The sequence below is a fragment of the Xenopus laevis genome, chromosome 5S (assembly GCF_017654675.1).
Source record: "Xenopus laevis strain J_2021 chromosome 5S, Xenopus_laevis_v10.1, whole genome shotgun sequence".
Classification (NCBI taxonomy): Eukaryota; Metazoa; Chordata; class Amphibia; order Anura; family Pipidae; genus Xenopus; species Xenopus laevis.
The window spans coordinates 129,450,288-129,522,376 of record NC_054380.1 but is presented as its reverse complement, the minus strand read 5'-3'; the positions used below and the strand labels follow the sequence as shown (position 1 = coordinate 129,522,376).

At 41.1% G+C, this 72,089-nt stretch overlaps 1 pseudogene; it reads left to right on the top strand.

Annotated features, from left to right (window-relative positions):
- Positions 1–43,343: 43,343 nt before the first annotated feature.
- LOC108717493 lies at positions 43,344–56,399 on the top strand (annotated as a pseudogene).
- The last annotated feature ends 15,690 nt before the right edge of the window (positions 56,400–72,089 follow it).

The window sequence follows — 72,089 nt, the reverse complement described above, 5'->3', positions numbered from 1 at the left end:
GCTTGAAAGAATGAAATACTTCATTAATGATGCTTGAAATATTTTCATAATTACCCAGCTCATATCTATCACCCTTGCCATCATTAATACATAAGATTGAAAGGTCTGGCATTCAGCTGCTGTTTCTCTGTGTACTTGTGTGGGTATGGATATTAAATTAATAGTAATGCTTAAAGGACATGTCAACCCAGAAAATAATGTTTTGCCTAATAAAAGAAAACATAATTATAAGCAACGTTCCAATATGAATTTATTAAAAGTTGTCTGTGCTTTAAAAGTTATTTGCAAATGTAATTGCTATTGAAAGACGCATTTGCTGAACTCCTGAGAGGAAATTCACTAAAGGGAGAATTTTGACGCCCGCGTTAAAGTCAACAGATGTCCGAATAATGTTGACACGTGGCAGTTTCGACGCGATTGACGATTCCGATGCGTGTCAGTTTTTTTTTTTGACGCAGGCAAATTTTTGAGTCAGTTTCGCTAATTAATTCGCCAGCGGCAAAACGCGTAAATTCAACACAAATTTGTGCCTTGTGAATTTATTCGCCCATCACTACTCAGAAGGCTTCGCCTCACTTCTCTCCACCTCGTCAGAGCAAAAAACTCTGTTTTGTCTTTTTTTCTGACTTTTCAGCATACAGGATAGGATGTCACTGACATACAATTGAGGCAGATGTAGCTTCATCTTATCATTTCGGCAGGTCTAAGCTGGCAAAGCAGACTCTGTCGAAAGGGGTATCATACTGGAAAATTATCACTTTAGTGAATTTTCAGAGTGACGATTGTTTGCCTGAGCGAAAATTTGCCTAGCGAAAGGGCGTGAAGCTTCATGAGCGATGAACTCTTTCGCTAACGAATTGTCCTCTACGCCTGTTAGTGAATTAGTGATGTCCCTGCGGATTTTATTTCTGGCAAATTATTGCTAGCGACGGCCACTTTGCCCTTTAGGAAATTTGCCCCCTAGTTGTTTTTTTTAGGGTGAAAAACCTTTTATCATATTGACCCCTTTTAAAAAAAAATAGATTTTTATAATAAAGTTCGATTGGTCATTTTTTTTTCAAATTTCGATTTATGGGAGTTTTTAGAAACTCCCATGAACGTGAAATTTGACCCTTGATAAATCTGCCCCTAAATGTTTCCATGATTTCCTAGTAGACTTAAGTTATGAAGATCCAAATTGTGGAAAGATCTGTTATCCAGAAAACCCCAGGTCCAGAGCATTCTGGATAACAGCTCCAATACCTGTATTATATTTTGTAATAGTTGTTCAGATATGTTCAGTTTATAAGTCAGGGCTGTCCATCCTACCATCTCCAGCTGTTATTGGACTGACCCTTATCATGTTACCATCAGTCAAAGGTGGTTGGGGCAATGCTGGGAACTGTAGTGCAACAACAGCAGAAGGTGTTATAGATTGGATATCCCTGATTTATGTCATTTATACCTGTATACCTGTATGTTCTTTTCATAATTTATTCCAGTGAAATAAGGTTCTTCAAGCTTCCATCTTTTTAGGCAGCAACCCTGAAGACCTGCTTGAGGAAATGATTTTAAAGGGCATGTAAAGGCAAAAAAATAAAATCCCATTTTACTTTCTTTAATGAAAACGAAACCTATCTCCAATATACTGTGTACTGTTTTTATAAGAAACCTGACTGTATGCAGTGGAATTCTCCCTTCATTTACTGCTGTGGATAGGAATTGTCAGATGGTCCCTAACTGCTGAGCAGGGAAACAATCATACTTATGAACAGCAGGGGGAGCCCCCGCCTTACTTCCCAGCCATGCAGAACTCAAGCAGCTTTGTTTATGACGATCCCTAAGCAGCCCAGACCACACTGAGCATGTGCACAGTCTTAGTCTTGCAAATATGTTTAACAAAGTTGCAAGATGGTGACCCCCTGTAGCAAACTTTGAAAGCATAAATTATTTGTTTGATTAGGCTTGTGGTGCAGTAAGTTCATGTTTCTATTTAGTATACAAAATACAGCATTTCTAGCCTTATTCTATTTTAGACTTTACATGCCCTTTAACTGATGACACCCCTGGCCCATGTTACTATGTTGGCACTATCTTGCTGGCTCATTCTGTTAAGTGCTATTGTTGTACATAAAATATCAGATTTGTGCAACACAAAGGCTGGAATCCGACACAAAATATTCTTTCCTCGCTCAGCATTCTTTCCTACTTTCCATTTAAGCAGGCTGCTTGCTTTTCTACTGTATATTCAGTAGTGATAGACGAATAAATTCGGCAGATGTGAATTTGCCGCGAAAAATCTGCAGCATCAAAAAAATTGGACCGCACGTCAGAACAGTCGAACACATAAACATTGTTGCACCTCAAAATGATTTGGACACCCATTAACTGTAATGCATTTGGCAAAAATAGGCTCGCGTATAACAATTGTAGCAGGCGTCTAAATTGACGCACATCAAAATAATTTTGACGCCCATTGAGTTTTGCAAATTTTTCACCCATAAGTAATATTCAGTATAGCATATCATGGCTCAGAGGAAATGAGAAAAGCTGGTTCTTGGGTAGATTGTAGGACACAAACATAGGTGCATATGTGCCAAAAAAAGAGGCTGAAACTAATATTCGTTTAGAAGAACAAAGACAGGCAAGTTCATATTATATTAATTTAGCTACAGTTAACCCAATTCAAAGAAGTTTAAGATAATATTAATATATCAATCTTTGCTGGACATGTAGGCCATTTAGAATGATAGCCTATCATCTGTTGTTGAAGTACAAGTAAAACAAAACATGATGGAATGCTGGGTAGGCAATAGTGATGTGTTGGCTGACCTGAAACTTGTGATGACGCAAAGGTTGGACTGGTTCCAATTGAAATGTGGTCAATCATTGATGCGTAGGATCAGACTGAGGAAGTGCACTCCTCCTTTACTCCCAAAGATTCACTGCCTTTTAACTAGAGGCACGCACAGAAATAGGAAAATATATCAATACATTTGGACCACATTTGGACCTTTCTCATACTTGAGAAAGGTCCAAATGTGGACCGAAACGTTGAAACACTCAATAATGTGTGTACAGGTATGGGACCTATTATCCAGAATGCTCTGGACCTGGGGCATTCCGGATAACAGGTCTTTCCATAATTTAGAACTTCATACCTTAAGTCTACTAGAAAATCATGTAAACATTAAATAAACCCAATAGGCTGATGCTGCTTCCAATAAGGATTAATTATATCTTAGTTTGGATCAAGTACAAAGTACTGTTTTATTATTACAGAGAAAAAGGAGATTGTTTTTAAAAATTTGTATTAATTGATTATAATGGAGTCTATGGGAGACGGCCTTTCTGTAATTCGGAACTTTCTGCATAATGGGTTTCTGGATAATGGATCCTATACCTGTATAAATAAAGGACATTATTTCACAGAAAATGGGAGTGCTGATCCAGGAATAAATTATTCCAAAAATCGAAAGTGTGCTAGAAATTGATCGTGCACCCCAAATCCCAAATAGGTAAAGCGTAAAGAGTGCAAACACTTAAGGAGTGTGTATATATATATATATATATATATATCCTTTTAAAATACCCAAAGTTCAATTCTTATTTCAATAGTTCAAATCAATCCCAATCAAAGGTAATCAGTCAACTTCTAAGGAGCTGTCACTTCGAAGAAACAGGATGGTCAAACCAGGAGTGGTCTAAAAATATATAGCAAGAAGGGCGTGCTCCCCTAGTGTAATCTCTTCAAAGCAGATTTATTAAATAGATATAAAATGCACTTACAATTTTTGCAGGCATCAATAGAGTATAACTGTATAATAGGAGGATTCAAATCCCGTCCATGTACACTCAAAAGATTCAAATCCTGATCCTAACGCGTTTCGTCGCTATCAATACCATGCCTCGAAAAGTATAAATGTAGGCAGAACCTCGCTCCGCTATCCAAGCAGTAGTACAGTGGTTGAACCCTTCTATTGTACAGTTATACACTGTTGATGCCTGCAAAAATTGCAAGTGCATTTTATTTCTATTTAATAGATTTGCTTTGATGAGATTATACTAGGGAAGTGCCCTTCTTGCTATTTATTTTTACACACAGAAATAACATGCAGAACGAGAAGATGCAAGTATGGGTTGACACAGTTCCTTCAATGGCAGCACTTTGTGGGATAGGGTTGAGTGTGTGTTAAGGTTTTTTGTGTTAGGGTACGGCGTATATTGAGTTTTTTCTGACCTGTACATCACTATTAGAATAACAAATTGCTTTATTGTGCTCTCACCAAATTACCCTACTGTCCTCATCCTGCTCTGCTCTAACTGACATCCCTAATTCTCCTTAGCTGCAACTGTTGCTCTATTGGGCCCCACAGGGTAAATGCCCCTAACCGAAAAACATAACCTAATCAATTGCAGATACTGGTTGTGATGTAAGAATTTCACTGTGAAGCAAAAAGAAGGAACCCTCACTCAGTTCTATAAAGTCATTTTAATTCTTATGTTTATGAATCGGCCACCTGTAGCCTTTCCATACAACTCCCATGGATTCAGAAGCTAGTTTACATACCTTCGGATGTTTAGCAAATGAGAAGACTGACAATGAGAAGATAAATGAATCACATGAAGTGTTTATATGTGTAATGCAGAGGATTTCATTATACAAGCAGTTGGACACACAGGGAGAAGAAGAATTCCAGAAGGACTAAACTGAGAATCCCTCACAGTTCCTGCTCACGGATTAGCACCAGCTCCAAAGCTTTGATGTAATATCAGCTCAGAAGGCTGTCAGAGGCTCCTGGTTAACCCAACTGCTAGTCATGAGCTGATCATGATACATTTACTAAATTCAGAAGAACGTTACAATAAAGTGAACATCTTAACCTAAGAGTCGAATGGATGTTTGATCAGTTGGACCTAGTGACGGGAAATGCTGCAACTTGTTCCGCTTTAAAAATAAACAGTTCTCTAATAGATGTTATGGTAATGCCTGATGTTTAGTAACATTGAGAAAAATTTACCCCTGTTTAGTTAAAAAAAATTATGTTCACATTCACTCTTCTAACAGACAATTTACTGTAATTGAGCTTCTTATTGGATGGAAAGAAACCGTATTATTCATGTTATGAAATAACGCCAGGTTGTATCATTACATGTTGAGATGATGAGGCTGCCCTTGTTATAAAAGGCCCTGACTGATGGTAAACAGGTCTACTTTTAGGGCAAAAGACTATTTGATGTCCTAGATATTTTTGACAGCACAGACAGTTAGGGGCAAATTCACTAAAGCGCAAAGTGGCTAACGCTAGCGCAAATTCGCCAGCGTGACGTCATTTTGTTATTTCGCTAGCGAAGTGGACCTATGCTAGCGCTACTTCGCACCCTTACGTCAGGCGAAGTTGCGCTATGGCGAAGGGACGTAACTACGCTAATTCACTAACTTGCGGATTTTCATGAACGTTACCTCTTGTGCCAGACTTGCCTTCGCCAACTGAGACCAGGCAAAGTGCAATAGAGTAGATAGGACTTGCTTCAAAAAAAGTTGGAATTTTTTCTGAGTCCCAAAAAACACTGGCGTCTTTTCCTTTTTTAAGGGTGATAGGCTGAAAAAGATTGTACATTTTTTTGGGGGTACCCTCCTTCCCCTTACATTTCCTAACATATGGCACCTAAACTATACAGTGGGCACATGTATAGGGCAATATAACAACTCTATTTTATTTTATGAAGCTTTCCCAGGCTTGTGTAGTGTAATGTATTTGCTGCTACACATACGTCCATTGTACTTTAACTTGGCACCGTATGCAAATTAGGCATTGCTACCGTAACTTCTATTTGCTTGACGAATTAACGCTAGCGCAACTTCGCTACCTCCCTGAGCGCAACTTTGCATTTTAGTGAATTTGCGTAGCGTTGGCGAAACTACGCCTGGCGAAGTGCGGTGGAGAGTGGCGAAGCTGTCGCTGGCGCAACTTCGGATCTTAGTGAATTTGCCCCCTAGAGTTAGATCTGGGGAGACCTAACACAGCATGACTAATATAAAAATGTTTTCATATGACGTATTTGTCACCATGTTACAAATATCCTTGGAAAATGTTAGCCTTGAACCCAAAATCCTGTATACCACTGCTGTCCTGTTATACTCTAGGCCAGTGATCCCCAACCAGTGGCTAGCAAGCAACATGTTGCTCACCAACCCCTTGTACTGTATGTTGCTCTTAGCGGTCTCAAAGCAGGTGCTTATTTTTGAATTCCTGGCTTGGATTTTGGTTACATAAAAACAGGTTTACTGCCAAACAGAGCCTCCTCTAGGCTACCAATCCACATAGTTACTACAAATAGTAAATCACAGCCCTTATTTGACATCACATGGACTTTATTCATGCTTGTGTTGCTCCCCAACTCTTTTTACAATTGAACATAGCTCTTGGGTAAAAAAGATTGGGGACCCCTGCTCTAGGCTATACATTTTATATATTCGGAGAATGTTACACCTCCTTCCAGTCCCCACAGCCCATCAGATCAAGCATGTCTGCCAAACAGTTTATTTTCTTTCTGCTAATACAGACACACAAAATGTCTATTTTAAGATATTTTAAACATATGCAAAATATTTTTGAAGTGAAGCACTTGGCATGTCCAACCCATAACTGTTTGAGTTGGAGTCAACCTTTAGCCACAGTTGATTCTGAAAGCTTATATACAAAAACATTCCATAAATATAACCTAAAACCTACACATTAGTAGCTTTCATATGGGCACTCATATTCATGAACCCTGCACCTGCACATGAACCCTGCGTGCCATAAAAAAGTTGGCTCCATTTAATGACAGAATCTTGGCAAGACTGATATTTCACCAGGCTTTCAGTAAACATTTAAGACCACAGTCCACCCTCCTTATCAACTTGTCCTTAGTCTTCTTAAACTTGTTTTTACTGACCCACGATCAGGGCTAGACCACTCAGATCACCTAATGGTTCTCCGAGTCCCACCCATAAGTTCCCTGGTCACTCTCCTCCTTGCACCACTACCACCATTCTAGTTTCAATTTGTCTGAGAGCTAAGAAAGGTATGTTGCACCCCATTACCAGTCCTGGTCCTTGTTTAGTTCATTCTTAGCCCCTGGCATGTAGCACTGGGTCTTCTTACTGTAAGTATGAGCCTTTGGGGTCCTTGCATTTTCTCCTCCTCACCCCTGTAGGCTTATAGTGCCTCTTCATCTATGGATAACCCTTCCACTAACCCTTCAGACATCTGAAATCCTCAGACCATATAAGTGGCTAAACTGGAACATGGTGGCTGCACCCTAAATCTTGTTTTAATTTCATTAAAGGGATACTGTCATGGGGAAAAAAAATTTTTTCAAAATGAATCAGTTAATAGTGCTGTTCCAGCAGAATTCTGCACTGAATCCATTTCTCAAAAGAGCAAACAGATTTTTTTATATTCAATTTTAAAATCTGACATGGGGCTAGACATTTTGTCAATTTCCCAGCTGCCCCAGTCCCCATGTGACTTGTGCCTTCACTTTAGGAGAGAAATGCTTTCTGGCAGGCTGCTGTTTTTCCTTCTCAGTGTAACTGAATGTGTCTCAGTGAGACATGGGATTTTACTATTGAGTGCTGTTCTTAGATCTACCAGGCAGCTGTTATCTTGTGTTAGGGAGCTGCTATCTGGTTACCTTCCCATTGTTCTTTTGTTTGGCTGCTGGGGGGAAAAGGGAGGGGCGTGATATCACTCCAACTTGCAGTACAGCAGTAAAGAGTGATTGAAGTTTATCAGAGCACAAGTCACATGACTTGGGGCAGCTGGGAAATTGACAATATGTCTAGCCCCATGTCATATTTCAAAACTGAATATAAAAATTTTTTTGCTCTTATCAGAAATGGATTTCAGTGCAGAATTCTGTTGGAGCAGCACTATTAACTGATTCATTTTGAAAACATTTTTTTTCCCATGACAGTATCCCTTTAAGGCCCAAACTCTTTTAGACACCTGCAATAAGGGTGCAAAATATTTGCTCTTCCATTCATGTAATTTCTGCTTCATTTGACAAATAAAGAAAAAAGCACAAATCCACCCCAATACTGGACATTGCTTCGCTGCACTATACCTCCCCCACCAGATTCCGTCATCAACCTCCAGCTCATAACCTCTATTGGGTATCTCTGTTTGCCTGGAGGGATAAGCAGAGGTTTCACATTACTGCCCATGACACTTTTTAATACATACACAGAAAAAAGAGGAAGGGAAATTGCTGTTGGCACCTAAAAAGCATTGATTATTGTCATAACAAGCAACACTAGTTACCTGATATGACTCCACAACCTATTGCTAATATAATATTCACTCTGTTATATGATTCAGATCCTGTTGCTTTTTCCGTTATGCTTTTTTTTTTAATTTCTAAGATTAAATAAGAAAACCTTTTTAAAAGCAGAAATGTCGCTGCTCCACCCCATTAGCACATGAAAGCATCAGCGAGCAGCAGTGCACAAAGAAGCTAATACAGACCATTCACATTTAATACTACAAACCATTATATGATTCAGCTGCTGTATACTGTGTCATGTGAGACTTGTTGGCATTACAATAACAAATACTGGGCCTCATTCTGCTTTGAACTGATGTAAGGGAATACTTTTATTTGGAAGCTGAGTAATTCTCAATGAGAATCCAGAATATATGCACTGACATTTTAAAATCATAAGAAGAAATATGTCAGAGCAATGCAGCATTTCATTCCTTGTCTGCTGAATCTCGTCTCAGTCTTCATTTTCAGGCTCATAAAGTGGCTTGGGGTCATTTACGGAATCCCATGCTGCAAAATTGCCCCCTTACACAGGGCATTTATAAAACACAGATGTTTCTCCCCAAACAAATTCTGTGCCCCAGTGTGTAAGTAATGTATCCATGGAGGGAATTTACAAACAATGCTACACATAATTTAGTGGCATTTTTATCTTGCAAAAATAAGGGAGTGTGACTGTGGGATAGCAGGTATAGTAGGGAGAGATGGTGTCTATAGTAACAGTGGATAATAGTCTCTGGGAAGGGAGTGTGACTGTGGGATAGCAGGTATAGTAGGGAGAGATGGTGCCTATAGTAACAGTGGGATAATAGTCTCTGGGAAGGGAGTGTGACTGTGGGATAGCAGGTATAGTAGGGAGAAATGGTGCCTATAGTAACAGTGGATAATAGTCTCTGGGAAGGGAGTGTGACTGTGGGATAGCAGGTATAGTAGGGAGAGATGGTGTCTATAGTAACAGTGGATAATAGTCTCTGGGAAGGGAGTGTGACTGTGGGATAGCAGGCATAGTAGGGAGAGATGGTGTCTATAGTAACAGTGGATAATAGTCTCTGGGAAGAGAGTGTGACTGTGGGATAGCAGGTATAGTAGGGAGAGATGGTGTCTATAGTAACAGTGGATAATAGTCTCTGGGAAGGGAGTGTGACTGTGTGATAGCAGGTATAGTAGGGAGAGATGGTGCCTATAGTAACAGTGGGAGAATAGTCTCTGGGAAGGGAGTGTGACTGTGGGATAGCAGGTATAGTAGGGAGAGATGGTGTCTATAGTAACAGTGGGATAATAGTCTCTGGGAAGAGAGTGTGACTGTGGGATAGCAGGTGTAGTAGGGAGAGATGGTGTCTATAGTAACAGTGGATAATAGTCTCTCTGGGAAGGGAGTGTGACTGTGGGAAAGCAGGTATAGTAGGGAGAGATGGTGTCTATAGTAACAGTGGATAATAGTCTCTGGGAAGGGAGTGTGACTGTGGGATAGCAGGCATAGTAGGGAGAGATGGTGTCTATAGTAACAGTGGATAATAGTCTCTGGGAAGAGAGTGTGACTGTGGGATAGCAGGTATAGTAGGGAGAGATGGTGCCTATAGTAACAGTGGATAATAGTCTCTGGGAAGGGAGTGTGACTGTGGGATAGCAGGTATAGTAGGGAGAGATGGTGCCTATAGTAACAGTGGATAATAGTCTCTGGGAAGGGAGTGTGACTGTGGGATAGCAGGTATAGTAGGGAGAGATGGTGTCTATAGTAACAGTGGATAATAGTCTCTCTGGGAAGGGAGTGTGACTGTGGGAAAGCAGGTATAGTAGGGAGAGATGGTGTCTATAGTAACAGTGGATAATAGTCTCTGGGAAGGGAGTGTGACTGTGGGATAGCAGGCATAGTAGGGAGAGATGGTGTCTATAGTAACAGTGGATAATAGTCTCTCTGGGAAGGGAGTGTGACTGTGGGAAAGCAGGTATAGTAGGGAGAGATGGTGCCTATAGTAACAGTGGATAATAGTCTCTGGGAAGGGAGTGTTACTGTAGGATAGCAGGTATAGTAGGGAGAGATGGTGTCTATAGTAACAGTGGATAATAGTCTCTGGGAAGGGAGTGTGACTGTGGGATAGCAGGTATAGTAGGGAGAGATGGTGCCTATAGCAACAGTGGGATAATAGACTCTCTGAAGGGAGTGTGACTGTGGGATAGCAGGTATAGTAGGGAGATATGGTGCATATAGTAACAGTGGGATAATAGACTCTCTGAAGGGACTGTAGCTGTGGGACAACAGGGATAGCAGTCCTAATTCTAGTAATATAATTAATGATGCGTGCTTCATGCATGAGGAAATTCAAAAGAGACTAGAACATGTTAAGATAAACAAAGGTCCAAAACCAGATGGTATTCATCCCAGGGTACTTAGTGAGCAGGTGTGGCATGGTGCAGAGAGACTGCTAAAATGTGGTACCACTATTCAAAAAGGGATCCCGTTCTCAGCCTCAAAACTATAGGCCAGTTAGTCAGACATCAATAGTAGGAAAGGTTTTCGAAGGGTTAATAAAGGATAAGATACTGGATTAATAGTAAATCATAATACTATAAGTTTGTGCCAGCATGGTTTTATGCATAATAGATCTTGCCAGACTAACTTAATTTCTTTTTATGAGAAGGTGAACAGGGACCTCAATTCTGGGATGGCAGTGGATGTGATTTACTTAGACTTTGCTAAAGCATTTGATACAGTGCCAAACAAAAGGTTACTGGTTAAATTAAGGAATGTTGGCCTGGAACATAGTATTTGTACCTGGATAGAGAACTGGCTAAAAGATAGACTACAAAGAGTGGTGGTAAATGGAACATTTTCTAATTGGACCAGTGTTGTTAGTGGAGTACCGCAGGGCTCTGTACTAGGTCCCTTGCTTTTCAACTTGTTTATTAATGACCTGGAGGTGGACATTGAAAGTACTGTTTCTATTTTTGCAGATGATACTAAATTGTGCAAAACTATAGGTTCCATGCAGGATGCTGCCACTTTGCAGAGGAATTCGACTAAATTGGAAAACTGGGCAGCAAACTGGAAAATGAGGTTCAATGTTGATAAATGCAGGTTATGCACTTTGGCAAAAATAATATAAATGCAAGTTATACACTAAATGGCAGTGTGTTAGGAGTTTCCTTAAAGTGGACAAGCTGTATAATAAAACATGAAATCCAAATATTTTTTTTTACTAAAGCATTCATAGCTGTTGTAAACTCATTTAAAAATCTCAGCTGTCAATCAAATATTGTCTGCCCCTCCTCTATGCCTTAGGCAATTACTTTCACTTTCCATTCAGCACTTCCTAGTTGTCACTGACATCCACACATTCCCCGTTCTCTTCACCATTTAATTGTGTAGCCAGGACATGGGCATGGACATCAGTTCTCCCATTCTGTTGCACAAGATTCTGAGATGATACAAGGCTTGCCTTAATAATAGTGTCTACAAAATGGCTCCTGCCTGCTTGTTATTATTATGAATTCCCAGACCGAAGGAAACAAGATTCAAATAATTTATTTAGTGTAATTAAAGTTAATTTTGCTTGACTAACATGATAAAATAGGATTTGGAATAATTTGTTTGTGTGACGGGTCCCCTTTAAATGAGAAGGATCTAGGGGTTTCTGTAGATAACAATTTGTCTAATTCTGGGCAGTGTCATTCTGTGGCCACTAAGACAAATAAAGTTCATTCTTGCATAAAAAACGGCATTAACCCATTTAACTATATAAGTATATTAATCCTCTAGAAAGGCTTTCAGGGGTGCTCGGGGGTTGTGGTTTAGAAAGCAACCTAGGATGGACAATCCTCTTTTATATAAAAAATGGGGCACCTTAAAGCTCAAAACACTCTAAAGAAATGGCTGGTCCTCCTGGTTAATTGGCTCCTAAAAACTAAAAAAAAATGGTGAATCATTGCTTTGTCACAAAAGAAAACTTTATTTCAAACTACCAGTTTAGAAAACATACAGACACAACACTCAAGCACATCACTTTATCCATCCATATTAAAGTTACTGGTCTTGGGATAATTCTGGTTACAGCTGCAGAAGAAAACAATGAAACAGCCCAGACAACAGATCTGAGACTCACCTGCTGCCGCCACACGATCGATCCATTTTAATTACAAGTCAGGGAGAGGTCCCTAGAGACACTTAAGTCAAGTCCAGACTAAGTAAAAACAAATTCACAAATTGTTGTTTGTTATCTGACTTGATTGTTGGTACGTTCATGCAAAGTTCTGCCCCATTTCTAGGAAAACACAACATCAGCATTTTTTCACTATTATTATTATTATAAGAATAGCAAGGACATGCGTGCAGCAGCAGCCTGCTGGGATGAAGTTTCAGCGAGAGAGGAAAGCTTGGCTATTTACTTAGGGACTACATATTTATGTCAAGCCTGCTTGAGCACCCTTGGGATATGAAGGGACTGGCAGCAATTCAAGTCTGTAGTCTGCTGATCAAGGACACTCCCGTCACATTAAGGGAAATCACAGACCAAAATAAGGCAAAGAGGAAGCACAAAAAAAAAATACAGAGATATTGGGCATTCCTACCACCTGTAAGTAGTAAAACCAAGCTGCTCCTCTGCAAAAGGTCATGCACTAATGGGAGGGGGTATTAAAAAGTTCAACCCTGTGCTTGCAAAGGATCTTCAACTGTCTTTAGAATTCAGTTAGGATATAATAAGTTGTGTGCTGTTCTGTGGATTATGTGCCCTTCATCCGTACCAGCCTCAAACAGTAAACTACGGTCAGGACTACCATTAGAAACAAGGGGTTGCCATTCTATTTCGTTATCAGGAGACCCTGGGCTGACAGCCAGGGCCCTTGGGTGGTGGACCTGCTAAGTAGTAAGTAGAATGAGGCTCCTAATAAAAACGCCCACTGAGCATGCTCTTCTATTCCCCTTGGTTATGCCTAAACACATCTGTGACATGTCTAAACCCATTCCACAGTAATACCCACCTGGACTACCTGTCCCCACTCAAATGAAATCCATAATTCCCCCCTGACAGGCTGACCCTTATAGCATATCCACACAGAATTTGTCCATTCATTCTCCAGTAGTGGTCTGATTCAACCAGTTTCATTGGTACCACAAATTGCCAAAAATACACTTGATATAGTTGAAATGTCTGTGTTACTGTAAGTGAGACTTAGTAAGTTGGGCATGTAATCACTACTTAGATGAGATAAATAAAGTCCTGTATTATTTATAGAGGGACATTTATAAGTAACATTGATCCTGTGCTGACCTTTCAGTTCCATGTCCCTCTCACAGGCAGACAGAGATTAGGCCCCAGATACAATGCATGTGTCAAATTGACTGTAAAGAGACCATGATCAGCTCATTTAGGTGCTGCTTTTGCAGCATTTCCTCTGTACTTTCCTGCCATTGAATGACAAAATCAGATAACTGACAATGAAGAAGAATAGTTCATTTCCCCAGAAATTGCATTCATCATGTGTACGTGGAACAAAACAAACAAAAGAGGAAACCCCACTTTTGAAATGTAATTGTTAGCAACTTTCTCAGCAAGAAAGCCCGAACATTTAACAGAACATAAGCTAAAAGGAGAATACTTCCTTCTAGTGATAAAAAGTAATAAATGGATGATTATAATAAAGTCTTTGCTATCAGAACTCTTTCTAGACCCCACCTACATGTCAAACAGAAGGCATCAGGAGATCAGAAACCATGCTCCATACTGTGGGATTAAAGAAAGGTCAGCCCCATCCATTGCACCTGGGTAACACGATATGGGGACAGAGCCATCCTCCACTTCTTAGTAGTTGCCCCCTACATTCAATCAAGTTTACCATATCGCTTTGGAAAAGAGTCGTCAAACAGCATCACCTAATATCTAGATCCAGTCTTTTACAGTCCATCACTGGCAACCCACAATTCCCGCCAGGACAGTCCATGTCCCTTCGGCGGGTCTGGCATGACCCTGTTAGCTTTCACTTATGGGACATTATAAATCCTATAACGGGCAAGATTAAGCCACTGCCACAGATACAGGAGAAGATGGGGACTAAAACGATACCATACTATCAATAGGTACAAATCTCCAACTATGTCAGAACCATAATTAAAGGACAACTCAACCTATCTCTTCATCCTTTTGAAAGACTTGCCAAAAACGGGCCCTCCCAGGGAAAACTGATCTCTAACATATATAACATGCTGGTCACACTGCCTACAGAACCCTTTCCGAAACACGCGTATCTGCGCTATTGGGAAGAGAGCTTGTCAACTAACTTACCCTATGAAGATTGGGAAGAAATATGGGACAATGCCAAAAAATCCTCCACATGTGTTCGATATAAGGAGAACGTATACAAAATTCTACTTAATTGGTACTACACGCCTGATAAACTCCACGCCATATACCCAACCACAACAGACAGATGTTGGAGAGGATGTAAACAACGAGGCACATTAGCACATTTACTGTGGTTCTGTCCTACAATCGTCCCGTACTGGGAAAGAGTATCAACACTTTTGAGTAGAGTGCTTTTCCGGACCATACCACTTGATCCCTGGATATATATACTGGGTAAACCACTTGAGGGGAATTCTAAAGCAGACCAAAGGTTAATGAACCACATACTCACAGCGGCTCGGAGACTTATATGTTCAAAATGGAAACAAAGATTAGCCCCTACTATGACTGAAGTACAAGATAAGGTGAAAGATATACGTAGAATGGAATATATGTCGGCTATACATCATCACAGCAAATCGGCTTATGATAAGATATGGACGAACTGGGTAAACCATTTTCCCAACATTTACGCAACAATTTAGTCGCTACAACCTTTCGGAATTTTGGGGCCCAGAGTGCCCACACTACATATGTAGTTTGTGGCTACAGAAAATGGACACAATTGCGTTCCTCGAGTAGGGCTTAACTGTGGCTACTTCCTCCCCGTTCCATTTATTCTATGACACTGTAGGCCTCCACCTCCAAAACCGATAATACTCTTTGACTGGTTTGCCCAGATACCACACTCCAAACTCTGCTGTAGGGTGGGTCTGCATTTTGTGAAACCTTATAAAGTTATGACATTGCATTGTGTTTAGTCAATCATAGCCACAACTTTGCATACTTCAGTTTCTCAACTGTGTAATTTTTTCTTTTTTCCTTTATGTTTTTTTTTGTTTTCTTATGTCTCTTATTGCGTCTTACTTATTATTTGTGTAAAACTCATAAAACAACTTAAATAAAGAGTTATAAAAAAAAGAAAGGTCAGTCCTCCTTTTGTACCCTTAAATGTAGAAGTGCTGGACTTAAAAGGAAAAATCAGTCAGTCTGTCCAGCCACATGCCTCTGGGTATGAACAGATAAAAGCAAAAGCACCAAGATGGTGGCCAGTGGAAAGGGTGCTATTACTTGGAGATGGGAGTCAATAATCCAGATAAACATTGCACATTCCTAGATGGGGCTGAAAGGTATGCTTAAAAGGCTTTGGATTTCTACAGAAATGTTATCCAGATTTCTGATGAAACCTAACAGCTCCGGAAGTTCTAAGCAAGCCAAACGCAACCTTCTTCTGTCTTTAAAGCATTAAAATTCCAAGCCACCCACTTTAATGCACAACAACTGTTTACTCAAACACATTTACTGAAGGGACTAATTGTGATTTTTTAGCAAAAATTCACCAAAATTATGTAACCCCATTTTGGCCACCCCCTGTGCCAAAGGTTATACATCACATCATTCCTTACCAATTAAAGGTCCTGAGTCCCCTTTGCTAGGTGAAAGGGTAATGGGAAAATCTTCTCTGGCTGTGCCTCTACCTAATGGGATCCAGGAATACACCTGCAGGTGGCCCCATTGGGAAAACATTCAAACACACCCTTGCTTTATAAAAATATCAACTTAATACAAAGAAGTGCAGATTAAAGGGGAAATAAACTGTAAAAGTACACATATGCATTTAAAAGCATGACCCACTGCCCTGGTGACCCTGTGAACTGTAGCTCCCAGCACTGTCTATAGCACAAGCATTTCCACATTCAGTTTTGGAACTCAGGAGCTTCAGACCCTCCTGATCGAGCTCCCAGGCATGGGGACACCTACCCCAGCCTCAGCCTCAGAGTCCTCATGCCTCTACATCTTGGCTGCTGAATTCACTCTCTCCTCCAAGAAGTAACATCCAGAAGTAAGACAGCAGAAATCTGAGCACATGTGTAACGGTTGGCACCCAGAATTTCGAACCAATGCCAAGCACCCTGGTCTCGGCTCGTGCTTCCGCCTGTAGCAGCCGCCTTTGGCCTCGGGAGGAGCCCTCAGCTACTCAGATGCCGCCAGTTCTTAAAACGAGAGGTGCAAGGTGAAAGGTTCTAAACAAGCGAAGGGGCACAACTGTAAGCAAAGTCTTTGGGCAGAAGGTCGTGGTGCAAGGTGTTTAGACACCGGAACAGGCCGGGTCGAGGCAGGCAGAAAGTGAGAGTAAACAAATCAGGCCGGGTCTGGGCAGGCAGAGTTCAAAGCGTGGTCAGGCAGGCAAGGGTCAAAACCAGGAGATCAAAATAGATGGATAAAGCAGAAGATATAGTCGGATTTCAGGCAATGGATCAGGATACAGAGGTCAGAATCATCAGGAACAAGCAGGGGTCACAACAGGTAGTCAGGATCAAGATCAAGAACAGAATAGCAAAGCTAACAGCACCAGGATCAAATACTATAACGGGCAAGGTCTAGAAGCCCTATTGAACTATTTATACCATTTGAATCTTGCGCCCTTGCGCACTAACGTCATCGTGCCTGCGCCTTTAAATCTCACAGCAGTGCGCCGCGCACGCCCTAGAGAACAGGCGCCTGCGGCCTAATGGACACAGCATGGCGCGGCGGGTCCCCGCCAAGGGGGCGGCAGGCATCCCTGCTGTCTCCCCACTAGACCACCAGATGAGATCGATACAACATGGCTCTCCCTTTTATAGTGCTGCACCCACAATGCTCTGGCCCCAGCCCCTGGGAAACCCCATAGCTCAGCCATGTGGCACTCTGTAGGGAATTAACCCTTCGGGTCCCTACATTGACTATTTACTAAATGTAAGACAATTCACTAGAGAAAAAGCTCAGGATGAAGTTTTGCTCTGTTTCACCAGGTGAGTTTTCACCCAGGCGAAAGATTATTAATCCACAACTTTATAAAAGGGTAACAACATTATTATGTCAGTGACATCATATCCTATACTCCAACAAAGACAAAACACTGGTGTTTTTTCATGTTTACAAGTTGTAACTAGTGATGGGGGGAATCTGTCCCTTTTGTTTCTCAGAATAATTAGCGAAACAATGAAAAAATTTGTGAAACAGCGAAAAAGTTAGCGAGAAATGGGCGTCTGAATAATTTTGACGCGTGACAAATTTTATGCACGCAACAAATTTTTTTTTGTCGCGTCAGATTTTTTACTGGTGAATTTTCGAAGTAATACTGTGAAAATGTTTTGAAGATTTGCCGCAAATCCATGCCTGGCGTCCATCAGTCAATTGTAACTGTTCCATATGTCAACCAGTTGAAGCTCATGCCACATTTGTTTAAGGGTAGGCTCCTGTCTATGGAAGTGGCCACTTCCAGAAATTTCTCTAATATCAACAGCTATAATAAATACATATATATGACCTATATGTAGCCTCCATATTTAAACTGACGTAAGTGTAAGTATGCTAACGAAGTTTCGCTAGGAAGAAAGTAACGCTAGAGAAAATTTGCTAAAAAATTTAGGCAGTGTTCATTTGCCAAGACAAAGTTTCCCATTTAGATGAATACGCGTAGCTGTCAAGAAATAACGTCTGACGTAGTAGCACATAGTATGACGGAGATTTCCTAGTTGAAGATTCAGAGGTAAGTAAAGCTGACCCATAGAGTGGGATCATTTTAGGAGAACAAAGCATACATTCTGCAGGGATTAACATGGCTTAAGGTAACATCTACATCTATGAAGCCAAAGTTAAACAGAAGGTAAATAGTGAAACTTCAAAAGGAACTGAGATCCATGTAACCAATCTGCCAACTTCTTTCCATTAATCCCCATCCTAGTTCCTTTTGTGATATGCTTCTCCTTCGGCTACTCTCTGTAAAACCAGATATTCTTTCTTACATCTTACATCACATCTAGGCCTTTTTCACACCTAACTTCTGGTGTCTCTTTCCCTAAAATAATTGTTACTACCTTTCATCATTTCCTAATCATGTTGAGTCCCTTGCTTCAATCTAGATAACTGAACCAGATACCATTCATTCACTTATTTTGCCCTCACAAACCATGAGCAAGAACCATGCCAAGTTTTTATGGAGCCATCCTAGCTGACCACCATCTTATCTCCTTATTATTTTTTTTTTTTCTTTAGCTTGAAAATTGTTCTAGTTATCAGTGATTAAAATTTTGGATGAACTATGGTGTGAATGTTTATTTGATCTCCTAGGTATTCCCTGATGACAAGACTACTAGATATTCATCACTGATACATTGTGGTCCACAAGCCACATAAATCCTTCTGCTGTCCCTAGTCTTTTAGTTCTATCTGGGGTTCTAATTTAGAGAATTCATTAGGGAGTGACCCAATAGGCCTATGAGCAGCACCGCGGTCAGTATGTTTAAACTGTGCCCAGAATGTAATGTCATTCTTCCCCCAAAAAATAACTTGTAGAGATGGTGCTACCTACTTACTACTACAACATACTACTACACAGATAAAACAACCTATCTCCAGATAGGTCCCATATTCTCCCATAAATCACTGTTTACCCAATCCAGTGGCAGATTGAGATAAAGCAATTTGTACAATTGCTCAGTAGAATAAGTTGGATATCTGGGTCACTGACTAATTAATGTGCCAGGACACTGAGCACTCCACTATAGTAGTTTCCTTTTCTATTTATATGAGAGCAGAAGTATTTTGTTGAGTCCGGTGGGATTTCTCAATGACTTGTCAAAAAAACATGTCTTCCAAATGACTTTTTATCCAAGAAATCAGATAATGTGATTCAAGTAGCCACAACTACTTTCTTGTTCTCTGCCCTGTGCTTGGACACACCCACAATCCTCCATGGTGTGGGTTACTGCACTCTGTCCAGAGAGCATTAATATGCATTGTTATATATTTAAATTTGGAAACCGGTCTAATCTTGCCATCCTAAAAATTAAATCATCTTGCAGCAGCATAAATGACAATTAAAAATGTCCCTCCTATGCCATTACAGTAAGTATAAAACCATCTTGGAGTAGTGGGTCAATAATCTGTCAAACTAAATGTTTAAAGGGGTTGTTCACCTTGGAGTTAACATTTAGTATGAAGTAGCGAGTGATATTCTGAGACAATTTGCAGTTGGTTTTCATTGTTTATTATTAGGGATGTAGCGAACCGCCGAGTATGTGTTCGCGAACGCCGTTCGCGAACACCGGCAAAAAATACGAACAGTTCGCGAACTGTTCGCGAACTTCGAACATCCGAAAATCGTTCGATTCGAACGATCGAAGGATTTTTTAATCGTTCGATCGAACGATTTTCGTTCGAATCGAACGAAAATCGTTCGATTTTAGCGATCGAATGGTCAAATGGTCGAACGATTTTGACGCGAACGCCTATTGGCGAACGTCGCGCGACGTTCGCGAACTTGCGGCGGACGCGAACAGTCGAAGTTCGCGCGAACTAGTTCGCCGGCGAACAGTTCGCTACATCCCTATTTATTATTCAGCACTGATTTAAGATGCCTGAGCAGCTGTATATCATTGCAGAGTTTCTAGAATAACAGTTGTATTCAAACTGGAGAATGTAATAAAAGTTGGTAAGTGAAAAACTATTCGCAATGCGAATATAGCTTTTGCAAACCCGGAAACTGTTAAGCGACCACTTCCAACATTGGAAGACCGTTTGCGAATGTTATAGTTTGTGCCAATGAGCAGTCAATGTAATAAAACTTCTTACTGAAAAAGTCATTATGTTTGCTCAAAAAGATTACAACACCTTCAAGCAATTAATGCGCAATTAAAATTCGCAATGTGCAAATAAAATTCGCATTGCAATAACAGTTTAAGGAACATTATTACATTGAGAGATGTGGATTTTTATTCTTGTTGGTGCAAATTGTTTTGCTCTTTGCGACTTTTATTACATTCCCCCAATAATCTTTTGTTTAAAGGGTACCAGCATATAGCCTGGCCTCAAATTAACATTGTATTGGCCCCATGTATGGGGGCCTCCTAGGGGCTTGTATATCTGTTGGACAGGTTTGAAAACCCCATTAGGGAAGAACTGCATCAGCATGTTAATGCAGTCCTCTTCTGGGCAGTCTGCATTGACTTCTATTAAGAGTCAATGGTTGGTCCAAGTCAGACCATCTTAGCCAATCACACGGGAGGTCACATTGGGCAAAATCTGCTCATTTGGAGACACTGTGGATCTATTAGTGCTTGACTAGCTTAACAGACAACAGCTAACATAACACAAGAGGTCCTGTTTGAGCATGCAGAAGTTTAATATAAATGAGAAATAGTGATGGGCGAATTTTTTCGACAGGCGCGAATTAGCGGCAAATTTGCGCGATTCACCGCGTCAAAAAAACCCGGAAAAAACGGTCGCCCGCTCCGAAAATGGATGTCGGCATCTAAAAAACGGGCGGCGTTTCGTGAATTTGTTGCCGTTTCGCGAACAATGTAGATGGTAGAAGAGGAGGAAACGGTGTGGAGGGTCAAGATATTGCATTCCCTTGTGTGCATTGCAGCTCAAGTGATCTTCATTAAAAAATGATAAATGAACACAAAGAGAAACTAGAAAGACATTAGAAATGGCATGCGCCTTGGATGCGCAACAGGATCAGTAAAGATATTTTAAATAAGTGGTATGGGAGGTTTGATGCTGAAGGCTATGGGAAGTCAGTAGACAAGACAGTTAGGGCTGAAGAAAAGACAGTAGCGACAGTAGATGTTAAGTCAGGAAGACATTACAGTAATCAAGATGTTATGATTAGGGAATGGATCAGGAGTTACGTTTTATTTTGTATCAGAGAGAGGAACCAAGAAAATGGCAAAACACTTAATGGATGAAAAAGCTCCAATTAGCTTTGTATGACAAGTAAATAGCAGAGAAGGCTGATGAGCAATGCAGTCTATACAAGACATATCAGCATTCAAATCTGAATTGTTTGCCCTGTTTGTTGTCTAAAATATTTATTGCGGCAGGGGAAATAAACAAATATTTGTATTTGTTAGATATTGCAGCCATTTCAAAGCTTTATGTATAGGGATAAACTTTTATTAATATTATTATTATTATATATAATTACTTGCCATGTATTTGAGGTGCTTATTGGCCAAACATGTTTGCCCTGTTTCTCATTCAAACTAGCTTTGTTCTCTGCTGGTAATGGTAACATTCTGCTGGGTCTCTACTGGGTCATATGTGTTGGCACCTAAACCGATTTACCAAACATTCCAAAGTATGCTTCTACCCAGCCTAAGCACACCCGCATCAACATCAACAGTCATATGTCTTCACATGATAGGATTTTATAACCCGCCTTATTGATATCTGGCCAGTTAAAAAGGCCCCATATGTGGGTCAATAAGCTGCCAGTTCAGCCTTGGATTCTACACAGCTCAATAGAGCAACTGAAACTTATACTGCTGATACAAATGAGCACGGTGACATTATTTACATAATTTTGTTAACATTAATTATCAAGTACAGATATGGGACCTGTTTTTTTTTCAGAATGCTCAGGGTGCCTGGGGTTTTCTTGATAAGGGGTCTATCTGTAATTTGGATCTCCATATTAAATCTACTAAAATATAATTTTCACATAAATTATACCCAATACGATTGTTCTTCCTTCAATAAGGATTAATTATATGTTAGTTGGGATCAAGTACAAGGTTTATTAGTGGGAAAAAAGGAAATCATTTTGAAAAATCTTAATTATTTCATTAAAATGAAGTCTATGGGACATGGTCTTTCAGTAAATTGGAGCTTTATGAATAACATGCCGGTATCATAACGCAACCTGCTTGTACTTGTTCCCCACAAGAAAACCTGATTCAAATACCCACCCCCAATATTGTGCTGCCATGATTCAGAAGGTGGAAAACCTTAAACAACCAGTATGTTTTGGGGATTGGAATACTCACACAGAGAATATGACTCAGTAGCAAACTTGAAATATACCCAATTATATTAATGACATCCCTCTCTCTCAATAGAACATTTGTGGCACTATGGGCATGGTATCATTGTATGCAGAGGGCATTTCGGCATATGATCACTACCTTCACATACACAAAAAGAATTCAGATCCAGAAAAAGAACATTTACGCTTCATCCTGTCCGTAACTATTTCTCCTTTGACAATGAATTTTACTTACAGATGGGCACAGCTATGGGATCTTGGTTTGTGCCGCAATACTTAAACTCTATTTACAGCCAAGTTGGAGGAGGACTACTACATTCGGAAGTATAATAAAACCCAAAATATATCTCAGCTCTACACAAATAACCTGGATTGCAGATGAGAAGGCTCAACTAAAAACAGTACAAAAAGACAACATAATTCCAAGGGGTGATTTTCTGCAATAGAAACAAAGATATAATCTTATAATCCCCAGGCTCTACATTTCCCCGGGAAGTTCTTCCTACAAAAAAATACGTTATATAGAACACTGGCACAACAAGGGCCTGCTTATATCAAATGACCATTTCACCCATCCCTATCATAGTCTACTGTACATTTGCTGTCCTAGCGCTGGTCAGTCTGACCAATAGTTCTTTATGTATTTAGGATAATCGTTGCTTTGAAGGGCAACTTGAAAAAAATAGAAGGACCTTCTATGAGCCTTGATTTTCATAGAAAGAAGGATAATCCAGGGAAACAGACAGGAAGGTGAACTTTGGTCAGAACAATAATCCTGAAGCTGCACAGAAAGATAGACTCAGCGCCTGATGGCCAGCTGGAGACCTTTATTACTACTGTGATTGTCAGCCCTACAGGGTTGTGATCTCCTATAGGACAGCACCTCAAGTTGCTATGTGGAGCATATACCTGTTAATCATGATGAACAGTTGCCTTGGTTCCACAACAGAAACACCAACCTAGATCCCTTCAGATGATGTCTTAGCTTTGCTCTGGCCCCACCACCTGACAGTCCTCTGTGCTCCAGTGGCTTCTGAAGATTAGGGTGACATTTCAATGCATTTCAGTGGAGATTTGGTGGTGACTGGGCTGCTACCGTGGGTGACTGGATGAGGGGGGTCAGGGTAGTCAGGGTAACTCCCATGCTAGTAGCATGCAATACCAGATCTGTTTCCATTGCGCATCCTCGCTGACGATCACAGAGCACATTGGATCTGACACAGCTGAAGATGGCGGCTGCAAACCCAGCTCCGCAACTGTAAAGTTAAATTGCCAGTATGCCAGTGTCACAGCACCAATTTTCAAATCAATTTGTAAGGAATATATACTGGAAAATTGGCATTAGGATTTCTTTCACTGGGAACATTTAGTATTTTGGGGGTACAGGCTCAGGTTCCTAAAGGAATCAGTGAGGAGTTAAAGCACAATTTAATAATCCTTCTGCCTTGGCTGGAAACTGTCATTTAGAGACAACCTCAGAGCCACAGGTTTCTGATTCCCAATTTAACTCTCGCTCTCATTAAGCAACTATTCCCTAGTGAATTAAAAATATCATCTGCTTGAAAGTGACACAGAAACCTCCCAAACACTGAATGAGTGGCATATATTGCTGTAAACTTTGTTTTCTCCCTCTGTACAGAGTGAATGAATAAAAAAAAAAAGGTTGTAAAAGTCTCTGAAAGCAACAGAAAGGCACTGCGAGTGCAACTGAAACCTTGGTAGCGTTTAGCAACTGCCATAAATACTGGGCTCTTGCTTATGGCATTACTTGTAAATTCTCCACAAACACCCATGATTCCATGCATCTTAAATATAACTCCAGTCTGTCTAATCACGTCTGGATGATATAATTATTTTGTTGACTGTAATTTAACATGAACTAGGGACAATATGTTATTCCAGATGCGCTACTGTAAGTAAGGATGAGCATTGCGTCACTTTCATTGCAGCAAAACAGACGCCCACCACAGAACATTCCAAAAGACCAGACAACCTAAGGACTGGGTATTTAATAAATCCACATATATCCTTTGATACCTATAATATATGCTTAAACTTAAAGCTGACTCTTACTACGGTGCAAAGCTCAGGTTTTCAAGAAGCCATTGTCACTGCCCAATATACCAGTAGGACTGTGGCAAGGTGTGAATATATATAGGTAGATATTGGGGTGCAATACTGTTGGCCAGTGGCGTAACTAGATATTACTGGGCCCCACAGCAAATTATTTTTCAGGCCCCCAAAATGTTTAGAGGTTGACTTGTTTCTCCAATATTTATTGAAATTGTATATGAATTAGGGCCTCATGGGGCCCCTATACCTCCTGGGCCCCCCTGCAGCCGCAGGGTCTGCTTCCTCTATAGTTACGCCCCTGCTGTTGGCATATGGCATAACCAAGAGGGGGAATGCTTTCCTGTAAATGTGCAGAACCTCAACATACTGTTTCTTTTCTGCCTCCTTCCATGATCTCTGTTCCCATTATCCCCAGTGTTAATGAAAATCTGTGGTTTTGGACTGTTTTTGTAAAAGTGGTGTAAATGAGTCTAAACAATACAAACGAAACCATAACAGAGCCATAAAGAAATCTTCAGTTGCATGTGGCACCAAGTGGTGAGAAGAAGCGGGTGAACGATCCGGCATTTGAGCATTTAACGTTTTCATCAGATCCTTAGACATCTCTGAGAGTTCTCGGCACCACCCGAATAAATGCATTTTAGATGATCTTGGAATTGATTGACTGATCTTGAACAATTGATTCTCACTAATGTCCTTCACAAAGACTTCTATGCCAGCGTCACATCAGCCACTGTTCCTTGTCAAACATGCTAAGGAGTCTTTTTCACTGTAGCCCCTATCAGATGTGCCATAAATAATTAGGGATGCACCGAATCTAGGATTGGGTTCGGGATTTGTCCAGGATTCTGCCTTTTTCAAAGGATTCGGATTCGGCCGAATCCTTCTGCCCGGCCGAACCGAATCCGAATCCTAATTTGTTTATGCAAATTAGAGGCGGGAGGGAAATTGCATGACTTTTTGTCAAAAAACAAAGAAATAACAAAATGTTTTCCCCTTCCCACTGCTAATTTGCATATGCAAATTAGGATTTGGATTCGGTTTGGTAATCAGATGAATCTTTCATGAAGGATTCAGGGGGTTTGGCCGAATCCAAAAAAGTGGATTTGGTGCATCCCTACAAATAATTATCCCATTCTTGAATTCACTGGGGTTCCATTTGTGGACCACCAAAACTCCACTAATCCTGGATTTAGTTCATCCATCACAGTTGTCTTTTAGGTTGAGAACATTCCACCACCCCCACCACCCTCATCCTCAGCTTATAAATCTCTGTTGAAGGGTGTGAAGTATTCCTGGCTCAATGGTTGGGGGACTGGTCACCTTAAAATTAACCATGGACAGTGATATTCTATGGCATCTTGCAATTGGTCTTTGCATTGTATTTCACATTTTGCTCTGCAGCTGCCCAGTTGAAACACCTGCTTATTTCTGCTCAGTAGACAGGAGGGCTGCCTGCCTTCTAGCAAGAGGACAGAAGCACCTCTCTTGGTTTATCCAAACAGTAAATGAAGCCCTTGTAATTCTAAAATACTGCATAAAAAATAACAAAAGTATAAAACAAACTGGTTTATTTTGTGTAATGCACTGTTTTTCTGATCTAGATCCCCCTTTCAAATCATCCTTCTCACAGTTAAACCATGAATAAAGTGCTCACGTGTTTTACATTTGTAGGCCTCTTTAATAAAACTAAAAAAAATGTCAGTGATAGTCACTGGAGATAGAGAAAAAGGCATCAGTCTTGCCGACAGTTTTTACATGACCTCAGAAGACAAATGATTGCTGTAACTAATATTAAGTGTTTGTCCCTGGGCCAAAGTCATAATGGTTATGTTTTTTCTTTTTGCTTAGCTGTCTTGTTGGCTCAACATCTATTCCCGAACTGATGTGGAGTCAGTGAATGATTTGTAAGCCAAAGCAGGAGAGCTATCTCTCAGCAAAGTTTGCTCTCTGCCAACAACTTCATCACGATCATGGCAAATGCTGGCATCTCCCTGCTGAACAAAACAATTCATTCACTGCTGGGGGACCAAGAAGGAGATTATTATATATATCAGGGGCATGACGTGTATTTGGGATCTCCAGCTAAAGTTATTTCTTGCCCATCCCCCACGGACCACAATCAGGACCCCTGTATCTATTATATGGTGGTCCATGTGCAGAGTGATCCCTCTATCTCTGGACTCACCCAGTAGATTTCAAACATTACATATAACACTAAGTTCACTGCACTGATGGGTGCTGGCAGTTGCATTTGAACAACATACATCGACCCTCTCCAGCTGAGCCCTCACTGCAAGTGTCTAGAGGAAGGTTGAAGTATATGACCTAGAACTTGGATATGGTAAGTGTAAAGATAAAGGACACCAGTGGTGCTTAATCTAGAAACAATGATTTATTGAAAAGAAAATTAATCCTTGGTTCACAAAAGGATCCTTAGTGCAAGACAAAACTGTCCTTGCTCTCTAGTCCTGACTATCTTACAACCCTGGAGGGTATTATGATGATAGTCTGTCACTTGCTAGCCTAATTTACTGTGTCCCTGTTACCCAAACTTCACTAAGGAATGGTTACCCTAGGGTCCAGCCTCTGCTCCTCAAAGAGATAAACATATTATACTTACATGCACTAACATGATAAAGACATAAGACAAATCACATGTATTAAAACTTTCAGCAACATGGCTAAAGAACTGTGGTGCAAAGGAAATCCTTAAGACACTCTAATTGGCTCTAGGTTGTCTAGGACAGGTAACTTCCTGAGGATTTCACTGGCTGCAGATTGGTCTGTGCAGGAGAACTTTCCACAGGCTACTGGCTGATCTATACTGGTGGTAAAGCTCTAAAGAGCGACATTGCTTGCAACATAACTATAGAATAAAGCAAACAACTGATGGAAAGGTGCAGTTCTTGTCTGTGAAGCCAGCCACATTGATATATTCAAGGTGTATTGCAGCACAAGAACCAGCTTCACCTACCTCAATGTGGTGTGCACCCTACTGTTCACCTTTCCAGACAAAGCAAACAGATTATCATCAGAACCTGATTTCCTGGGATTACAATTTTTTGCTCCAAAGAAAGGAGTTTAGGAGGCTCAGCTGTCCGAACTTCCAGACCCACTTCACTTAGAAATTCTGAAAGATAATCAGTCGACTGGCCACAGTTCCATTTCTGATTAAACTATAAAAACTCTTTAACATCTAATTAATATCTAGTGCAATCCTACCATGATGGTTGTTGAGCAACCACAGGGCCAAGTGATAGTCCAGTTTGGTTAGTGTGCCTGAGCTGAGTGGGGAATGCACAAGCTGCACTTTCCTGAATAAGCCAGTCTGTGGGAGCAGTGCAAGTGGTCAACTCTTCATTTACTTTAGTAGACAGACTATCTTAATAACATTACTGGGACTTGCTAAAGACCGCATGCATGTCCACCCATGCTAGCCTTCAGATGCAGCTCCTAGCCATCAGTTCAGTCCTCAGCAGACTGAGCTCTAGTGGATCCTATCAGACAACTAAGTCAACCCAAGGAGCACAAGGCTCCATAACCCATCAGACATATTGAAGCTTTTTCAGATACCAACTGCATCAAGAAAACTTCACATATCTTTAAAGATGACAACTACCTCTTCAAAACGTTTAAAAAACACAGCAAAAGTTGTTTTAAAATCTATAGAATCACCGTCTCTTCCCCATCTCAGATCAATTAGATCATTCCCATTAGACTAAAGCACACAAAAGATTTTTGGACACATTACAATTGGCTGAAGATATAGGGAGTGTCATTTTATGGCAGGGGAGGTGACAAATGCTATGGAATAGCGCTCATTCTTAAAGGGACACTGTCATGGGAAAATTTTATTTTCAAAATGAATCAGTTAATAGTGCTGCTCCAGCAAAGTTTTGCACTGAAATCCATTTCTCAAAAGAGCAAACAGATTTTTTTATATTCAATTTTGAAATCTGACATGGGGCTAGACATATTGTCAATTTCCCAGCTGCCCCAAGTCATGTGACTTGTGCTCTGATAAACTTCAATCACTCTTTACTGCTGTACTGCAAGTTGGAGTGATATCACCCCTCCCTTTCCCCCCCCCCCAGCAGCCAAACAAAAGAACAATGGGAAGGTAACCAGATAACAGCTCCCTAACACAAGATAACAGCTGCCTGGTAGGTCTAAGAACAACACTCAACAGTAAAAACCCATGTCCCACTGAGACACATTCAGTTACATTGAGAAGGAAAAATAGCAGCCTGCCAGAAAGCATTTCTCTCCTAAAGTGCAGGCACAAGTCACATGACCAGGGGCAGCTGGGAAATTGACACAATGTCTAGCCCCATGTCAGATTTCAAAATTGAATATAAAAAAATCTGTTTGCTCTTTTGAGAAATGGATTTCAGTGCAGAATTCTGCTGGAGTAGCACTATTAACTGATTCATTTTGAAAAAAAAAATTTTTCCCATGACAGTATCCCTTTAAGCATTATGTTGCACAGCTACATCTTCTCCTACAGATGAGGATTATTCTTAAACTCATGGATTGACAGAACTAATGAAGAGAAAAGCAGCAGTACAGAGGGAACAAGAAAGAGAACAAGAAAGAGAACAAGAAAGAGAACAGAATGGCCTATTTTGTTGTAGAATGCAGAACTGCTAGTTCCCACCACTTTTCAGCTAAGTGCCCATTCACAGGCCACAATGATATATATGAATTCCAGGCCTGAATTACACACTTAAAAAGGCATTAAAGCCATTTATCTTTGCAAGTGCTTTTTTTTTAGAGCTACAGACACAACACTGACCATGATTTTTTATGACTTTTAGCCACTGGCCTTGTGGTTAGAGAAAGTGCTTAATCCCACTCTGATTGTGTGAGATTGTACTACGTGGTAATGGTGGGCAGGGGGTTCTATGAGCAGAAAAAATGATTGTTACAAAAAAAAATCATTTTAGAAAGATTGGATTAATACAGAACTCTCCTATAAAAAAAAGATGATTATAGAGGAATATGGACAAAGTCATCCATGGACCAGTGACCCACTCACTTTCATTATTTTAACTTAGGGATGCGCCAAATCCACAAATCAGTTTGGGGGTTCGAGCACATTTTGTATGATTTGAATTCAGTGAAATCCTCAGTGGGCAGCCAACCAAATCCAAACCCTCAAGTCATGTGATTGTAAAACCTAAACAAGAATATTTAGGTAAAAGATGATGTAATATGCAAATAAGGATTAGGCATTGAGGGCCCAGGTATGAATGCAGTGGTCAAAGTGAAAACTTTAGACACAGATAGCCAAGCTTTTCAACCACAATGTGGTGTTTTTTCCCCCCCAGAAATTCATTGCAAAAGCAAGGGGAATATGGAAATGGTGTCATTTGTGACATACAATATAAAAAATGGCATTGGGGTCCAATTCAATTGGCACAAAATGCCACTGGGACCCACGTGTATTCATGCGGGCAGTTGAGCGCAGTTCATTGGACAAGGCCGAACAAGTTGGAGAAGAGCGTGTATAGACACAAGTACACTCATCCATTTTAGCATTTTGTACTTGCAAATAACACAACCCTTCAGCTTATCTCTAATGAGGGATTCAGGATCTGGCTGAATCCAAACATTATGGTGCATCCATTGTAAATGGCAACTGTCGGTTGGTTGTCGGTTTAGGTACAAAACTTAGCAAACTTGTAATGTGTCACTGCATAACATTCTTTCTATTAACACAACATTCTGTGCCACCATCTTTGTACAGGTATGAGACCTGTTATTCAAAATGCTCGGGACCTAGTGTTTTCCGGATAAGGGTCAAATAATTTCTGGAGAGACATTCGGATCAGATGCCGATCAGGCCAATCCTGTCAGATCACAACCGCATCTGTTTGTTGATGAGGTCCCGCAATCCGACCCCCCTTATGGCCTCCATTCTGATCCAATCATTGGGCCCTAGGGCCCACGATCAGTCAGCCCGATATCGCCCACCTCAATGTGGGCATATCTGGGAGAGATCCACTCGTTTGGCAAAATCACCAAACGAGCGGGTCTCCCTGTGTATGGCCACCTTAAGGCAGGTTAAAATAGAGTTAAAAGGTTGAACTTGATGGACATGTGTCTTTTTTCAACCTAACTTACTATGTTACTAGAGAGACTCAGGCAGGAAGTGATGTCACACAACCTAATATGGCAGCTGCTATCCTAAACAAACAGAGAGCTTCTAGAGCTGTATGGTAAAGCATTCTATAGAATAAATATAGTGGTATAACTTGCACTATTGTGGCTAATCTATTGGTAATAAACTGCTTCAGTAGCTTTCCTTTTCCTTTAAGCTGCAAATCACAGTTTCCCCAAGAGACCTGCTTATCTTAAATTGTTACCATTGTTCCTTTGCTTATCTTAAATAGTAACAAATTTAAATAAGTGCAGCTGCCATGTATTCTGGGCTCTCTTCCAAATGCCAATAGAGTTTTAGAAACGTTGTATCTTTTTCTGACTGTTCAGTGCAGGAGATCAAAGAGAAAGTCAGGACATTTCTGTAACAATCCTGGGCTGCAGGCTGAGCTGTCGAAATCAGGACTGTCCCACGAAAAAACGGAACAGTTTGGAGGTATGCTATTTCTTCTAGCTATCAAAATTCTAGAACCTATCAAATGGCAAGGAAACCTGCCGTATCCCCCATTTCATCTTTCACCATTAGAAAACATAAATGATTGTTAAAAATCCTAAATAAAAGTGCTTTCACGTTGAAGGGCTTTCTGACTCAAGTCATGATGAATATGTTTTATCTGTTGTCCCCTTCAACTCACGACGAGCCTTGAAAGTGAATACACTGAGACTCTGCTTGAGCTAAATAATACAATGTTGTGGCTTCAGACACCAAACAGACAGCAACGAAGGCAACCATGATAAATTTGATTTCTGATAGAACTTCATTAGCATTAAGTGCATTGAGGGTCACTTTAATGGCTTTAATATTTTTTTCGCTCAATTTCAATTTTCCACTCCATTATCTCTTGGCTTGTGGTCATTACTAACGACTGCCCCTGATAAACTGTCCCCACGGAAAACGTCACCATTTGACAGGGGTCAGCGACCCCATAAACCATTTCAGCAAGCGACAGCTATCGCAGCCAATGATGGAGGGGGAAGAAGAGCTGCATTTAGGGCTGAAGGTGACCTTCCCCTTAACCATAGTTATTATCTCATTTGCAAAATAAGCCAAGCAGTTTATATCAATTGATAATACAAGGCAAGTCCCTTTATTCTGGTGCTTAGGGAGGTTGTTAGTGAATAACAGTTGGCAATGTGCAGTGCTCTTGTCTTTAAACGAGAGCGATCGATCAATACGGAAGCTGCACCTTCAGCAAAGCATACATCAGACCCGGGGAACACAAATGTTTGCCGACTGCAGTTTAGGGGATGGAATAAATTCCCAGAGACAGAGACACTGCTGTGAGCAGAAAACATGCTTTTTGCCATGACTGCGATCCTGTCTAGGGACAGATTAATAACTATTATAGCCGGCACTACGGGGAAAAGGGAACGGGATGAATATGCTTCCATTCACTTCATCTATTGGAGGCCTTATTTATCAAAATTCGAATTTTAGGAGTATTTTAATAAAAAAAGTCCAACCAAATTAGAATCCACGATTGGACCTTATTTCTTATTACCGATGGGCGAATCTGTCCCGTTTCACTTTGCCAAAAAATTCTCTGAAAAAAATCAGAAAATATTGCGTAGTCAACAGGCCTCAAAATTATTTTGACGCGGAACAATTTTTACTGGAGCGGCAATTTTTACATGCACAACTTTTTGACCAAATGCAGTAAAGTCAATGGACGTCAAAATTATTTTGACGCTCAACAATTTTTGCGCTCTACATTTTTTACACGTTTGACTTTTTTGTTCAAATGCATTAAAATGAATGGGCGTCAAAATTATTTTGTTGCGCGTCAATTTTTACGCAATAAACTTTTTGACGCAGTGAATTTTTCCACCACGAATTTCGCAGCGAATCCATGCCTGCCGCATAAATTCGCCCATCACTATTTATTATTAAGAAAAACACAATTTGATCGGATCGGGGACAAAATCGATAAAATTGAGCGAAAATTTGATTCATACTATTTTTTCGTATTTCTTTCCCGAATCTCTCTTTTTTGGGCTTGTTCCTGAAAAGTCAGGATTTTTCTAAATCCAGCGCAGAACACAGAAACTTCCAAATAGGATAGGGACCTCTACCATTGACTTGCCGGATTTTCGGATTCAGGCTTTTTCCATCCTCAGGGTATAATAAATCTCGAAAAATTCAAGTTTTTTTTTCCACTAAAAATTCTGATTCTAAAATTTTTTTTCGAGTGTTTGCCATTCGGACTTTAATAAATAACCCCCTAAATGTGATGAACATCTTACAGAAGCACTGAGCCTGGGGGTGGCCCCTGGGCACTATCAATGGGAATGTTATTAATAGGAAATAAACACAAATAGGACAGCAGGTATTTATTCCCCATAAAATTTAGCAGCTCTGGATGTGCCTCGAAAGTAGGTCCATTCAGAGTTCCCTTGCGGGTTCCCTTGCACCTTGAGCCTCTGGTGCTGACGATGGGTTTGGCCACCCTAAGTGCTATGGTTTCAAAAATTATACTTTTGGGAGGTTGTGGAATATGATGTGTTCAAAAATTAATTTATGCTCTGCAGAAATAAAGGGGAGGGGTTAGGACCTGGTAAATGACCAATAGAATTGACCCTGGGATGTTTGTCCCCCGTGATACTAAACTGTCAGCTAGCTTCTGCCATTCATCTACAGTGTTCTGGAAGGGTTCAACTTTTTGGTTAAAAAAACAGCAAATAAATCGTAATCATAAATGTTAATCTTACAAACCATTAGTGTGTGATTCCCCATCCTCTGCTTTAAGACCCCTCATTGAGACCAGACCTTTATTATAGCTCTTGTTTCTCTAGAGGGGGAAGGGTTTATTAATGCCTAAGATTAGTGTACCAATATACTACACATCAGCTCTATACAGAGAAAAGTATAGGAACCCAATTCCAGCCAACTCCACTACTCACACTCCACTACCTTCTGGAGCAATTATAAGGAATTATATTGTACAAGTGTACAGCTGAAATAGACAGACACATGTCTTTCCCCACATTGGTGACTTTAATGTATGGAACTGCTGTGTGAGTGCTGAGTGACACTATTCCAAGCCTGAAACCCAAATCGGGAGCAGCACCGCCATGTCTACAGTAAAAGACATTCACCTCATACAGTGTTCACTGCTTGGGACGAGGGAGGTGGAAATATGTAACTCCCAGCAACTGCCAGTCAAGCCTGAAGCAGAAGGGGCAGCATTTGCTAGTTCAGTGGATCAGTCAATTAAGACACTCTATGATAATCATAAATATAGGCATCCAGGCCATTATTCATGTCACAGCAATGAATCACTCATCAGGATAATGCTGGATGACTTATAGTAAGGACCATCTCCGTCTATGGTATATTGTCACCTGCACCCGCTTAGGCATCAACCTTTCATTTTATATGTCTTTACATAGACCTTGTGTGAACAGGAGTGACGTATACAGTATAACACTGTAACAGCTCACCTCCCTGGTGGTCCAGTGGTTCGAGGGAGTCGGCGGGGATGCCTGCCGTCCCCTCGGCGGGGACCCCCGCCACACTGCCCATCCTCTTCTTAGTGCCGGTTTTCTTAGGGCGCACGCGGCACGCATCTTCTCCTTTTATAGGCATGTTCGCAATGGCGTGTGATGCCAGCACACAATGGCACAAAATTCAAATGGTTGAAAAGGCGCATTCAGGCTGTAGATCGTTGCCCGTTATAGGTTCCCCTAAGTGAGTTCCTGGGAGCTATTCTGTATCCTGTCTGTGATCTGATTCGTGTTGTGACCCCTGCCTGTCTTCATTCTGCTGTCTTCTGTGATTCTGACCCCTGTCTGGTAACCGACTATTCTACTCTCTGTAATCTGACCCCTGCCTGTCTTGACTCTTCTTGATTGATACCACGGCTTTGACCCTTGCTTGTCTGACTCCGATTGAACACTGCCTGCACCGACCCAGCCTGATTTGACTATGCTTTCTGTTTACGCCTTGTACTGTGACTTTCTGCCCAAAGAATTTTCTTTACTTTCATACCCCTTTGCTCGTCCAGAACCCTTAGCTTGGCACCTCTCTTAATAAGACCTGGCGGCATCCGATTAGCGTGGGCTCCTCCCAAGCGGAAAGGCGGCTGTTTGAGGCAGAAGCAAGAGCCGAGATCAGGGTGCTTAGCATTGGTTCTGGATTTAGGGTGCCGATCATGACAAACACACTCCTGTTAGGCTATGATTCACCTCCATAGATGTTACGTGTCTTTGGCAATTGCTCCTAAATGTTTCAAGTTGGGTTGGTATCTCTAAAAAAAAGATTTGGGTTCATTTGATCCTTTACAAAAGTGACGCAAGGTCCAAAGTGCTATTTTGCCCTTTTTTTTTTTTTTTCTAATGCTGCACCCTGAAGCACAACTCCCTCATATGATAAAGCACTTCCTGCATGCAAGAGATGGGCACCCCATGGGCACCCCATGCAACATCTAAGTAGGGGAAGGTGAGTGTATGCGAGGCATTCTGTATTTAAGGCCCCCCTCATGCCAGTGCCCCAGTAACATCAATACCCCAAGAGACTTAGCAGATGTCAATATGGACAGACTATAGTTGGCTATGAACTGGGATATATATATATATATATATATATATATATATATATATATATATATATATATATATATATATATATATATATATATATATATATATATATATATATATGCTACATAGGAATAATTATCATGGCAGTGTGTGATCTGCCACTTCCACTAACAAAGGTAAAACCATTCATTTTGCAAAGCCATTTCTTACAGTTGTTTTCACATTATGTTTTATTTGAACACAAAACGGATGCCCCCTGCCAAGGTCACTCAGTTGCCAGCTTTCAGATCCATTATTCTAATTGCTGGCATGGAAGACGACAGCTGAGTGTTAGAAGGCATTATATAGGGAGGCCATCCAATCAGATTAGCCAACCTTGGGTTCTAGGGCTCAGCAGGTGCCATCTAGCAGGTATGTGCCCATGTACTGCACAGATTTTGTGCCAGACTGATGGATAGTGTTAAACTACTAGGTGTGTGAGCATTCGGCAAGAATACATAAAACATCAAAGTACATAAACTGCTAGCTAATCCAAAAGAAAGTGAAAAGCCCTATCTGACGCCTCTTCAATTTGCCTCAAGGGGGAAAGAAATGTGTTCCTCACTGCAAGATGCCAATTGGACCAGTCCCTGGATCAGCTTGATACCAAGAGTTCATTTCAGTAACTCTCTTTTTTTTCACTGGCTGAAAAGTCCTTCTTGAAGCTATCTAATGTATCTGCCCATTTAATGGAGAAGGAAAGGCACCAAAGCAATTTATTGTTAATAGATTAGCCACAACAGTGCAAGCTATAACACTAGTTATTCTGTGGAATGCTTTACCATACACGAGTAAATGGCTCTAGACACTCTCTCTGTTTGTTTAGGATAGCAACTGCCATATTAGCTTGGTGTGACATCACTTCCTGCCTGAGTTACCCTGCTCAGTCATAGCTCTGGGCTCAGATTACAGCAGAGAGGGGATGAGGGAAAAGGGAGGGGGAGAGGAGCAAACTGAGCATGCTCAAGCCCTAGCCCTGGAGGTTTAAGCTGAAAACAGGAAGTCTGATACAGAAGACCATGAGTACACAATAGAAGGAAAGAAATGTGCTGTTTCTTTTGACAGAGGGTTCAGAGCAGCATTACTTTGAGGGTTTACTGGTGTATTTATATAGACCTTTCCTATAAAGCTTACTTCATTTTAGCCTTTCCTTCTCCTTTAAGATGGAGGTTAATTTCCAAAGGCAGGGCTAAGATTAAGGAGTCAATAAAAGAAGCCAGAGCTGTTCTCCTAGAGACGAGCTGCAGAAATTTGCTGTAACCTTTGCACCTCCGAGTGTGAGGCAGGAGCTGCTCATGTGAGTGTATGATTTCCAAGTGTGCAATTGACTTCAGTTACACGGCCTCATACTGTGGGCATTAGGCAACTTCCAAAAGCCTTATAATCCCTACGTACAACTCTGTGATCATAACCATCTCTGTAGCTCACTATTATTGAATGTAAGGTGCCCGAGCAGGAGCACGCAGAGTATTGCCAGGTGTCCCCAATATGTCTCTATGGAAAAGCAGAATGGCACGCTCTGCACACACCAGGGAACGGCTGCACCACACGGAGCGACAGATGGAATCTTACCAACTGCAGTTGAACTTTTTACTCTTGCACAAAAAAAGCGAGCCAGATTCAGTGGTGGTGATGCGTTGTCCTGAGCCCCGAGTGATGCTGGGATGGCATTGGCAAGGTCTTTGTTCTACAGTAATAATACATTTACATTTTTTGGGGATGCAACTGATGTTCCAGGGGGCAAATTGGTGAACCAGGCTGGATCCTTCTCCGTGTGTTTGGGCAAATAATTGCATATTTGGCTATTAGTCTGTATAGCCGACTTTAGAGTAAAGTGGGGCACAACAAAACTGAGGGAGCTGGTGGGGCCCCAGGTTGGCCATTTCTGATATATCTTTTCCACCAAATAGACCCCTCCAAGCTAACCCTCCCATCGGCTGTTCCAATTCCTCCTTGTTAGGTGCTCTGTCCGCAGCGTCCCCACCACCAAATGTCAATTCAAAGCCAAAAGGATGGACGGCACTCCGTTCATGGAGGTAGCAAGTTTATTGCAGGCTCCTACAAGGATCTAATGCCCTACGTGTTTCGGGATACAATCCCTTAATCATAGGCTGTCCATCCTTTTGGCTTTGAATTGACATTTCTGATATATGTTGAAAATATTTAACTATAAAAGCAATAAAACATTTCTTTTGTACTTTTATCTTTTCCCTTTAAGGGGCCCTTCTAATGCTTTGGCCCCAGGATTCCCTAAACTAAAACCAGCCCTGCAAATGTGTCTCAGTAAAGAACAGACTGCACCTTTAAACATAAGCCTGAACTACAACCCCCAGAATCAATGGCAGCCCCAGCCTGATAGCAGAAACAATACAATAACATATGCTGCACGTATAACACTGTTATATACAATATTACCCCACAATCATTATCCCCAAAAAACAAGGGCTGATGACGTTGGCCAACAGGCAGATCTACCCCGGTGCAGCCGGATCCAACTGCCCAGTCACATGACTAAGATTGGAAAGACACTTTTATCCGGGGATTGCAAAAACGATCCTAGTACATCCTATCTATAACAACAGATCACATTCACTTTATTCTCCCTAAAAACTGCCAGCTGTCAACTGCCATACTGATCTTCCAATCTTGCAGTACATGCACAGCACAAAGTTACACACACTCTGTCTGCACCCACAGTAATGTACCTTATGTAGCCTTAAGTCAACAGTCAACATGACATCAACGCATGGAAACAACACATATAAAATGTCGCAGCCCTCCTGCCTTGTTATCAGTATAAATCACAAGTACAATGAAAGAATGATCACATCAATAAGGTAGGTGTATCTCCATTACTAACTATGGAAGGGGATCCCAAGCTGCAGCCTTTTAAGTGATGTAGAATTACAACACCTGGGACCCACTGAGCTTGAGGCTGGCAGTTGCAGGAGAGCCGGAGGGCTCCAGGCTGGGCTCAGATCCCCAGTATAAGGAACAGGCAGATAGAAGTGAAGCAGTGCAGCTCTTGGCATGAGTTGGCAGATGTCCCACAGTCACTCACTGCAGTGGATCAGTAAGAAAGTTCTTAGAACAAGAGCCCTGAGTGAGCAGCAGCAGCAGCAGCATCAGACTGGTGGGCCCCCGGCACTCTCAGGTGTCACTTACCTGGGTCGCTGGACTTGGTCGCTGGATCAGTGCAGAGAAGTCCCAGGCTCTGCAGCAGCAACCGGTCTCTGCCGAGCACACAGGCTGCATGGGGAGGGGATGGAGCCTGGACAGACACAGACATCATTGGAGCGTCTCATTTCTGGTCCTGCCCCCCTGCTGCCCTGCCAAGGGAATCTGCCGCTCCTCCTGCTCCCAACCAGCAGCCGCCTGAGTCTCAACTGCCAGCTGAGCTGGGGGTCCCCTGTGCCCACACACACACACACAGACACACACACACATCTTATCCACAAATAGTGACATATAAACACATACACACTGAGCGACACTCTGACTGCCAGCATCTCTAGGGTTAATCGTGCCAGTTGTGCCTGACTGCCAGCACTATATATTCTTGCATCTGGTTAGTGATGGGAAAATTTCTCCCGTTTCGATTCGCCGAAAAATGTGCAAAAATTAACGCCTGCGTCAATTTTGATGCCAGCGTTAAAGTCAATGGGTGTCCAAATAGTGTTGCTGACGCAAGCGACTTTTCAGACGCACGTGCAAATTTTTTTGACACTGGCGAATTTTTGTGGGAGTTTCTCCAATTTACTCGCCGGTCTCGAAACGCGGAAATTTGCCGTGCATTCGTTACAGGCGAATTTATTCTCCCATCACTACTTCTGTTTCACTCATTGATTTGTGCCTTGCCGTACAGTGATAAACAAGGAGCTTACAATCTGTTTAATAATAATATTTAATAATAATAATTAAAAAAGAAGCCTGCTCAGCACAACAAAGCTTAAGGGCTCTTACACATGAGCGTTTTTACCTGCGCTCCCCTGCGTTCCGTTTTTCGGCGTTCAGCCGCAGGGGAGCGCAGGAATAGACGCATTTAATTATTTCAAATGGGGCTGTACTCACACAGGCGCATGTAGGCGCCGAACGCAGGTTGAGACGCAACATGCTGCATTTTTCCTGCGTTCGGCGCCTACATGCGCCTGTGTGAGTACAGCCCCATTTAAACGCCGAAAAACAGGGGAGCGCAGGTAAAAACGCTCATGTGTAAGAGCCCTTACTCTCTGAAACCTATAGAATTAGGAACAAAAGCAGGGGACGCGGTATATTCAATTACACACTCAGCAGCTTGCTGCAGCCGCAACTGTTGCAGTCATTGGACAAATCTGCCCCATTCAGTACTTGCTGCTCCTTGCACGTCTGCATAGTTGTTCATCCTCCTGTTCCAGTGCAGGTGCCTCTACTGAGCCGGGCGGTCCCTGACTGTCACTTGGAAAGTGACATTTTTACATTGGAAATAATTAAATCCAATGTGCATCAAAGCAAGCAGCAAGCGCAAGTATTTTAATGAAGCCGCAGTTGTGTCAGGTGCATCGCTCCCCTCGAGGCAGAAATGATACTGGAATTATGGGGGTGATATCAAGGCATTATGGGTAGAAAACATGATCACGTGTACACAAACTTTACACACTTGCACTTGTGTTCATAAGTGAGTCTGATAGTTGAACCATATTCAGGCTATAAAAGTGGGAGATGGAGGGGCAAAGCAACCCTAATTGCCTATTTTTTAATCTGCCACTGACTCAGTACGGTCTAGCCAGGGCCTACTACCTCTTAAGGCCCCCATACACAGGCCAATAAAAGCTGATGACAGACCGAGTTGGTAGCTTATTGGCAGGTGTGCGGGGCCATCTGATGGGCTTCCCCGATCGATATCTGCCCGAAAGTCGGGCAGATCTCGATCAGGCAGGTTAAAAAATCCTGTCAGATTGCGGCTGCATCCATTTCGGATGCATTATGATCCCTAGGGCCCACGATCAGATCAGCCCGATATTGGCCACTTCAATGTGGGCTTATTGGGGAGAGATCTGCTTGTTTGGCGACATTGCTAAATGAGTGGATCTCTGCATCTATGGCCACCTTAAATTTAGTTCATGTGCTTGGGGTGTCAGTAAACTCTGCCTCTACTGTATTTCATGTAGGGGGTCCTACACTTAAGCCAGCCCTGTAAATGTAGCCTAGTAGTGTTCTCCAGAGACACAAGCCTGCAGCCCTCCATCTGCTACTTATCTACGAATCTACTCCCGACAACCCTGCTGGGCCAGCTTGGCTCCTATTCCGATGGCTAATGACATTACTGAAGATGGGCAAGAGACTTTCATCCCAGGATAGCAGATTCTCCTAGCCCATTAAAGGGAAAGCAAAATACATCCTATATATGACAACAGATCACATTAACTTTATTCTCGCCACACTTTGAAGCTGCCATACTGCTTGCTTTGCCAGGACTTCACTGGTACCGGATTTTGAAAAAAAAAATTCTAAAATGCCAGGTTGTCTTTGCCCTGCAGTCAGTAACAATGCACCAGCCATGGGGGGTGGAAGAGGAGGTTAGCAAAGTTTTACCTCCATAACTGGCGAGTCGTACAAATATACACTTTTACAAACTACACAATATAAACTTTTAGCAGCATCATAAATAATATATACAAATCATTTCTCTCTGGGGCTATAAAACAGACACACAGCCCCATTAATTTTGCCCCAGGATTAATACTCCCCCCCATTACAATACTTGCTCAACACAATCCAACATTTCCATGCACATAACTCAATACACAAAGTTACACACACACCACCTCCATCTAAATCTGATGCCGCTGTCCAGCTTTATTCATAAAGAATTCCTATGTATAGAGTGTAGTTTTATCACCATTACTGTCTATATCTTACACTTCTGCCCTCTGATGCTCTGAGCTGGAGGCTGGCAGTTGTGGGAGAGCTGGAGGGCTGGGCTCAGATCCCCAGTATAAGGCACAGGCAGGTAGCAGCTCTTTGCATGAGTATCACCCACTGCAGTGGATCAGTAAGAAAGTTCTTGCCCTGAGTGAGCAGCAGCATCAGACTGGTGGGCCCCCCGGCACTCTCAGGTGTCACTTACCTGGGTCGCTGGGCTTGGTCGCTGGATCAGTGCAGAGAGTCCCAGGCTCTGCAGCAGCAACCGGTCTCTGCCGAACACACAGGCTGCATGGGGAGGGGATGGAGCCTGGACAGACACAGACATCATTGGAGCTTCTCATCTCTGGTCCTGCCCCCCTGCCAAGGGAATCTGCCGCTCCTCCTGCTCCAAGAGTATATATAGTATAGTATACAATAATACAGACACACACACTCATATATACACCTGTATGAATCAGACACACAACAGCAGTTTGCTTTAAAGTAGTCATTGGACGAAAACCAGTTCTGAACATTCCTTGTCTTCAACCCATACCGTCCTCATATACAGGGCTCATTACCCAACTTGCACTGCTGCCGCTGCACCTAAGCAAGAAGCTTACAATCTATTTAGCCACACATAAGACATAAGCGATGGTCTCCTTTGCTAACGGCACACAGGTCCTTTTGACCACTATTGCCATGGGCTGGAAAGCCAAGGTGGGGTGCCAGGTCCCACTGACATTCAGGGGCAGATTTATCAAGGGTCGAATTTGGAATTTCAAAAACTTCGAAATTCGAATTCAAAAAGAAAATAAATTGAAGGAGTTTTTTTTGGCCGAATAGGTCCGTTTTCAATCGAATAGGTCAGTTTTCGATCGAATTCGAATCATACGAATCAAAGTTTTTCCCCGAAAAAACATGTATCTTTGGCACTCATATATACATGTGTGCAAATAAGTAGGAGGTTCTCTAATACTTCCCTTAGGTACAGACGCAGCAAACTTGTATACGTTTGAGTCAGGTGGCTCACATTCGCATGTTATTTCTATAGATCATTTTCATTCCTAAAGTTTGTGGGCATTATGCAGTGACATTAGATTGTAAGCTTTGCTGGTGCAGGGATGGATATAAATAATTAAACACTCTCTGTAAAGCTCTGCATGTGGCCACTATAGACACAGACCAGTAAGGACCAGTGGATCCATGGACCTTTTCCCTGATCCCCTTGGAAGGGTGCAGGGGGTTGGTAGCAGGGTGACTTACAGTAGCTTAGTGATGAGCGAATTTCTCCCGTTTCGCTTCAACAAAAAATTCACGAATTTCCCAAAAAATTCGCAAAATGGCGTAAAATTTGCGGGAAAAATCGTGAAATCAGAACGTTTCAAGAAAAAATCTTGAATTTTGGATATTTTCATGAAAATATCTTGAAAATCAGGACATTCTCAAGTAAAAAATCGTGGAAATCTGAGATTTGCGAATTTATTTATTATTTCGCCGCAAATTAGTGCCAGGCGAATTTATTCGCCCATCACTAGTAGCCAATTGATTTATATAACACCGGCACATTTACACAGCAGAAATAGTTCATCAGTCTCTGTCCAGAGGATGCCTTACAAATGTCTTCAAAGTTCTGTTAATCAGCTGGTTTCTGCTACGTTGCCTCCGTAGTCAGAACCCACAGTGCGGAATATAGAATAGAATATATAGTTACTGTTTTTGGTAGCAATTACATCTACATAAAATCACTGAAGAACTATAACAAACGTATATTGGAAAGATATTTCATTTCATGGGGCAATATTTGATTTTTATGTTTACATCACTTTTAACCCCTTGCACCCGTTATATGCGTCAGGCTCAGGGTTTCTGGCAATTAGATGCACAAAATCAGGGCTTTTTCCATAAATAGGCGCAGCTAAATTCCAGTGCAGAGATAAGGATGAGATTTCAGGTCAGTGTTTTCTCCGAGGAATCTAATATTAGAAGCAGAGCCATTATGAAGCCTTTCTTTGTAAATATGATGTCCATTTAGCCTGTCTCTGCGCATCATATTCCTCTCGAGGAGTCACTCCCTGAACCACTGGGGCGCTGGGAGTGTGGGAAAATATAACAATGGGTTGAGTGAAACAACCTAGTTTTCCATACGAGGAGCTACGTACTATTAAATTAGCAGGTTCTTCCTCCAGTGGCGTAATTACATGTCGCTGGGGCCCCTGAAAAATATCTTTGTAGGGGCCGGGTGTGCACAGCCACCCCTAAAACTCCCAGCCCCTGTACCTGCCCAAGTGTCCGCCCAAGTGTCCGCCCAAGTGTCCGCCCCTGTCTCAGGTAAGAAAGCAGCTGAGGAGGCGGCTAGTGATGGGCGAATTTCTCCCGTTTCGCCCAAAAATTTGTGAATTTCCTGCGAAATTGGGCGCACATCCATAAAGTTGCTCGCGTCGATTTTGATGCAGTCGTTAAAGTCAATGGGCGTCCGAATAGTGTTGATGTGTGGCAATTTTGACTTGTCGGACACGCGTCCAAAATTTTTTGATTTAGGCAGATTTTCACCAGCGAATTTTCGCTAGAGTTTAGCGAATTTATTTGCCCATTACTAGATAAAGTGGCATTTCTTTACAACTTAAGAGGAAGCAGATCCCACAGTCTGGGCCCCCTGTTCCCCAGACCCCCCCTCGACCACAGAGTCTACTTCAGTAATGTAACTACCCCCATGTGGCCTGGGTGCAGCCCGTGCAACTGCCCATCCCCCTCCAAAAGCAATTTTCATGGCGGATTCACTCACGTGCAAATCGCTGGCGGGTCCGAAGGGGGTGCAGCCCCTGGTGCAGTCATACCACTCGCACCCCCTGTAGTTCTGCCACTGGTCGGCTTCCTCTATACCAGTGATTAGGGTTGCCACATTTTCCGGAAAAAAATACTGGCCTTCCTATCCATTTCTTTTTTCCCTATTAATAACATTAGGAACAGCCATCATTTTTACTGGCCAGGCCAATAAAATACCAGCCAGGTGGCAACCCTACCAGTTGTCCCCAACCAGTGGCTCATCAATAATATGTTCCTCCTCAAACCCTTGGATGTTGCTCTCAGTGGCCTCAAAGCAGGAGCTTATTTTTGATTCCTGGCTTGAAGGCAAGTTTTGGTTACATGAAAAACAGTTGTACTGCCAAACAGATCCTCCTGTAGTCCACATAGGGGCTACCAAATGGCCAATCACAGCCCATATTTATCTCCACCCATACAGGGCTAGAACTAGGGGTAGGCAGAAGAGGCAAATGTCTAGAACTTAAAGGTGGAGGAGTGCCAGGCATGCACCTCTTAGGCCGCTTTCCCCTAGTTTGGACACTTGTGCCCCCCATGTGCAACAGGAATTCCTGTATCCTGGGAGCGTGTGCTCTTCCACACATGCAAACACACGCTTTTTAATGCCCACACGTGAGGATGGCCCAACGTAGTCAGCCAGGCCCGACCCCATACCTCCCAACAATTTGGAAATAAAAAAAGGGACAAAAAAGTTGCAGCGCGGGTAATTTTTGGACCACGCCCATTTTTGTGGGCACACCCCCCAATTATCATGTTAATTTTTACAAAATTTGGAAGTATGAACAAATTTCTGTGGATTTTTTCCAGTTATTACAGTTTTGCTAATGAAGGTGAATTGCCCTTTAAGCTGTGAGTCTAAATTTTCCCAAGGGACCTGTTATCTTCTATTGTTACAATTACTTATTTGCTTATCTAGAAATTGTTACAAAAGTATCTTATCTGCAGCTGTGGCTGTTCTGGGTACTCTGCCAAAAGTCAATTAAATTAGAAACATTGTTTCTTTTTTCTGGCTGTTCAGCCGCCCCCTAAAATCTTAAATACTGCTTGCTCTGATAGAAATATACGAAATCTAAGCCATAATTCCCTGTGAACTATGCACAGTGCTTCTAAAGAGATTTGTCAATGTATTTGCAATAAAAAGCAGGATTGGTGTAGCCTTTACTGTCCTCTGCTTTTGACTCCTAAAAACAATGTAGCAGAAGCCAGCTTGATTAACAGACCTGCAGGAGGACCAACTTCAGCTACACTGTTTCAGGAGTCAGAACCATCCTTTCAGCCTGTGTTATTGTTACGCTTTTGGATGAAATGAAAGTAAATGTGTTCGGACTGCTCTCCTGGGCTATTCCGTTTAATATGATTTTATTGAATGGTCTATAGAAACCTTACAGCACAAGGCTGGAGTGCAGATAACACTTTATTACCAGCCACTGCCTAATAATGATGTGATTGATTAGCTCTCTCTGCCGCCATCTACTGGATACATTTCAATGTTACATGGAGATACCGCCTGTGTCTGACATTCTTATGAAGTAGTAGAATGATGGACACCTCTGGCTGAGGATTCTGGGAACCGTATTATAAAGCAGCTGACTAATGTAATGGCAGAATTAGTAGGTTTATTTAAATCTGCGGCACAGACAGTAAATGTTTATCCAGGCCAGACTCATGCAAAAATGTACTGACTCAAGAACTGTATCCGTGAAACCTGACAAAGAGAGACTATTCTAATGCCGCTGCACATCTCACTGTCTGTCTCTGTATTGTCTCTGTAACCACAGAATAATAATTACACACCCTTATGGGAGCTCCCTGTTCAGTACGAAAGGCTAATTCTGCATTAACCTCAGTCAGGCATGTTCTTTTTTCCTACCGGGGGTCTATTTAGGAGATACTTGCTGTGATTAAAAAAAAATATTCCTTGGCTGCTTACAATGATTTCTGTGTGTTGGGAGAAAGTGTCCTCCCAGTTTGTTGTATTTTCTAATAATTTGTCCACTGGATGCAGGGCCGCCATTAGAAATCACAGGGCCCTGTACAACAAAATTTGGGTCTTTCAGGGCTTCGGGACTTCAACTTTGGAACCTTCCATGGCTTCAGGTCTTTTTGTGGCTTCGGGACTTCAACATCGGCTCCTTCAGTGGCTTCGGGTCTTTTTGTGGCTTCAGGACTTTAACTTCGGCTCCTTCTGTTGCTTCAGGTCTTTTTGTGGGTTCAGGACTTCAACTTCGGCTCCTTACGTGGCTTTGGGTCTTTTTGTGGTTTTGGGACTTCAACTTCAGCTCCTTCCGTGGCTTTGAGTATTTCCGGGACTTCAGCTCTTCGGCAAGCCTTAGGTGTGGCTTCAGTGCTGTAAAGGGGTTCTTGACTATTTCAAATAGTGTAGCACAGCCGGTCCCCCATTTAGGCCTGGGCCCGGTACTATAGTACTCCTTGTACCCCCTTGATTGCGGCCAGGCCCAGACTGGCAATCTGTGAGTTATGGCAAATGCCAGAGGGGCTGCTATAAGGTGCCATAGAAAGTCAGTATTTAGTGGGCTGGATGGGCCTCTGTGTGGGCTTCTTGGGCCTCTGTGTACCTGAAATGCCAGGGCCTATTTTAATTCTCAATCCAGACCATGACTGGATGGCACTGTTTTTATGCAGTTACCTTATTGGAGCAATCATGGCTGCTCCCACTAATTTTATAACAATAATATTCCAGAGACGAGCCAAGCCAGCCGGGCTCCCTAGACAAACTGGCCAGCCATCTCGTCCCCTCCCTCGTCACACATAAACATACTCCTTTGCACGCTGATGTCAGGAGGGGGCGACAGAGAGCACACATAGTGTGCAGAAATGGCCCAGACTAGGGGTAAGTGATTGGAAGAGGTACATGACTGGCATCCCCTTCAACTTTGCACCCAAGGCACATGCCCTTCTGACTACTCCTAGTTCCGGCCCTGAAATAAACAGAAATGTACGGCTCCCTCAGCACAATAACCTATGCCTTTATGTTTTTCTCAACACTTAGGGGGTTATTTATAAAAGTCCAAATGCTAAAAACTCGAAAAACTTTGAGGTTTTTTTTACTATAAAAATCTGAATTTTTAGTGGAAAAAAAATTGAATTTTTCTAGATTTATTATACCCCAAGGCTGAAAGTCAGAATCTGTAAATCTGGAATTATAGACCTGCCAAGGTTGTATATAATCAATGGGAGAGGTCGCTATCCTATTTGGAAGTTTCTGTGGTCTGCCCGAAAATCTGACTATTTTGGATTTTTTGGGCAAAAATCTGAAAAATTCAGGCTTTTCGTGAAAAAGCCAAAAAAAATAGAATGATTTGGGAAAAACATACCATTCGGGTTTTCTCTTAATTTTATCAAGTTTTCCCCGATCAGATTAAATTGAGCTTTTTTAAGAATAGATAAGGTCAAATCGTGGATTCTAATTTGATTGGACTTTTTTAATATAATAATCTGAAAAATTTGGATTTTGCTAAATAATCATGTAATGATACCATAAATAAACAGTCGTGTGCATTCTACATGAAAGTGACTCTGTATTTATGTTTTCATGTGTTCCCCTGCGTTAGTAAGTGCATGCGTTTTGCTATTTATCAGGATGGGATGGATGGATATAACTGCGGGGAGTGTGTTTACACCTTTTACAAATCTGCGTTCATATGCACAATGATGGCTTCCATTTTCACACAAAAATTATTTGTATATGAGTCCAGTGGAACCGATCCTGGTATACTATAAAAAAATCTATAAAGAACATTTCTTAAAGGTTAAGTAAGGTAAAACCACTGAGGTGAGTTGTCAATTTGCTAGACACCCCTTACCCATAACCCCCCTCACCCCAGGGATTAAAATGACTTATTTTGAAACCTTCACTGGCTCTTCTTATCCTTGAATAATGCACCTGCCTGGGGTATTATTGCAGTATGGCTTCAGTAGAGTAAATATTTGTTTTTTGACTACCAAGTCTAGTTCCAGTTTTACGCTACTGCTTATGTGACCAGCTAGAGGTTGTTAAAAAAGATTGCTGGGACCAGATAATATATATCAGCATGGTGCTCCCTAGAATATTACCTTGGACCAGTACCAGTAAGTGATTTGACTCACTAGTGGTAATGTGACGGCTGTGTCTTTCTTTACAATAATAGATGTTGAAGACATACACAACCATTATTCTCCATGGTGACCTTTCCATTGAAGATACAGTTACTTGCCTCGGGATATACAGAGTCCAGTCCAACACCAGTCTTTGGCTGGGCTGGAACTAGGGGTAGTAGTACAAGTAGGAAGAAGAGGGAGCTGCGTAGGGTGCTCAAACATAAGGGGTGCAGTCAGCAATGCCACTTCTTGCTGAACTCTCCAGACCCTTATTTATAACAGAAGAGTAGCTTTCAAGCCACAACCATGGGGGGGGGCTTTTGAAAAGCTCATGGAAGAGTTGCCAAGTGGGCAGGTGACAATGGGGGCTTGCCAAAAACAATTATGTGGCCCGGCTCTGGTCTTTGGAACTCATGCTCATGTGCCTGAGAATCTATGCAAAGTGAGGGAGGGGTCTAAGGAAATGGTCCTTAGTCTGAGACAGGTGGAGGTAACATGCATGTCTAGTTATTCATCCCTGTTGGTTCACCACTCTTTTTTCTTTAGCCTTGTCTTTAGCCTTGTCTTTAGCTTTGGTACTATGTTTTCCAGAGTGTTTTGTTTCTTCATTCATTTGATGGTACATTTGGAACCCTAGCCTGCCCTCTTGAGAGCACTGGAAACCACACGTCTGATGCCACCGACTCAGTGATGGTCAGACCTGAGGCCAAAAGGTAGAGGTTATAAGAAGAAGAGCACAACACAACCAAATTCTCAACAGTTTTCTAGTGTTTAATTAATCTGGAGTGACTCTATGTTTAAGTCAGCCCCAAGGCGGGGAGTAAATGAAAACAACATGGGGGAGTGAACAAAATTATATGGTAGCATCTCCCAAGGCTGTAGCTTGATCTTACAGAGACACCAGAATACGTTTGTGCTTTAAGGAGAGGGAAAGCTACGAAGGCATTTTATTGCCAATAGATTAGCTGCAATAGTGCAAGCTAGAATATTATATTTATTCTGTAGAATGTTTTACCATACCTGAGTAAACAGCTCTGGAAGCTCTCTCTGTTTGTTTAGGATAGCATCTGCCATATTAGCTTGGTGTGACATCACTTCCTCTGCCTGAGTCTCTCCCTACTCACTCATAGCTCTGGGCTCAGATTACAGCAGGGAGAGAGAGGAGCAAACTGAGCATGCTCAAGCCCTAGCCCTGGAGATTTAAGCTGAAAACAGGAAGTCTGATACAGAAGCCCATGAGTACACAATAGAAGGAAAGAAATGTGGGGTTTCTTTTGACAGAGGACTCAGAGCAGCATTATTTTGAGGGTTTATTGGTGTATTTATATAGACCTTTCTGATAAGGCTTACTTAGTTTTAACCTTTCCTTCTCCTTTAAATTGCAATTTCATTGGCTAAGAACTAAGTATCTAGATCTTTAAATGTATCTTTTAAATTGAAGGGTTGATTTGGGGCAGGCGAGAGGCGACACATTCACAATCCATTGCCATTGTAGCAAATCGTATACTTAATGGCACGGAACAAATTGGATTGTGGCTCGGCAGGAAAACTCCAATCATATTTCCCACTTGTTTCTCACTTCCTATATTTACACAATTATAAATCATCTCCGTGCACTGCCTGTGGTGAGAGGTGCAGTTATGCGTGAAAGGAAGCACGGCTGGGCTGCAATGGGATTCCCCTCGTATCATTGATTATGAATACAGATCAGAGGCAGCACTGCTCTAATGAGGAATTTTATGGCAAATCAATATTTTTTGACTATTGCAAACATCTGTGCTATGGATGGAACAGTTTTGTATCCGTTTCCACCATCTCAGGAAACTCCCGGTGCTCCTTTAGCCTTAAGGTGGCCAAAAAAAGCAGCCTCCAAAACAGAGAGCCCTTACATAGATTATACATCATTTCCTGCGCCAGTGGAGCTTACAATCAAAGGGGTGGTTCACCTTTGGGTTCGTTTATAGTATCTTATAGAATGGCCTATTCTTAGCAACTTTTCAATGAGTATTCTTTTTTTTTTAAATAGTTTTTGAATTATTTGCATTCCTCTTCTGACTCGGTAGCTTTCAAATGGGGGTCACTGACCCCTGTTCTGTGAAGGTACAATTTTACTGTTATTTTTACTTTTTATTATGCATCTTTTTATTTAGGCCCTCTAAATATTCCTGTCTCTCCTTCAAACCACTGCCTGGTTGCTAAGTTAAATTGAGCCCTAACAACTGGATAACTATGGCAATTCCAAACTGGAGAGCTGCTGCACAAAAAGCTAAATCATTTTTAAAAACCCAAATAATAAAAAATGAAGCCCAATTGCAGATGGTCTAAGAATACTAGGGATGCACCGAATCCACTATTTTGGATTCGGCCGAACGCCCAAATCCTTTGCGAAATATTGGGCCAAATACCGAACCAAATCCGAAACATAATTTGCATATGCAAATTAGGGGTGGGAAGGGGAAAACATTTTTTACTTCTTTGTTTTGTGACAAAAAGTCACGCAAATTCCCTCCCGCCCGCGAATTGGCATATGCAAATTATGTTTCGGATTCGGTTCGGCCGAATCCTGTTGAAAAGGCCAAATCCTGGCTGAATCCCGAACCGAATCCTGGATTCGGTGCATCCCTAAAGAATACCATTCTCTACTATCGTACCAAAAGTTAATTTAAAGGTAAACAAACCCCTTTTATCCTGCCTGTGTTTTGGGGGTGCAGAAGGAAACTGCAGTACCCAGAGGAATCCCTAAAATATTCCACATATCTTTAACAGTAATTGCTGGGACATGGGAGCAACCCATAGTATTGATTCCATTGTCTCCTATAGAGACAGTCACATGGACACAGTCAGTTATGGTGATGGGCAAATTTATTCGCCAGGCACGAATTTGCAGCATATTTGGCCGTTTTCACCACCAGCAAATTTTTCACCAGTTTCGCGAATGTCACAGGCAATTTGTGAAATTCGTGGCGAAACAGGACAAATTTGCCCATCGCTAATCAGTTGCATTCATATGGTGTTCATTCTGCATGGCCCTAACCATTAGTAACCTTTGTTATTAGGGTGATAATGATCCAGACCTTATTTCATGTTACTGTTTAGAATGAAGAGGAATTAGGTTTAAACTGCAGGACTGGATCACTATATATAGAGTTCAGAGTGGTAATTAATTCTAATTACTGACCTGTATTAAAGGGGGTACTAGAGAGTTGTGTTGAAAGCTACACTGCCGTACATTAGATATGTAACCCTATGTTTTCCAGAGAGGCTGATTAAAATGCAAAAGCCTACAGCCAAATACGATATCCAGCCTTTAGTTCCCCTTTAGTGTAGATGAACATTCGCTTTAAAGGGGAACTAAAGGCTAGAATAAAAAGAGGCTTTAAACCACGGGTGTCCAAACTTTTTGCAACGAGGGACAGATTTGGTGAGGTGAAAATGTGTGGGGGCCGACCATTCAGCCCGACATTTTTTGAACCATTAACATCATTTAACTCATTTAAACAAGGAATCGCGTAGCCATAGCAGTAATATTTGGGCACATTAGTGAAATGATCTGCCACTTGGTCTATACTGCTGCCTGTGTGCTGAAGGTGTTAGTAATAGACACGTACTGGCACAGAATGACGCGCTGCTCTCTAAGACTTCTTAAGTTTACTGTACTGGCACGTCACTACATCTATTGCACCTTCAGCCCTAAAGAAGTATGTGAAAACATTGTGCCTCTATGTTCCAGTCCGTGTCTATTACTAACACCTTCAGCACACAGGCAGCAGTATAGACCAAGTGGCAGATCATTTCACTAATGTGCCCAAATATTACTGCTACGGGATTCCTGATCACACTGTGCTGGGGGGCCACATTATTATTAATTTCCGCACTTTGGACATGCCTGCTTTAAGCTAGTCATCGATATGAATGTTATTAGATCTGGTGGTTGGTAACCCTACTGATCCAAGTACTAATCCATCCAGGTTTTTGATGTGACACTCACCTTACTTTGCTGATTTAATTCTAATGATCTGATGAATACGTAGGAGATTTCGTCCTCCTGGATGAACTAAGAAAACAACCTTTTCTTCAGAACAGCACAAAATTGGCCTGATCTTCCTCCACATCAGCCTTGGGCAGGAGTCATAAAGACAAATGTATGTGCAAAAAAGGTAAAGGGTTAAAGGTACCTGAGCCAATCAGACAAGGGATCCAGGAGTTTTTATAAGATCTATACTGCTTTGGGGCAGTGATATCTGCTTATTAGCTGAAGGCAGCAAAGAATTTATTGGTTATAGTGAATCGGTGGTGTGTATTTCTCTTTCTCAGACTTTGCCCAGTCTCTCCTATATACAGTCCCCCTGTTATGCATTTAGTGCATTGTATTAAGTACACCACATTGGAAGAAGAATAGTGATGGGCGAATTTATTCGCCAGGCGCGAATTCGCGGCGAATTTGCGCGTTTCGCCGCCAGCGAATAAATTCGCGAATCGCCCGCGAAAATTCACGTCAAAAAATTCGCCGGCGTCAAAAATTTTTTTTCGAAAAACGGACGCCGGCGAATTTTTCGCCGTTTCGCGAATTTCGCGCGAAAGTCACGAATTTTTCGGCGAAGCGAAACGGCGCAAATTCGCCCATCACTAAAGAAGAACAGTTGTAGTGACCATGGATGCTGTATTCCTCTAATGTGTCTGGAGTTGGTACAAATCCAGCCTGTAACTGTGAGCCTTAACCCTCTGCATGCTGGATGGAAATGCTAGTCTGTGTGTATGAACATTTGTTTGCTCTCCTACCGTGCACCCCTCTCTTACTTTACTCCACTGTTGTAATTACTCCTACAGTAGATACTACTAGAAGCTCTGACATGAGGATGGGAAATAGGCAGAAAGCTTTTTTTGCAGTCTTAGATATTCTTTGAACAGAAACAATTCCGTGGTAGGAATAACTGGTCTTTTCTCGGACTAACTTTTCTTTTATCATCTTCGAAATATGTCTAGTTTTCACTGTCATGTCTATGTATTTAATAGTGTTGCCTCAGCCTTCTGGATACTGCGATCTGATCGGGATTGTTAAACGTGGGAATATGGATGTGGTTCCTTTTATAAACAACGTCCCGCTGACTCCAGGAACTGCCCAGAGTAATAAAGTACTGTAAATGGTTAATAGCGCCCAGTACATCATCACAGTTGATCGATATTCAGATAGCGTCATGTATGAGGTAAGGTTCCAATAAGCAGAAAATAGTGCTACTTCGACATTTCAACTGCCAGTTGTCCACACTCAAAAATATTGAATGACACATAAAGTACAAACTGTGTAAACTCGGAGTAGAAAAATAGGTCCAGGTGCTCAAGCCCTAGACCCTCAGTTTAGGGACAGAATAGAAAAGGTGGTCCAGGTTCTCAAGCCCTAGAGCCTCAGCTTAGGGACCAAGTAGAAATGGTGGTCCAGGTGCTCAAGCTCTAGACCCTCAGTTTAGGGACAGGGTAGAAAAGGTGGTCCAGGTTCTCAAGCCCTAGAGCCTCAGCTTAGGGACCAAGTAGAAATGGTGGTCCAGGTGCTCAAGCCCTAGACCCTCAGTTTAGGGACAGGGTAAAAAAGGTGGTCGAGGTTCTCAAGCTCTAGACCCTCAGTTTAGGTACCAAGCAGAAATGTTGGTGCAGATGGTCCTAATTTAAAGCACAAGTATGACCTCAATGTAACGGAGATGAACTTCTAGGCATTGAGCAGCCTAGGTTGCACCTACTTGCATGAAGCCCGCATGGCTGGTTGGTTTGATGTTCAGTTGAACTGAGTGGGCTACTTCAAAGTTGTAGACATCTTTCAGTATTAATCTTGTGTGCTTTTTGACACAAAAGCTTCCATATTTTTTCAGAAGAGCTTCTTCAATAATTACTCAGCAAGTCCAGTTGTTTTAGAATTACTCATATTAGATATACCATGACCTGGATGAATGCAAAATCTTCATAGTCATACTGGATGCCTTTTCAATTTATCCAGGTTATCTGAATTTGACATGCCAACTTTAAGCCATATTTCTTCAAAACCTTGAAGCATAAGCAACTCACCCATTTAATGTTTGTGTTATAGGAAACCAATAACGCTGGAATGACTGTGATACTCCCATTAACACTTGTTGATAATTCCAATAGAAATCCCATGTCTACATTTTCTGTATCGTTCAGTTGCCCTACTGAAAAGTTTAGGGTGAGAGAATATCTGTAATTTCTCAAAACTCCCCCCCCCCCTTTTTTTTTTTTTTAAAGACTGCTTTCCAAATGGGACAATTGCTGTTACTGTACTGAAACTCTCTACTGTGCCTGATATGGAGTTTTCTCAGCTTGTATTGAGAGACAAATCGTGTAGGCCTGTCATCTACACAGACACCTCTGCAAAAAATGTTTTCCAGTGAACTCCTGTCTCGCCACAAGAAAGGTGATGTTGGGATTGTGGAATTTTGTTGTGGTTTGTTTGGATTCATTTTCACCCCTTTAAAGGACATGTAAAGGCAAAAAAATAAATATAATAATAATGAAAAAGCAACCTATCTCCAATATACTTTAACTAAAATATGTGTACCGTTTTTATAAGAAACCTGACTGTATGCAGTGAAATTCTCCCTTCATTTACTGCTGTGGATAGGACTTGTCCCTAACTGCTCTGCAGGGAAACAATCATACTTATGAACAGCAGGGGGAGCCCCCGCCTTACTTCCCAGCCATGCAGAACTCAAGCAGCTTTGTTTATGACGATCCCTAAGCAGCCCAGAACACACTGAGCATGTGCACAGTCTTAGTCTTGCAAAGATGTTTAACAAAGTTACAAGATGGTGAACCCCTGTAGCCAACTTTGAAAGCATAAATTATTTGTTTGATTAGGCTTGTGGTGCAGTAAGTTCATGTTTATATTTAGTATACAAAATTCAGCATTTCTAGCCTTATTCTATCTTAGACTTTACATGCCCTTTAACACTTTGTATCCTTGTATTTTACCCAAACCATCATGATTTATGAAAATGATGTCTACTATTACTGGCATGGACTTACAGAGGCCACCTACCTGTATATGTAAGTTATAGTTTGTTCTGGATCAGCCGTTGCCCATGCAACTGGTAGATCGTGTCTACCCACAGTCTACATTTGACTGCTGTGCCAGAGTAGTTTTTTTACATGGTGTAGTACAATCTTTGCTAGTAACAACTATGCCTTCTCGTAGGCTTCACGTTGCATGAAACTACACAACAAATCAAACATTGATTCTTCAGTATGGGTATTAAGTTCCACCATCACCAAGTGCTCAGGCTGCATTTGGTACTCTTGCATTGGTTTTACGACTAAGCAAAGCTGCTTGACCTTTAATTTTAATATGTAATGACAAATGTATTTTCACCCCAACCAAACTCTACAGACAGCAGGTACTCTATCTTCTATGGAGATGCAGAATACCCAGTCATAAAGTACTTGATGAGTTGAACTCCCTTATAGCGTGGACCCTCAGTTAGAACTTTTTTTGGACAACTGCTGGGCTGCAGTTTCCCCTGACAAAACCAGCTTTCCAAAGTGGGATGATGTAGTCAACAGGTAAGAAGCGCAACATCTTTTGTCCATCTTTATGACATAGAACTTTCCTACCAGTCTGACATCTTATTTTCCTTTATTCACAAAGCTACAAAACTGTCTTGCTCCATGGGGTATATTTATCTATGGAATGAGAGAGATGGTGCAATACCAAAAAACAATTCAGGCACATCTTTAATTCTGTATCTTCTATAAACTTGATTCATTTCTGTACAGAGAGGAGGAGTTGACAATGTGAATTGAACCAAGTAGAACCACAAAGATTTGTCCTACAACGTCAAAATGAAAACAAGTTGTATTCTTCTCAAATTCTTGCTGATTTGCCCCAAATTCTCTTCTTGTCCAAATACCAAATTAAACCTATTGTTAAATTCAGTTTGCGCTTAGGATAAACTCTGTGGGGGCATAAATGTTTTATTTAGTACCGAAGTAAAATAGAACAGATTATGGATCACAAAAAACCTTGAAGATGATGGACTCTCGAATTGTTTTTGATGCAAATGTGTCATCAGTTCCACTGTTTTTGTTTTTTAATAAAATATCCAAATGGGTAACGTTTCAAAATTGATGGTTTAAAGAAGAAACAATTGGGAGACCTTTGTCACACCAAACCCCTTCCATTGTTTGTAATGTGGAAACAATGAAAATAGGAATATCTGTTGTCCCCCCTCATTCTGTTCTCCCTACAGAAGGCTTTTACTTCCCCCTGTGAATTTATTGAGACTTTCCAGACCATATTTCATCCAGTGGTTGCAGACTCCAGGGTCAAGTGAAGATGTTTACCTTCATGAATGCAGACCTTGCCTATTGGGAGAGGTGACAGACCAGTTCTTGGTGTTTTGGTAACTCTGGGTTTAGATTCTTGATCATTAAGCATTACAGTAAATGGCAACAGCATTGTTCTTTAGAGCTATCAGTGTCTTGCGGGCTACAAATATTGGCCATGAAGACCATATCTTTTCAAATAAAAAATCAGTCCACATTGACTATTTGCCAAGTGATAGGCCTTAGCAATTTTGTTTGGTGCATTTTATCATCAACAGTAGCTTGGCACACACTGCTTTTATGCAGGAACATATATTATTCTTTATTAAACACTCCATCATTGTAAAGAAGCTTGAGTTTAAAATGTCAGTTTCATTTATTCCATCTACAGAAAGGGACCCTCTGTAAATATTACCCTGTCCAATTGAAGACCCGGGGGGAGGCAAGTTATTAAATGCATAGTACAAATGTTTGTGTTCTTTCCTGCAGATCTATTTTCACTGTAGTGGGATTATTTACAATGCTGTACAGTTATATTCTGATCAGGCACAAAAGCTTGCATCTCAGCTAGTCAGACAACAGGTGAGGTGACCATGTTTTTAGGCAGGCATTCTGCCATTATTACCACTGCAAGATATTAAAGGTATAATTGCTGCAACATTTGCACCAGTGCAGTAAACTGTACCAACCAATCACATAATATGCTTTCATAAATCAAGTAGCATTACATAACTGGGTGATGTGGACTATATCCCAGCAATATTGGTAAGCCATTTTCAAACCACTCCTATATTTTTCATAGACTGTGAACTTTTTGGATCTTCTAGGACTTTCTGTTGTTGACTAATGGCCACAGTTGAGACACATTAGCAGTAGTTATATCAGAAGTGAAATTAGTCTTGCTCACTCTATAGCTGCATGTCTCGTGGCCCGTGCAATTGTGCCATCCATGTGGCCCATGCTTGAAATTCATTGGTGCAAATGCACATCTGTCTTAGAAAGTGCAGACTGAACTAGAGTCAAAACATTTTTTCTTTTTCCAACCAGGGCAAAGCACTAAACTAAACACAGACAGACATCAGTATGTCTCTTCTTGTGCTTTGCTCCTAAAATCTGATGGGCCATCCAGCTTACAAACATTTAAGAAATGATGGCCTTCATTAATTACGTGGGTGAATGTTAGTGGGAGAAATACTATAAAATTAAAGAATAACAGTTCTTGGGAGCACACTTTTTATATCAATTGAATGTAATATAGAGATTGATCTGGTGAGAAGCTTCATGGGCTTGCTGGAGACCAGCTTTGGGTGGGAAGACATATGCTCAAGAGGATAGAAAGGCGGCACTCCGGTTAAAAAGAAGGTGGTTTATTGCAACAGGTCACAAACCAACGTCACATGACGCCAGGCCCGGACTGGCAATCTGTGGGTTCTGGCAAATGCCAGAGGGGCTGCTATAAGGTGCCATAGAAAGGCAGTATTTAGTGGGTTGGTGGAGGCTGTTTGCGCCTCTGTGTGGGCTGATTGGGCCTCTGTGTACCTCAAATGCCAGGGCCTATTTTAATTCTCAATGCGGACCTGCATGACGCGTTCCAGGAGCAACTCCCTTAATCATAGGCTTACAGATACATTTGTGTCACTTCCTTAAATAGGCCGTACAACAGTGGCCTCTACAGGAATTACATGAGAATACAATGTCAAAAAGCATATGCTATCCTTCCAGTATGTCTTATGTTAAATTAACCATATAAATACCTAAATATTATTATTATTAATCCTTCTAAAACCAATAGTTCAGATTAAAATAGCCACAATACACTCCAAAGGGAGCTATTGTTGCAATAAGCTGAGAAATGTAAATAAATAATACATCTCGGTAAATTTTAAGTTATAGGTTTCTGCTGGATTAAGCATAGGGACAGTATGTTAAATAGGGGTAACATAAAGTAAGCCAATATTGATAAATATAAGATAATGTAGATTGATATGTACATTGTTATTCTGAATTAACCTAACTGCAGGTCATTATGTTGTTAAATATTAAATGCTGATCATTAAAAGGGGGACTTATTCTAATTCTTATCCCTTAAATTGGATGGGAAGAGGTTGGACTTCAAAGCAATGGATGGAGCATATCAGTCCAGGCTCTGGAAAAGCATTGAGACTTCTGCAATTCTGACTTTGTCTTTTTTTTTCTTTCTTCATAGATTGAATATCCTGCTCCTCCTTTGACCTCCCAGATGTGTTTTTTTTTTATTAAAAGTGCACTTTTTTGTTGTTTAAAACAAACTGACTCCTCTGTTTGTTCGGCTGGAAACTGGAGGCTGCTAAAATGGACTGAGCTTTTAGGGAGCCTCCCTCTTCAAACACTCAGAGCCACAGCCCAAGTTTAGTAGACAGGACAATAGAAATGGGTCATTTGGAAGACAATATCACAGACTGTAGCTTTTTATAAACATGTAGACTTCCTCTGACTTTATCTACATTTGTTATTCTTTGGCTGCTGACAAAAAAAATCAAGCGTCATTCTGCTCATTTTTGATGTGACAAAGGGTTTGAGCCAATGAACAAGACAAGAAAATGTGGTCAATGAACATCTATGGGACACACATAGTCGTTACTGGTGCAATGTCCCAGGGTATGCCTTCATTGCAGCTGGTTGTTGTTATAGTTCTACTGTAACCAAATAATAAAGGCAAACATGAGGTTAGTTCCATGGGTTGTTACAGTTTGTCAGTCTGTAGATACAAGTTGAGTTATATAATATGTCATGGGTGCTCTTAATTGAAGCCCATATATCTCACAGTTATGTTGATATGTAGAATGCATAGAAAAACTCATTATAAAAGTATGCTTTCATTTACCAACAAAAAAAAGTGTTTCATGATTCTGTTTCAAAGAATCAGATGAAAATTGAGCGTAGGACTGGCCAGATATGGGATGACTTTGATGTAATAGTTCAGCTTAAATATATTGCATTCCCTGTTTTGTTTAAAGGGTAAGGCATTTTTCAGTAGCAGTAGCACAAAATGTCTCTGTCTTAAATATATTGATAATGGGTTGAGTGCAGAGGACTCTTGTATTTGTCTATATGTATTTTGTGGTCACAGCCTCATTGCACCCCCGCCTAATGGTTTTAAAAATTAGTGGTGAGCACAACTTTCCCTTGTTTGTTATAGTTATACAGGAGCAGTGACCAGCTCCATGTTGTAGCTCCCACCCTTCCCAGCTATAGTCAGGTGATCCCACTGGTGTCTAATAAAAGGGCAGCCAAGTTTGGGAGTTTTACTTTGAAAGCAGCAAGTAAGTTGCAGGAAAAACTTAGTCCCTTTGTAAAATGTATAATTAAGCAATTGAATTCTTAATGAATCAGATGAAAATTGAGCGTAGGACTGGCCAGATATGGGATGACTTTGACGTAGTTGGCCAGCTTAAATATATTGCAATATATGGACAAACATTCCCTGTTTTGTTTGAAGGGTAAGGCATTTTTCAGTAGCAGTATGCACAAAATGTCTTAAATATATTGATAATGGGTTGAGTGCAGAGGACCTCTTGCATTTGTCTATTTGTTTCAAAGAAGCCATGGAGGAGCCTGTCCATTCCCATGTAGACGGCCCCCATGTGTTGTACTAATATAGTTAAAGTACAAGCCAAGAAGATCCTGTAAAATATAAACAGCGATGTACAGTATAATGACATTTTTTTATAACTGGTGCTAAGTGATGTAATTTGTCACATGACTCTAAAAAATAATGTACCTCCTGTTAAATATGAAGATATTAGTCACCTTGGCGTTCCATAACCTGTATCAAAGCACTTTGGCCTTGTGTCTTCATATGATCAAGGAAGTCCTCAGTGACTTTTTGTTTTCTTTACATTCTCTATGGAATACATAATAAATACTGCTATGCAATTTTGTTACATTTGGTGCCTAGTGATGTAATCTGATCATGTGATTCGCTGAAATGTGTTTATTACTTACATTTTAACCCACCGTTACATGTAAAGAAAGGTATGGCTATAGAAAGCTTTGGTGGTGCCTAATATCTGTTATATGATATAAGGGTACTTTCTTACTAATATCAATATATACTACTAATATCAATTCCAGAGGGGTTTTTGTTTTAAGTATGATCAGTTGTCTAGCCAATGGTGCACAACAACTTTCTGAAGATCCTGAGAATGTAGCGCAACAATAGTTGAAGACTGCCTGGCCTTCCCTGTCTATCCAATGATTGACATGACAGCACTTGTCAGAGAATGTAGCTTCAGCATTCCTACCTTTTCTGCTTATGTCATTTATATGAGGGGTAAAAATAATAATAATAATAATAATAATAATGCACGTGTGATCTCATTGTTACAATTTCTCAATTATTGTTTTGTAGATTGAATAGAGAATCTGAGTGCCTACTGTGTCCACCATCTTTGTATTAGACAAATTATTGAAAATAGTGAAGAATTCTCCTATCCTGAGGCTCATTGACTTGGAGTTCTTCACATTGTGTAATAGCTGGTAATAAAAGTCACAGACTCACTTCCTTTCTTAGTTTGCTATGAGGGGTCTAAAAATAACATCCTAAATAGCAGATGAAACATGTTGTCATAAATGTCCCCAGATCAAGAGCAGCCAGGCGTAAAGATAACACTGCACTCTCTTTTTATAGTAGGACACTTTCCAGGTCTGTGTTTTGGAATGTACAACTCCTTTTCAACTCCTTTATATAAAAGTAAAGGTGAATCTAATCGGAGCCAGCTGCATGCACTGTCTGGGAAGCTTTGATTATTTATATATCATTCTGGAGAATAGACTAACCTTCATGAATCCCTTTCCCGAAATCCAGGTTAGGCACAGATCCTAATGCCGAAGCCTCAATGGGGGATTATGAGTAGGTGGTCAGGAGCCAACAGAACATTGGGTCAAAACAGACCCATTAGTAATCTGACGTATTTGTGCTGCAAAGGAATAGAAGGTGGTAGCCATCTTGCTTGTCACCCCGTTGTAAATGCTAGACCCATAAGTGCCAAGGAACCAGGCAGACATTGTCAATCATTCTATCAATAGGGAATGTAGAAGACAATTAGTCATAAGGAAGGAGTAGGAGTCCCATATCTTAATCCAAAACTTGTAACATTTGAGATTCATTTAAAAATGTAAAGAAGGTGGGACATTTAAGCTACTGCTACACTAGGGAGATTCTCAGCCTTTGAATAAACACAGGCCAAGAATAAGGCCATATACTCCTGTCAGCCTACTGATGTGTCTGCACCCAGATCCACCTTGTCGGTCCGGATTCAGGTCTATGTTCCTGTGTTTATCCACAAGCCGAGAATCTGCCTGGTGTTGCACTAGCCGAATGCCATTCCTCAAACTGCCCCGTTCCAAACTAAACCAAGCATCATTAGTTCTCTACATTTATGTGATAATTATCTACTGCACAGAAAAATGTACCTGCCTTGCCTTAAATTACCCATAAAAAGGAATACTATTGGTATTTGTGCCCAGTAGAGAGCAGTGCTGAGCTGAACAATTGCCCCACACCCCTTGTCGAGTACAGAACTTCTTTGTACCTTTTGCTCATACTTTATTCAAATGCTTTTCCCATAATCACTCTTTGAGATACTGTTCTAATTGAAAGATGGTTTTTCATCACACTACACCCCTGGATTCCATTCATATTAGTATCTACTAAAATACAACACAAAGAATCAGTATTTTAGCAGGTCTTTGCACAATCTGGTCATCCACAAGCTGGGCCAAATCTGATCCAAATATCACATCTAGATGGATGCTATATCTATCATAATTAGTCAAGTCCTATGTAGACCAGTTGCCCTGGTAAAGTATCTTCTAATCGGTCTCAAAGATATCTGGCTCAATTTTTTCAGGCAGTGCCCATTCATTGGGCTAAGAAATGGGTCGCTTAGGAAGTGACTGTGCAGACTTGTAGAGGGAAGGAATACCAGAAGGGACTTTACAGGCTTCCTCATTGATATCGGAATAAGCCCAGATATGAAAGCTATGAAGGTGCACATAGGCTACCGAGTAGGTTATCCAGAGGCAACTCCACAATTCATTATTTTAGTACTGTAATGCAGTAGCAAGAGGGAATATTTAGACTGTGCCCTTAAAAATTATGAAATATATTCCATATTAGGCTGTAGTCTGATGTGGAAGAAAATACAGAACTATTGAGTAGTTGTGGATATTCTAATACAGTAGAACCCCCATTTTACATTAGTCAGGGGACCATGCAGAATTTTTTTTTTAAATCTGGTAAAATGGAAATGTGTTAAAGCAGCTTAGTCTTCAATTACTCAAAGAATATAAGCACAGCCATCTGTTTTGCTTTGAAATACAATCATTTTTACTGATAATAATCCAATTTTTGGGAACATCAAGACAAAGTTTTCATATAAAATTCGGGGGAGAGCGCCCTTTGAAATGCATTATGATTTGGTGGAACCACAAAAAAATGTTTGTAAAATGCAGAAAAACTTAAAATCGGGTGTGTCAAACTGAGGTTTCACTGAAGTAGTAAATTCCTGCTAGCTGCACTTCGGGAGACTTTGGAATACGAACGCGTGTGCTTTAGTGCAGGCGATTTTTCATTTTAGCCAGCGCAAGACAGAGGGAAGGCATTCGGGAAGATTGGTCGCTGCAAAGATGAGGTGATTAGTCGCCAGGCGACTAAATCTCCCCGAATCGCCCAGTGCCACAAATAGGTACAAACTCTCTTTCAATTTTGGCAGGGGATATATCCTACAGTGGCATTAGGAAATGAGATCAAAGAACAGACTCATGCTGAGGATAAACTGTGCAAGTGTCGTTCTTCCCTAATTTCACTCAATTAGCATCCGCCAGTTGTTCAAAATTCCTACCACAGTGACCAGACTTCAGCAACTCCGTGTACTGATAACAGGCTAACTGGTTCAACCCTATTATGTATTAGATAATCACCTCCTGTTACCATTATTTGTGGGGCTCCTTAAAGCTGTTCCGTTTTTTCTCTAGTATAAAAAACAGTATATTATGGGACTTTGGTGGGTGCAGAGAACGGTGACATTTTTATTAAAATGAATGAAGGGTCTTAGTTGTAAAGAAAGACTTGCACAACTTAAAGGGATTCTGACATGATTTTTACAGTGACGTTTTTATATCTAAATTACACTGTTCACACTGCAAATAATTCACTCTGCCTTATTAAATGTAATTCCTAACCCAAGTGTATTTTTCTTTAGTTGTAATATTGGTGTGTAGGTGCATCTCAGGTCATTTTGCCTGGCCGTGTGCTTTCAGAAAGAGCCAGTGCTGCCCTATGGAACTGATTTCTGGCAGGCTATTGTTTCTCCTACTTAATGTAACTGAAGATGTCTCAGTGGGACCTGGATTTTTACTATTGAGTGCTGTTCTTATATCTGCCAGGGAGCTGTTATCTGCTTACCATTGTTCTGCTGATGGGCTGCTATGGGGTGCAGCAGTAAAGAGTGACTGAAGTGTATCAGAGCAGAGTTACATGACTGGAGGCACCTGAGAAACTGACAATATGTGTAGGCACCTGGGAAACTGATATATATATCTAGCCCCATGTCAGATTTAAAAATTAAATATAAAAAAATCAGTTTGCTCTTTTGAAAAATGGATTTCAGTGCAGAATTCTGCTGGAGCAGCACTATTAACTGATGTGTTTTGAAAACAACATGTTTTCCCATGACAGTATCCCTTTCAGTTGTATACACTGGAGAAAAAGGGTATAATGAATGTAGAAAATGCTGGTGTTATATAAATAAATTTCATTCAATTCAGGGAGGTCTCTAGATCATCTGTCTGCCTGTCTGTCCACAGTTAATGGGATTTTGGAAATTGCACCAATAGCAGCAGAGCCATAACTTGAAGGTCATTGATCTTGGCTGTCAAGCTCAAGCCTCAAGCTTGTTCATCTTTGCATATTGTGGATTCTTGGGCTCAATGCGTGCAACAAAATCATCCGAATTATCTTCAACAAGATTGCGTTGAGCAAAACAGCTCCTGGTAACCTTCTTTTGATGGGTCACCAAGAATCAATATTTGCCCACCATCTAAGTTGAAGGCCACTGGGCTTGGAAATGAACGACTCTTGATGATCTTCCAGTTGCCTACTGATAATTTTTTGGCCAAAGATCTTATAATCTCTTCTTATTGATTCATCTAAATGTCTTCTGTAGATGTGTCAGGGTGTTTGTTGTGATTAGATATTGCAAAAACCCTTCTTTATCTGTCTCAGAATTCTCTTTTCTACAATAAAATGACAGCTGTGACATAGAGACTGCATATAAATGCCCCCCCCATACATGGATGAGCCAAACTATAAATTATTAAAAATGTTGAATATTGAGCTCTGCCCGCACCTCTGTTTAATAGGCAATAGTCAGATTGTGTTGTCTTTCTAATAAAAAACAGCATCCATATTAATATTGCTACATAGTTTAATATAAATATTCTGTTCCATCAGTATATGGCAGTTGGGAAGGGGCCGGTGGCAATCTACAGTATGATGTAGGCAGAGCAATCATTTGTTTGGTTCTCTCTACTGTTACTTCATACTAAGCTGTGACAATTGGGTTAATATGTTATCCTACAGAATATTGTATAATGCAGTGTTTTTCTGAAGCTGAAGTGAATAGATCCCCTTGTTGGCATCATTTCATGCATTTACACTACTGTGCACTATGGGGTATATTTATCAAAGAGTGAAGTTAATAGTGAAGTTCCGCCAGTAGAGTGAAATTCCGCCACTCTCCATTCATTTCTATGGGATTTTTATAGGCGTATTTATCAAAGGGTGAACTTTCACTTTCACCCATTGATAAATACGCCTTTCAAAATCCCATAGAAATGAATGGAGAGCTGTGGAATTTCACTCTAGTGGCGGAACTTCACTCTTTAAATTTACTTAATTTAAACCCCTATGGGGCTGATTCACTAAGGGTCGAATATCGAGGGTTAATTAACCCTCGATATTCGACTGGGAATTAAAATCCTTCGACTTCGAATATCGAAGTTGAAGGATTTAGCGCAGATAGTACGATCGAACGATCAAAGGATTATTCCTTCGATCGAACGATTAATCGAACGATTAATCCTTGAATCGAACGATTCGAAGGATTTAAATCCACCGATCGAAGGAATATCCTTCGATCAAAAAAAGTTAGGCAAGCCTATGGGGACCTTCCCCATAGGCTAACATTGACTTCGGTAGCTTTTAGATGGCGAACTAGGGGGTCGAAGTTTTTTTTAAAGAGACAGTACTTCGACTATCGAATGGTCGAATAGTCGAACGATTTTTAGTTCGAATCCTTCGATTCGAAGCCGTAGTCGTAGTCTAAGGTCGAAGTAGCCCATTCGATGGTCGAAGTAGCCCAAAAAAAACTTCGAAATTCGAAGTTTTTTTACTTCGAATCCTTCACTCGAAGTTAGTGAATTGTGTATTATATGCGTATGTGTATTTCAGTCATTAGCTTTAAGATATCAGGTTCCAAAATATTTATGCAATAAATCTCTATAAAGCTCGTTTTTAAACTCAACTCAAACTTAAGAGCTGAAACTTGCTCTGGTGAATATGCCGTGAACTGTTAGCTGGTTTATTGCTGCTTGTCTCTCAGCTGTTGCCTTTGGAGTGCTGGCCCAGCTCAGCTATTCACCAGTGATACAAGCTAGCCATGCATGCAACAGGTTTTGCAGGTCAACAAATGAGCAGATCTTTACCAGATCTGGACATCTAACCCAAATAGGACTGACAATGACAATGTGGCCCTAATGCCAAAGGAGTGCCATGCAAACCTATCAAACGAGGGCCTTATACAAGGCATGATGTTGTACAAATACAACAGTTTCTTCAGCACTGTACCATCAATTTTTGACCAACTCAACCCTGATTAGGGATCAGAAAGCAGTAATTTTAGCTGCAAACTTGGCCAGCAGTGGTGGAACTGGTAGGCAATGTTGACATATGCATATTTAATCCAGCTTTAGTTTGGGTGGTTTAACCATTGGGAACCATTCAGAGACATGTTTAGATGATTTTAAGATTCAAGACTATTGAGAGAAAAGTCTAAGTTGATTAGTTGCAAAAGAAAAGTTGTAGACCACAAAACTTAGTGTTAAGACAACCAAATGGGTTTTGCAGTTGGACAGTGTCTAATTTACTAATCCCAATAAAGTGCTCCGACAGTATTGGTCTGGACATTCAGGATAATAAAGATCCAAAGTGTGGAGGAGCTGCTGCCCCTTTAACATTAGGACCTGCCACTGCAACATACACTTGGGGCCACTCCTGCCATGAGGAAACGTGAAAACCTTGTCTCACAAGCGGCCAATTTCAAGGGGTGGCAAAAAGCTGCCTCTTGTAACTTCAAGAGCCAAATTTCCGGGTTTTAACCTATAAATTCTGCAGAGAGCTCTATTGCTCATTGTACTAGTGATGCTGCCCCCCTTTGACCCGGAAACACAGGCTGAAGCCAGGCTTCACCATGTAAATTTTTTAGAGTGAATTCCACTGTAAGCAATGTAAAATAACAGCATCGAATGTGGTAAAATTTACACAATCATTGATAAATTCACCATTTATTTTACACTGATTTTTTACACCATTTTTTTGGCGAATTTTATTTTAAACCGATAATAAACATGCCCCAAAGAATTCACTGGTGCAAAATACTATGGTGCAAACCAGCCAAACTGGCCAGATATATACAGTATATGTTCAGCTATTATAAAAAAATTGGTTAAATTGGCAGCCATAGGTACAGTCCATTCCAAATCCATTGCTAGTTTTCCCATCATGAATTTACAGCAGATGCTACCAGTGAGTGTGACGCCCATTGACGATTTGCAAATCGTTTGTCATTTGTAACAACATTGGACACATTTGATTTGCAAATCTATGAATCTGTGAATTAATTTATATTTTACGTTAAATATTTAAAAATGATGGAACAGAATGGGTATTATTAAGGATGATGAAGATATGTTTTCTGGATAGGTGTGAACAATGTGCAGAATATGATATGGCATACATATGATATGACAACTGATGTGGATTAGTGAAAAGATATTAACTAATATAAATATAATTAAAAGCAATTATCCAACCAAGGGTGACTGCCCTGAAAGTGGAGGACAAATACAAATACTACCTAATAAATTAATGAGGTTGAATCTTTATCTATGGATCTTTGGATTTAATCTATACAGATGCTACCTACCCTTATAATAATATATTAAGCATGCATTGTATAAATTCTCAAGCACAAGGGAGAACAAGAACTTGACTGAGCCTCAAACACATTCTTTATTTATTTATTTATTTATTCTTTGCACCCAGAGAGTTCTTCCCTTAATTTGCCACCCTAGGTGTGACTGGATTTGTAGGCTATTGCTGTCTCACCAAAAATAAACCCAGTGCCTTTGATGGTTACAACATATGCACCAGGATGTCCTTTCCCCACAATCGCTTCCTCTCCTGACACCTCTAGTGAGAAGAAGGAAAGCAGTTCTTTAGAGGGAACGTTACAATCATGACCATATAAATGCTTTTCTACAGGTGACTTTAAATATCCACATATTTTAGAATTATTTTTGTGCACTTTTTCATGAAACATATGGGGAATGTCAATTTAATGGTATAGCTTAGTTCCTATGGACATGTGGACCTCGAACCTAAACATTTTTGGTTTATATTGACACAAGTATTTTGTAAGAAACTATTAAAAAGCTGAAAGTAAAAAAAAAATATGAATATGGTTCAATGTCAAATTAGAGGGAGACAGTGCCAAATTCTATAGAGATTTTATAGGAATATGATGGAAATAAGAATGGATTCATGGAGCTTTTCCAATCTGATGGGAGATCCTCTGGCTCATTGGTAGGACATATACACAGATACTCTTTAAACCACATTATCTTCCTAGTCTTATGCGACAACCTAATTATAGGGCTTATTAATACTGTACTTGCACCAGACTCAAGTGCAAAAGCACTAAGGTCTTTTACACATAGGGGCAGATTTACTAAAGGGCTAGCGAAAATTCACCAGAAATCCAATCCACAGGGACATTGGCAATTTATTAACAGGCCTAGAGGACAATTCGCTAGCAAAATTATCACTCAGGGAACAATTGTTACTACGGAAATTCACCAAAGTGCGAATTTTACACAACGTTACCTCTTTCCCCAGAGTTTCCTTCACCACCTTAGACCTGGTGAACTGATAAGATGAAGTTACATCCTCCTCACTCTTATGTCAGTGACATCATATACTGTATGCCGAAAAAATGTCATAAAAGTTCTAAAAAACGCTGGCATTTTTTCATATTTTAAAGCAGAATTGCCATCAAAAGCGTTAAAAAAATTTCCCAACCATTTGAGGTACATGTCACATTTGTTTTAGGGTGGGCTCATGTCTAGGACATTAGTGGACATGTGTAATAATAAGTGGCCACTTCAAGCATTTGCACCCACATCTCTAATAAAGACATATATATGACCTATATGTACCCGCCCTATTCAAATTTACCTAAGCTCAAGTGTACTAACGAAGTTTCACTAGGCAGAAACGAACGCTATAAAACACTTGCGCTGACAAATTAACACTAGCCAGCATTCGGCTACAGAGACGCAACTTCTGATTTTAGTGAATTAGCGTAGTGGTAATTTACGCCTGGCAAAGTGGCGTAAATTTGCCCCATAGACATTTGGTCTATGGTGAGGCTTTAATGGGTTCTACTACGAGGGGAAGCAGAAGTAAACTCAGGTCCCTTCTTTTCAACCACTTTGTACTCACAGTTCAATGTGAACTCAATGAACATGTCCCACCTTCATTCAGCGCATTCCCTGCAGTGCTGTGGGTATGAGTAGGAAAAACATGGCTGTGTTTCTTCATGCTTTCCTCTACAATGTAATGTATGAAAGATCCACTGCAGGAGAAAGCAATAGCAGCCGCCAGCCTGTATGAAATGCAACTTTCTAAGTCTATAAACTCATAATGATATTCCATGGTTGGAGATTTTAATGGAGGAGGAAAAGAGGCCTTTAGTAAAAGTAGAAGACCCGTTATGGGGACACGTTGTGACATTTATGTGCCACTTTAATTGGGATAGTATTAATAAAGGTTGAAAATCTATTTTGCAGAAGGTGCCTGAATATTATGGGGAATTTATTGTTTCGCTCAGCGCCTGCAGTAACATTTTTGTGCCCACCCTTTGTATTGACCATACCCACTGCTTTTACTCCATGCAGGTGCCATAAATAGAAACCGGAGGGATTCAGGTAAGGAAAGGAAAATCAGTTCTTTATGGCATCGCTGAAGGAATCAGCAAGGAATCTAAAATTCACTTTAACTATTCCACATCAGTACCAACATACAATACGCTTAATTTAGGGCCGCCATTAAGGAGGGACAGCTGGAAATGCCATAGGTCTCAAGGGTGTAATTATGGAGAAAGGGGCTTGGGGGCTGATACTGTAAGTAGTTCCATGAGAAAATCGATTGCCAAAGTTAATTGGGCCTAAAATGTTTTTGCTTTGGGACCCCTTCTAGATATTCCACTGGGTGGTCTTGTGCAAAAGCCCACACTTGGAGAAATATGATTGGGCAAAACAGCAGTTTTTTACTACTGGAATGTGTCACGGGATTGTTTCCGCAAACCATTGTGACATCCTCTCTAAGCACAGCTGTTATTTTTTGGTATTCAGCTTACTCCCATTGTTGCAAGACCTAATGGGATCCATTACAGCTTTACCCCTGACCCCTTGACATGGCAGACATGTAACCATGTAGCCCCAGGGCCTTCCACCCCAGTGGGCCCCAATTATTAGTCTGCAGGTCACCTTGGTTCCCTGGGTGGTGAGCCCTGCCAACATTTAGACCTGCCCAGCCATATTTTATTGTGCCAAAACCCTGCTGATGATCTTCCCTGCTCCATTTGGAAGGGCGGAGCAGGTGGCATCCAGGGCCAAAACTAGGGGTAGGCAGAAGAGGCATGTGCCTCTCTAGCTGCCCCTAGTTCCTAACTCCTGAAGAGGACCATGGGATGACACAAGGAGGCAAGTGTGTTCTGCCTTGGGTGCACCAATAACTTGGCCTGGGCCTGGTGACATCAGGGACTGGTCAGTGATGTTTAGAGAATGGTTCAGTGATGTCAGTAGCAGGGTTATGACCTGGCAGTCTCTTATTGGCTACATTTTGCAGCAGTCAGGGTTTCTAAAATCTGGGCAAGGGGACAGCCCTTGTAAAACCAGACTGTCTAGTTAAAAAACAGGTGGCAACCCTAGATCCACCCCAAGCCAGCCCACTCCCCTGCAAGCCCTGCACATTGCAGCTTTGCGTTGCTTACACCCCTCTGCGCCACAGAAACCACAACCACCCCCTATACCCACCATATGTCAGCCTTTCCGTAATTCTGAGCTTTCTGGATAATGGGTTTCCGGATAACGGATTCCATATACGTACTATAGAACTGACCAACCTATTGCCTTACAACTTTTGTAGAACTGGAGCTCTCCCCCCCAACAGCCTTGGTGTCTTAAAAAAATGAAGCTAAACATGTGATTAAGTGACGGCAGTATCCCTTTAATAACAGAGCTATCCCCTCAGGACATACAGTGAAGTGAAGGAGGCTGTCAGTTCAATTTAGTCTGCTAGTTTCTCTTTAATATAAAAAAAATCTCTGTTGCAGATAAAATATTGAGTCTCAGTTTCCCCAATGTTCTTCTCACAATATTTCCCTTTTCACCCTTCAATCAGCGCAGCCCATAAAATGTAAATATTGCGGCGAGTCAGTAATTCTGCCTTTCCCAGACAATCGGAATCTATTTTTTGCATGTTCCCACTTTTTATTGACACTGATTTAACCTTTTGCTGAGGGCCCCGGCGGAGCGGTACTTGCAGCATCAGCGTTTGAAAAGAGCTGGAGTTAGAAATTGTTTCTGCAGACAGAACTCCATGTACTGATTTCTCATCCCTATAACCCCATGGCAGGACAGAAGGGCTTTCCAACAGCTCATTTACCTCCCACTAATGATTTCCCGTCAGCACAATGTACTGCATAACAATGAAACCTGAGCTACGACATTGTAAATGGGTAAACTACATTTCCCAGAAGCCTCTAGGTGCTCCTATTTATTGGGATAAGCAAAGACACCCACTAAATAGTGATGGGCGAATTTATTCGCCAGGCGCAAATTCACGGCGAATTTGCGCGATTCGCCGCCAGCGAATAAATTCAACGGTGTCAAAAAAATTTTTCCTAAAAAACGGACGCCGGCGTCAGAAAAACGAGACGCCGGCACCGTTTCGCAAATTTTTCGCCGTTTCGCGAAATTCGCAAATTTTCCGGCGCAAATTCGCCCATCACTACCTCTAAACCATGGGATTTCAGATTTTTGGGCCACAAGCTCCCCTTTATCGTCCAGCCTTCCTGTAACCTGTGACAAGTTTTTGGATATTATTATTTTATTATTGTTTAAATTATATAGTGTCAATATATTTTATGTTCTAAATCCCTCCGCCCCCAACCTTGGTGATCGGTGTCACAAATCAGTAGTGAAATGAGTCAGGACTCCTCTGGGCTCTATACTCCTGGGCTCCGCTCCTAATTTAACCCCACATCAGTGCCCTTTTTTCTTCGCCAAAAAATCTGTGAATTTCCCACGAAATT